The sequence below is a fragment of the Mesocricetus auratus genome, unplaced genomic scaffold, assembly GCF_017639785.1.
Source record: "Mesocricetus auratus isolate SY011 unplaced genomic scaffold, BCM_Maur_2.0 Super-Scaffold_100021, whole genome shotgun sequence".
NCBI classification, from domain to species: Eukaryota; Metazoa; Chordata; class Mammalia; order Rodentia; family Cricetidae; genus Mesocricetus; species Mesocricetus auratus.
Genome location: NW_024429202.1, coordinates 7,009,926 through 7,081,092, shown reverse-complemented (window position 1 = coordinate 7,081,092; position 71,167 = coordinate 7,009,926). Strand labels below are relative to the sequence as shown.

Below are 71,167 nucleotides of genomic sequence, written 5' to 3'. Positions count from 1 at the left end.
ACCTCCACATACCCCAGGAGAGAGAGGGAGAGGGAGAGAGAGAGAGGGAGGGAGGGAGGGAGAGAAGGAGGGAGGGCGAACAGCCCACAGCAGTCTCACCTGGCCCCCTCTAGTTCAGCTGGCGGATGAGCTGATTGATGCGTTCGCCCCGGTAGCCAGGAGAGCCCATCTCCTTGCGGAACCCCACCCTATTCTTGGTGGCATGACGGGCCACAGAGAGGTGGAAAGGGCACAGGAACGAAGAGATCTTCTGGAAATGCTCCCCCGGAAAGGCAATTTCATGGATGAGGTCTTCCAGGCAAATGACACCAAATCTCCCTGAGAAACACAGGTGCAGATTCCTTTGCTCACCATTATCCAGCAAGCACTCCCACGACAAAGCTGGGACTGTAAGGCCCCGGATCCCAAATCACAGCTACCAACACCCCACTTTCTACCCCAAGTGACCCCCAGCAGCACTCACCCAGGTGCTCCTCAATCACTGTGTTGTCTGTCAGAGGGACAGTCTTATTGTTAATCTTGGCTTGGCCACGTTTCAAGATGAGCTCCCGGACAGACTTCAGATTTGGAAATCTGCGAAAGGCATAATACAATGCCTTGCGTTACCCTGGGAAGAGGAAAAGCCCCACCCCACAACCACTGGATTGGGGAGCCACAACTGATGAGGACGATGAGGAACAGGAGAGACTACCAGGCACTGAGGCTCACGCCTGCAATTCCAGTACCTGAGGCTGAGGCTGGAGGACCCTGGACTGCACAGTGACTTTGAAGTGAGCTTGGGTTGCCCAGCAACACTAAAACTAAAAATACTCAAACTAAAAGCAAACCCTTCCACTAGCCAACTGAAAATCCCTGAGTGGGCCTGAAGTATAATTAGAAATTCAGATTTTTTTTTTGAGACCAGGTCTTAATCTTGTAGCCTACACTGGCCTCAAACTTGTAGTAATCCTCCTACCTTAGCCTTTGGTGCAAAGGGATTATAGGCCTCAGGCACCACGTTCTAGTTTTGTTTTGTTCCAGGTTGACCTGGAATCCACACAAACTCCCTGGCCTTAGGCGTCCAAATGCTGGGATTATAGATGTGGGCCACCACCCAACAAAGACCACTACTGTCATCCAAACACTGTCATCATTTTGGTTTCAGGTGTTACTGTCATTCATTTTACATAGTTTCAACCTACAAATGAGGAAGCCCAACATGATCTGCTAGGACCATTCCCAGCGCCACTGCTCTTCCTCACACCCCAAGGGTCTTTATTTCTGGTGACTGGCCACAGCAAGATGCCCAATACAACGTGAATCTTGGAAAACAGGCCCCTGTGTGTCTTAAGCACTCCAAGCAGAAGGCAATTCACATGGAAAGCTGTACTCACCCCCAGGTCACATATGGCTCCACTGTGCGCAGCATCTTCACACTTTGAGGGGTGACAAGGACAAAGACACCACTGAACAATTTCTTCAGGCGAAGTTTTGCTATGGTCTTCTGTACCAATAAACTCACTCCTTCTGTCCTGAAAAGAACAGCTGTCAGCATCTGACTCCAGTCTACGACAGTCTGTCTGTTTGGCAAGCAATTCAGAGATGTATGACTGTTGCTGGCTACACAGAGTTCACCTTAGAGTTCATTGTAGTGGAAGGCAGCTTGAAAACTGATCATTTTCCCATTATGTGGAGCAATCCCTGGATGCTAGAGACACAGTCTAAACGACGGATTGGGGGGTGAGAGGGCAGGCTAGGATTATGTATGTCTACTCGAGGAAGCTGAATCACTTCAGTGGGTGGGTGGAAAAGCAAGGAACATGTTCAGACTTCTCTGACTACTGCCTACAGGCTAGAGTGGAGACCGACTTCACAAGCAGGGAAATTCAACCAGGAAAGATTATGGGCAGTGGCAGAAGACCTAGGAGGGCAGAGCTCATACACATTTAAACTGCAGCTCTTACATCAGGAGGAGCACGGCTGTTTTTGATGGGCACTGCTTCCTGTGTCCTGTATCGCCAGGATATGCCCCTGAACAACACTGAAGGCCCCCACATGGACTGACCTTACTTCACCTATCTCCCTACAGACATCTAGACATGGACCAACAGTTCCCATCTCGGGGACTCTACCTCTCTATGCGCACAACGAAGGCCAAGGAGTGTTTATCAGGCACTTCCAATGCACGAGGCTTCACTTGTAGTCGCCGGACCCGCACATCGTCACGCCGCTGCCGCCAGGAATCACGTACAAATGATTCCAGTCGCTTAAACCTGAATTCTTTTGATTTCCTCTAAGACAGAAAACAGACATCTCCATCTCTTCCACAATCAAGTCAAGAGCCAAGGGTAAAGATTCAGGCACTACGATGGCCTGCCCCTGTCACCTGGCAGAATGCACTCAGGCAGTGCCCTGGTCAGCCCAGGGTTCCGTGAATACATAGCCTGCACGAAGGTGCAAAGGACCCCTTTAAGAGACCCCGCCCACTTACGCTCTTTCTCTGGTCCCCTCTCTCCCTTGTCTCTCTCTCTCCTCCCCCTCTTAATAAACTCGGTCTCCAGAGTGCTGGGACTAAATTGCCAACTCTGGTACACTAGTGTAACTCCAGCATTCTGGAGGGCTGAGGCAGGAGCATGGCGAGTTGAAGGTCAGCTTGGGCTGTATAATGAGAACCTGTCTCAAATCAAAGTATGCAGCCATTTTTAATTTTTGTTTGCAATGATGTGTGTTTGGATTGTGCAGTTTATACAGTTTTTTTTTTTTTTTTTTTGGTTTTTCGAGACAGGGTTTCTCTGTGGCTTTGGAGGCTGTCCTGGAACTAGCTCTTGTAGACCAGGCTGGCCTAGAACTCAGAGATCCGCCTGCCTCTGCCTCCCGAGTGCTGGGATTAAAGGCGTGTGCCACCAACGCCCGGCTTGTTTATACAGTTTTTGAGGACAAAAGCTTCTTGTATTTAATGGTGCCTAATATGGTGTTGTGTTTCATAAACACTTGTACTAGTTTTACCAACATATAAGCTAATTCACCACGAGCTTTTCTTCATAATGTCCCTCATGTTTCCTTATGTGGTGGTGGAAGTGTTGACTTCTCTTCTTTTGGAGGGGGGCAGGCTGACCTCAAACTCACAGAGCTCCACCTGCCTCTGCTAGACTCCCAGCTCTGGGATTGAAGGCCAGGGGAAAGCACTTCTTCTTGGTGTCCTTTTGCTTAAGTTAGCTGACATTCGATAGCGATGGAACACGGATCAGGAGAAAATTAACCATGGAGTTTTTCTGTGAGAAAAATGCTGGAATATCATTTAAGGGAAAAACCGAAGACTTTATGAATTCAAATTAACTAAAGACCAAATTTAGCAGAAGAAAATTTGTTTATCTCTGCCTGGCTTGAAAAATCCACGTGACCAGGCTGGCCTCAAAGTAACAGATTTCCAACAGCATTTTTCTCACAGAAAGATGTTGGGTAGATCTTTGCTAAATTGAGACCTGTACTACACCGTTTAGGGGGACAAGCGGGGTGGGGGGTATTATCTGATGATAACACTCTAGTTCAACATACGCTCCATAAAACTCATCCACGGCAACCCCCAATATCCCGTGCCCACCCCCACACACCAGAATTACCTCCCTCTTTGCCAAAAGTGCCTGCTTTGCTTGGGTGGCTTTGAGAGCCTGGTAAGCCTTCCTCTTTTTCAGGAGATTTTCTGGAACCAAAGGGATCTTTTTCCTTTCCCTGGTAAAGGAAAACTGACATCAAGGAAAACTGCGAAACGCACATTCAATGGCTTTCCAAGCCAAGGCAGGATCCTGGTTTTCCGGGCACAGGTCAGTCGTTGGGAGATTTCCCCGGAAACCTATGGTTCTGATCCGCCTCCACCATAGACCCGCACAGCTCACGGGTCCCCGAAAGCCTTAGGTGCCTGGGTTTGCAGACACTAACGGCGAGGAAATTCTCGCAGTCCGGGAGGGTTTGGGGCAGTTAGAGCCACCAAGGAGAATGATTCAGGCCGAGCCAGGGCGGGACAGCGGGGAGACTTGAAAGCGGGAGACTTGCTTGGGGTAGGAGGGACAAGGGAGAATGTTAGAGAGTAACGATCACAGCACTCCACACGTATGTAGGAACCCGCGGAAAACACGTTTACGACAGCCACGCTGCGAACCCGCCTCGGGCACCCTCCCGCCGCTCTCCCGCCCGAACCTGGTGGCGGCGCCCGCTAGCCCAGCCCCCACCGCTACAGAGCAACGCGAGCCTCGTCTCTCCTCCCACAACGCACAGGCATCCCGCTGTCCCGCCACAGCGTAAACAGCAAGGATGGCGGCGGATACGCAGAGCCCCGAGCGACAGTTCCAAGGACCCAAAACTCACCCTTCCTCCGCCATCGTTCCGGTGCGCAGCTTCTGCACATGCGCAGTCTCACCTGCGGACAAGAGAGGGCCGCTCTATATCTTCTTGACCATAGAGACGCCGCTCTCGCTCACTCTGGAGGACCCGGGCGGCCTGCGACGCCTGAGCGACTGTGAACTTCCGAGAAATGGTCTTGCTGGCCTGAACTCCCAGCTTCCTTCGCACCCGTTTCAAGCTTTCGAGAGTGGATGACAGCCATTAAGTTCCAGCCCTTTTCAGTTAGGCTGCCGTCTCCAACCGGGCCGCTTCCCACAATGCACCTGCACTTCCGGCACGGACTGGGCGAGCAGAGCGCCGGCGCCTGTTTTGTTTACGCGGAGGCTGGAGAGAAGCCGCCGGGCTCGCATTCGGGGTTTTCGGGAATAAACGGTGTGTCCGGCTCCGTGATCCCTTGATCCTTTGTGTGCCTCGGCTTCCTCGTCACGCCTTGAGGATGTGGGTTTCCCTAGAGGGCTCTGCGAGATTTACAGTGGTAGCGCGGTGACCGTGGGCAGTAGCACCGGTGTGACTGCCTGAAACCAGACGTGCTGTGTTTTCATCTCAGCTCCCTTGTATTCGCCTTGGGGACGTGCTCACAGTGCCGCAGTGCTGTCACTTACGCTATAGTCGAGGACGGTGCCATTGCCCGTGTCTGACAGCCCCGGAAGGCGACTCCGCAGACGTTAACCTTTGCTCCCTTAACTAGGTCGATTGCTCTTTTTTTTTTTTTTTTCGAGACAGGGTTTCTCTGTATTGTTTTGGAGGCTGTCGGTCCAGCCTGGCCTCGAACTCACAGAGATCCGCCTGCCTCTGCCTCCCGAGTGCTGGGATTAAAGGCGTGCGCCACCACCGCCCGGCTCGAGTGCTCTTTAAGGACAGGAGACTGCTCTTATTTCCCCCGTGTCTCTTCCACACCACCTCACCACAGTGAGATTTGCAAGGAATCGCTAAGTACCTGCGGATTGGGGCACCGTTTTGGCACTCAGAAAGCTAATCACCAGCGGCTCATTACCAGATGAATAGCAAAGGGGAGTAATGGGCTGGAGAGATGGTTCAGCTGTTAGAGGACATGGGTTTAGCTTCCAGCGCCCACGTGGTGGCTCCCAACCACCTGTAACTCCATTTCCAAGGGCTGCGATGGCCTCTTCTGACTCAGGCACCAGGCACACAGTGGCTCGCAGACATACATGCAGGCAAACATGCATACACATGAAGTAAACAAAAAGGAATCTGGGCATGCTGGCACATGCCTTTGATCCCAGCACTGAGGAGGCTGAGGCAGATGGATCTCTGAGTCCAAGGCCAGCCTGGTCTACAAAGACCCTGTCTCAAAAAGAAATGTGAATGTCAAAAGGGGTGACAACATGGAATTGTCATGGATAGTGGCCCGAGGCTCAGTACCTTCACCATGTGCTTTACCAAAGTGTAAGTCATTCAGTGGGCAAACAAAACAACACCATTTTTTAACTTTCTGTAGATAAGAGTTAGATACTGGCTGGGCGTTGGTGGCGCACACCTTTAGTCCCAGCACTTGGGAGGCAGAGTCAGGTGGATCTCTGTGAGTTCGAGGCCAGCCTGGTCTTCAAGAGCGAGTTCCAGGACAGCCTCCAAAGCCACAGAGAAACCCTGTCTTGAAAAACAACAAAAACCCAAACAAACAAAAAAATAGTTAGATCCTATTTTATTGACAGTGTCAAGGAATTCATTTGTCATTGACAACTCCCCACTAGTTGAATGGATTTTTTTTTTTTTTTTGGTTTTTTGAGACAGGGTTTCTCTGTGGCTTTGGAGGCTGTCCTGGAACTCACTCTGTAGACCAGGCTGACCTCAAACTCACAGAGATCCGCCTGCCTCTGCCTCCCAAGTGCTGGGATTAAAGGCGTGCGCCACCAACGCCCGGCTTAGTTGAATGGACTTTTAAGTCCAGGTTAGGAAGATTTTCTCAAAGCAAAGCCACGTCTCCACCATTCTGATCCAGAAGGTTCCTCCCAGCGTCCCTGCCGCTCTTGTCCCCACCACACTGGTCATGTGTGCTAGCATTGGAGAAGATGAGTCAGAGAGAATGTGGCATAGATACCTAACAGTCTTAGGAATTCTACTCTTTTAAACCTTCCCAAAGGTTCTGCTCTTGACCATTTCAGCCGTCCTTTATTAGAGAGCGGTTAAATCATGGGAGATTGTGCAACTGTATGGAGCCATGTGGGCTTTCAAGTCCTGAAGTCTGTGCAGTCTACCAATGGCCGTCCCCATTTCCTAACACTATTCCACTCCCCAATCAGTTACACCTGCAGTCCCTCTGCACCCATCATCTCCCTTAGAGATCGGTCCTCCTTGTGGTCCATGCCCTTGACTACAGGCTGCAGTGACATTTTTTTTCCCTGTCCCCTTGCTCATCCATGGGAACAGTGCGTTCCATACCCTCTCATTCTCTTTTGGAATGTCTTTTAGAAAACCTCCAGCCTGAATACCTGGCACCCAACCTGAAGGGCCCTAAACTTGTTTGCCCTTACAATCAAACTTGCCCTCAATATAACCTTAGATAACTAATCCAAATGGCCACCTAACAGCACCTTAGATTCCGATATTATTCGGGACTTTGACAAGAACTGTGAGCTATTGGGGAAATGTGAAGAGATTCCCCATTCCCTATGTTCGTATTCTCTTTTTTCTTCACTCCAAGTCATTTGTTTTTGTCTGGTCTCCCTCCCTCACTGTGTAAATATCCTGTTTTTTTATTTTTTTTATTTTTGGGTTTTTGAGACAGAGTTTCTCTGTGTAGCTTTGGAGGCTGTCCTGGAACTTGCTCTGTAGACCAGGCTGCGTTCCAACTCAGAGATCCACCTGCTTCTGCCTCTGCCTCCTGAGTGCTGGGATTAAAGGAGTGTGCCACCAACGCCCTGCAATATTGTGTCTTTTTAAGTTATGTTCCATGAATCTGTAAGTTTGTTGCAAAGTGGGAGCTGGGAGCAGGACCCATCAGGCAGGGAGAAAGCAAAGGAGCAGGCAGGCTGCAACACATGCAGACCCAGCACAGTCCTCACTGGCCGGAGCTCGCCTCTGCTCTCCCTGGCGTGCCCTCCGTCTGTAGCCAGGGCTCAAAAATTTCCCATCTCTAAGCCTTCTTTGTTCTTAGTTTACTAAATTCAGTTCTATGAGAATTCACATGTCTTTTAGGTGTCGTTAGACCATTGCTTCATGCTATTGCACTTGAATTAAAAGCTGGTTCTGGAGTTGGGGTATGGCTCCTCCTCATCTAGATCCAAGCCTGCCTGTTTGAAGGTCTCCCCCCCTACATGAGGTGATCCACCTGACTATGTGACAGAAAAAGGAGAGAAAAGCAAAGGGACAGACAATTCCCAATGGGGACTATTGCTACTCATCTCATACTTTCATTTTTTAAATTTTTGTTTTTTCGAGACAGGGTTTCTCTGTATTGTTTTGGAAGCTGTTCTGGAACTTGCTCTGTAGACCAGGCTGGCCTTGAACTCACAGAGATCCGCCTGCCTCTGCCTCCTGAGTGCTGGGATTAAAGGCGTGTGCCACCAACACCCCGTACTTTAACCAGACTTTTAATTAGTTGCTATTACAGGATTTCTGAACTTTAGCTATGGAGCTAGAGGCCTGCAACTCCAGATTATATCTTGACAGTGAAGAACAAACTTGCCCTATTCAACAAGAAATAGTATAATGATAACATCATCCCCCCCTGGCCATTTATCAACAGTAAACAAAAAAATGGGAGAATGTAAGACTAAGTCCCGTCCCTTAGGAACTCCAACACCATGGTCATCCCACAGAACACTCTAATAGGCAAAATAGATAGACTCTGCCCCTTGAGGCACAGGAGACCAAGCTCTGCCCTGCAGAGTAAAAAGCCCAAACCTATAACTTGAAAACCCACCAATCCTTACCCTGGAAATCTTCATCCTGGAAAACTCCATCCCCACCCCAGAAACCCTATATAAAGCCTGCCTCCTGCCCAGTTTTTCCCCTGCTTCTTTCCTGAGCAGAGGCCACCACCCTCTTGTGTCTTTCCCAATAAATCTGTGTGGTTGTTGTGCAGTGTGACTTTGTGTCATTCCCTGAATCCCAACTTCAAGGATACCTTTCCCCTGAGAGCTGTAACACTTATAGTGTCTGCAAAAATGAACTGCTCAAGAAGTGGTTGCTAGCTGGGTGTTGGTGGTGCACGCCTTTAATCCCAGCACTCGGGAGGCAGAGGCAGTTGGATCTCTGTGAGTTCGAGGCCAGCCTGGTCTACAGAGCGAGTTCCAGGACAGCCTCCAAAACAATACAGAGAAACCCTGTCTCGAAAAACAAAACAAAACAAAACAAAAAAGTGGTTGCTCGTTAATTTTCTCCTCTTCAGCTGGGCACCAGAGAAGCCCTACTTCTGTCTTGAAGAGAACACAGAGTTGAGACTCAGCCATACCCTGGAGTCCAGGGCCTACTCCCTACAGGAAAGCACAGTGCTAGGGTCCCCAGCTGCAAAGGAAGTTTCCATCTTTCCGATTAATGTTTCTTTCCACCAGGAGTCCACACTGGTTGTTCTCTCTGCATCAGGAAGTGCCAGGACACCATTTTCTGGTACATGACCCTCCTAGCAGACTGAAGTTGTCACTATCTTCACTATCTTTTTTTTGTTTGTTTGTTTTTTGTTTTTCGAGACAGGGTTTCTGTATTGTTTTGGAGGCTGTCCTGGAACTCACTCTGTAGACCAGGCTGGCCTCGAACTCACAGAGATCTGCCTGTCTCTGCCTCCCAAGTGCTGGGATTAAAGGCGTGCATCCCCCAATGCCCGGCCAGCTGTCACTATCTTAACAGAAACCCTGATTGCCTCTGGGCATGCCCCCAAGGGAATGCAAAGCCTTCCTTTTTAAAGGATTTACTACATTATTATTTATTGGACTTATTTATGTGTATGGGTGGTTTTTTTGGGGGGGGTTTGAGACAGGGTTTCTCTGTATTGTTTTGGAGGCTGTCGGTCCAGCCCGGCCTCGAACTCACAGAGATCCGCCTGCCTCTGCCTCCCGAGTGCTGGGATTAAAGGCGTGCGCCACCACCGCCCGGCTGTGTATGGGTGTTTTGTATACAAGTATGTCTGTGCATGTCTGCAAGCCTAGTACCCTCAGAGCCTTGGGACTGTAGTTACTGATGGATGTGAGCAATATGGGGGCTGGAATTGAACCTGGGTCCTGTGGAAGAGCAGCCAGTGCTCTGAACCACTGAGCTCTCTCTCAAACTCCATATTTTCTTTCTTTTAAAAAAAGATTTATTATGTACGTATATAGTGTTCTCCCTAAACTATGCCTTCACACCAGAGGAGGGCACCAGATTTCATTATAGATGGTTGTGAGCCACCACGTAGGTGCTGGGAATTGAATCCAGGACCCCTAGAAGAGTAGCCAGTGGTCTTAACCTCCAACCGATCTCTCCAGCGGCTTCCCAGTATTATTTTCTTAAAATTTTTTTATTGTATGTGTATGTCTGTGTACCATATTTGTCTCATACCCCTGGAGGCCAGAATAGGGGCTAGGATACCTTGGAGCTGGATGAGTTTCAGGCAGCTGTGAGCCACATTTGGGTGCTGGGAAGCAAACCCAGGTTCTCTAGAATAGCAGCAAATGCTCTTATTTGTTGAGTCATCTCTCTAGTCCTGTATTATTGTCTTCTTTCGCTTTTCAAAACAGGATTTCTCTGTGTAGAATAGCAGCAAATGCTCTTATTTGTTGAGTCATCTCTCTAGTCCTGTATTATTGTCTTTTTTCACTTTTTTTTTTTTTTTTTTTTTTTTTTTTTGGTTTTTCGAGACAGGGTTTCTCTGTGGCTTTGGAGGCTGTCCTGGCACTAGCTCTTGTAGACCAGGCTGGCCTCGAACTCACAGAGATCTGCCTGCCTCTGCCTCCCAAGTGCTGGGATTAAAGGCGTGCACCACCAACGCCCGGCTTATTTCACTTTTCAAGAGAGGGTTTCTCTGTGGCTTTGGAGGCTGTTCTGGAACTAGCTCTTGTAGACCAGGCTGGCCTCGAAGTCACAGAGATCTGCCTGCCTCTGCCTTCCAAGTGCTAGAACCAAAGGTGTGTGCCACCACCACTGCCTGGCTTATTTTTTGTTGTTTTTGCCATGTAGACTTGGCTGGTCTCCAACTCAGAGAGATCCACCTGCTTCTGCCTCCCTGGTGCTGTGTCAACATGCTCTAATGATTTAGTTGGTGTGTGTGTGTGTGTGTGTGTGTGTGTGTGTGTGTGTGTGTGTGTGTTTACGTTTGTATCGTGCCTGTGGAGGCCGGATGGCGTCAGACCCCCTACGCCTGGAGTCACAAATGGCTGAGCCATCCAACACAGGTGCTGGAGCTGTGGTCCCACGGAAGGGGGCCAGTGCTTTAGGCTGTGGACCATCTCTCCAGCCCCCCAGTCTTCCTCTTTAAAGCTCTACTCCTGGGGCAATGACTAATGCAAAGGGCCTGATCAGGGGCCATAATGCCTGTTGAATACACACATGCACTTGGCATGCAGAGAGACATGACCTCAAGACTACACTGTGACCCACACCCAAGGACCTGCCCACTCCACCACACAGTCTTTACGCCGTGACAGTGCAGCCTCGGCCAGGACTATGAGAGTAACATCCTAGTTGTAGACTAGCACTGCTGATTTAATTTATTTAATTATTTTGGAGGCAAGGCCTCATGGGGCACAGGAAGGTCTTTAGCTGTGCAGCTAAGGATGACCTTGAACTCCTGATTCTTTTGCCTCCAGCTACAGGCAGGTATCCCTATGCCTAGGTTTTGTGTGGTGGGGATCAATCCCAGGATTTTAGTTCCAGGTAGGTAGGCACTCTATTAACTGAGCAGTGTTCCTGAGCACACGGTGCCCAACTTTTTCTTCCAGATCCCCAAGGAGTGTGAGTATAAACTCTAAGCTCCCAGAGGGAGAGGTCAGTGGGTCTAGTCACACCGTGAAGGATGGAACCCAGAAGGACCCCAGGGCTGATGGTACAGAGAGGGCCCTACAATGTGTTCTCATTACAATCTGTTAGTTTAGGAACCAACGAGAAAGGGGTTTTATTCTACAGTGTTAAGTGAGAAAGTCTATTACCCCTTACCTGTCTACTTGCCTCTGCAAAAAACAAAATAAACGTAACTACCGAACACAAACAAACAACAAAAAAAGTCAACTTCCTAGGTAGGCTCACTGATGCCATCCTAACAGAGTCCTAGTGTCCCTTCCTCAGAAAAGGACCCAGGTGACCTGTGGGGAGGGAGACTCAACATGTACGCGAGCAACTTCATTTAATCTGTCCCTGTAGAGAAGTAGATGAGTTGAGATCCTGGCCTCTCAACTGAAGGCTTTTTTGTTCATGTTAATATATCTATACAGAATTCACTGAACACTTACCCTCTTCTTCTGGGGATAGGAGCCATTCCTAGTTGCAAAATCAAGACAATCACAGTTCCACATTTTCCCAAATCTTTGGCTGTATTGCAATGGTTGTTTCATTTTGTAATCTCCAACTGAACATTTCCTAACCATGGATTAACAATATAGGTACTGACTGGTTTAACAGTATTTATCCAACATAACAAAATAAACTGCAATTTGTTATACTTTTTTTTTTACAAAACATTTTATAAATATTTTTACAAAATGTATACAAAGCAATTTCAAGTGAGACATACTATACAAATGAAGGTATTTAAGCAAATAAAGCCCACACCACACTGACAGTGAGTGACCGTCCTCTGAGCCGGCCAGCCTGTGAGGCCTCCCTAATCTAACAGAGTCTACTAAATTCTCCAGAGCGAAAGGGTTTCCTTTTCGTAATTGCCAGTTCAAAATTTGCTTCATCTTTAGGCAGTACTTAAGGACACAGAAAATCAATGCGTAATAACAAATCCATACTTCCCCACAACAACAAACAGATTAAAAACAAAGAAAAGAAAAAGTGATTTTTGTTACTGAGCACAAGGACTCAACTGACTAATGAGCCTGAACCACCAGATGCTGGCACTGAGCAGGGTGCTTTTCTTCACCAGAGGGGGCTCGCACATGAGTTCTGACCCACGCGTTGTAACCTAATCACAGGAGTAAAATACATTTTGTAATCTTCATTTGTCATTATCTAGAGTCTTTCCTCTGTTAAAAAGTAAACTTACATACAAGGACACAAAAATTTACAAGTCTCATTTTGGTATGTTAGGCTTTCCCCTTGCGGGACCAATGGTAGGGCTTAGAAGCCCTGTAATTTGACGGAGGAAAGCTGGGGTTGGGGCAGAAGGGTGGCAGGGGAGGAAATAGGTAACAAATATACACAAGACCTTTCTTGTTTCAAGAATTCCACTGATTTGCAATAATTAATGTAATTCATAGTAGCCATGTGCAGGCATCTAGGGGCCTTGAATTAGGCAACCACGAGGCTATGAGAAGAGCCTGTGACGTCAGAGGGATCAGGGCAGGCTGTTAGCCCAGGGTGGCCCAAACAGAGTTCTAACTGGCAAACAACTCATCTTTCTAACGTGTTATAATACAGGAAGGAAGCCAGCAACTTGGACATTGGCACAAAATAAGGAAAAAGGGTAGCTCTATTTGATCGGCTGGGCTAGGAGCTGGGAGAAAGTACGCTGCTCTCTTGAAGACTGGTTGTCTCACAGGGTTCTTTATGCAGTAGGTGGACAGTAGGTAGAAAGGGAACATACAGTTTGCTGCTGCTTGATTTCTTTTGTTCTTGTTTTTAAGACAGGGGTGTATTATGTAGCCCAAGCTGGCTTTGAACTCATGACTCTCCTGCTTCAGTTACCTGACTGCTGGGATTACAGGTGTGTGCCAACATGCCTACATTGTTGCTGTGTTATTTGAAAAAGAAAAAAAAAATCAGAAGCCTCCCTTTCCTCTGCAGGTCAATCTGGAAAAGAAACAGTCAACATGATGACCACAGGGACAACTCCACTTGGGGATCCAATGACGTGGACATCAACGGATGCATTTATACAGCCAGGGGATGGAGAGGGAGCAAGCCCTCACAGATCCCACAGGCTCACACAGGTGGGCAGTGTGGCAGGAGAACACAGGGCACCATGACCTAGCTTTCCTAGCAATGCTTTCTACGACATGAGGAATGAAAGCAGCAACAGAGACACCGTGCCCTGGGACAGGCCCCCAAGAAGGGAAAATGGGGAACATTCCCGAAAAGAATACAAATAAAGCGGAGGCTCAAACGTGGGTACCCACGTGGGCGGGGGCTCTTTCTGGTGACGGCATGCAGGTGTTGCCCTTGGTTTACTGCGTTGGGAATGACCAACACCAGTGTTGACTCCTTCTCAGAAGAGGAAGCACTAACAAGGCCGAAGTCCCTTAAAAAGTTTAAACTGAAAAAGTTTTCAAGTGACAGCACTCTTGATGCTTGGCTATTTGCTGAGGATGAGGAGATAAAGAGGTTAAACAAACAGAATTCAGCAACAATCAAAAACACAAGGTACACTGACGTCACCCGATTATAAAGTGCAGCAGCCTCCCGAGCCCGCTGCTTCTGAGCTGGTCCCCACTGTTCCCTACTGAGCCTGGAGAACTGTAAGCTGCATACCTGGGGCTAAGAACAGACGTTCTCGGGATTCAATAGGGATGTGCTAAACGTAAAAAAAGGTTTGCTTCAGCAGCATCCCGTAAACACTCGATGTTCAAGAGGGAAGGCCTGCACATGCTCTGCGTCTTCGCTTCAGACATGTCTCAGGCCAGGGCTGTGGGGCTCCAGGCAGAGAAGCTGGCTACCCACTGCTCAGAGAGCATCAAGCATGGAGGAAAGAATGCGGACTTCCCTTCACAAATACCCTTTTCCCCCAAACAAAAACAAAACCGCTGGTTTGGAGCTGCAGTGAGACATTCTATCAGTCCTGTTTGATTTTTCTTTAATAAGTCCGTTCTTTTGAAATGACTTATGATTGTCAAAATTTTACCAGGGCCAAGTGTACTGTGGTCTCATCGAGTGACAGCGCTAAACAAACAAACTACGAAACAAATGAACGAACAATGGCCATAAGCACTTTTGTAACACTTGAAATGTGTAGGGCCTATCGGACTGCTTTCTAGGGAGAGATGGGTTTACTGAGGGGGTCTCCCTGCAGCCACGATGACGTGTATTGCTCTTCAAAAGAACAGGGTCGAGATTAAAAAGAATAACCTGTGATGGAGGGCCAAGCAGGCTGGAGACAGGGGACGTTTCCATTGCTTTGCTGGGAGAGAATGTAACTGGTCCGGGAGGGGCTGGGGAGGACGGCTACTAACACTCAAGGATACTATTTACAGCTGCTTCTAAAATGGAGTCCGTTTCTACAACGCCTTCACTGTGGTCCGGGATGAACTTCTCCAGGCAGTTTTCTTGCGAAACCATTGGAGAAAAGCTGGGGAAGTCAAGGTCCATGGCGCCGCTGGCTGCAGGGTCGCTCTGTGGCCGTCCCGCCTTCTTGAGTTCCAGAATGTTCTTAAAGGTTTTCTCTAGGCTCTTGGTGAGCTGGAGATCCGGCTGGGGCTCACCTGACCCTTTCATGATGTCTGTGTGTAAAACCTCATTCTTTGGGGAATTCCTCAGGGCTTTGTCCTGGAAGGAGTCGAGGCACGGCATCTCCAGGTGCGAGCTGGCCAGGATGCCTGGGAGCTTGCTCTCAGAGCCATGATCTGGCCTGGGCATAGTCTTGCGGTGGCCCTCTGGGCCTGGAGAGCACCCGCTGGCCTTGGCCGGGTCCCTCCGGCTGCCCTTGTCCTCAGGTGCACCCCGGTATTGGCCTAAGCCCCCTTTGTCATATTTCAGGGTCCTACCGTGGCCTTCTGACTTTTTAGAAACGTTTCCCTCTGCAGAGACCACGATGTGGTTAGGCACTAGATGAAACTGCTCATGATTCGTTGCTTCTGCCATGCCTGGCTTGGCTCGGTCTCTGCTTTGGCCCCTGGGCGCCTGATGGAGCGAGCTGGTTTTGCTGCGATGCTGGTCACTCCTGTCATGTGGTGCCTCAGGTGGGGCCTCGTCAAGTTTGAAGGAACAACAGAAATCGGCCTGAAAACCCTCTGGGAATGAGATCAGAAAGAGCTTTAATGGTCAGGGTGAGGACTAGCGTAGACAAACCCTCCTAACGGGGAGCAGAGGGTCGTCCCTCAGCCCGGGCTCCTTCCCCTCCGCTCATCCTCCTGCCCACCCACAGCACGACTTCCACAGAAACATGCAGAGACAATTTAACGAAGAAGCATTTTCTCAAAGCAACCAAGAAAGGCTCTGGGATCAGCTTCCTCGTAGGGAGCTTAACCCAGAGTTTTGTGCATGTGAAGATGGCATTCTGCTGAGACCCAGACCCCAGATCTGTGATCCCTAACCCTAGCACAGGCCTGGCCCTCAGCCGAGTCAGTAAGAGAAACACACCCTAGATTTGAGATCTGAGTCAGAGAAAGAAACACTTTATCCCTGAACCCAGAGCCAGAGAAAAACACTCTGACTCCAAAACCTGAGCAGAAAGAACACATTTTTGCCCCTAGCATCAGAGCCAGTTTAAGAAATTTGCCCTGGCCCTAAAATTGGAGCTTAAAAGCTAAAAGGGACCAGGGAAGAAAACACCGTTTGGCCCTGAAATCAGAGCCATCTCTACCCTTGACAAAAAATTGACCAATCCCTGGGCAGAAAAAACTGATCGATCCCTGAGCAGGAAAAACTGACCAATCCCTGAGCAGGAAAAACTGACCACTCCCTGAGTAGTAAAGAAGTAGCCTCTAGCCTAGAGGCATGACTCTCATAAGCCTAGGGAAGTAGTAACCCCTAGCCTAGAAATACCATGACACTTTGCAGACTTTAGCTCTGAGGGGTCATCGAATCCCAAGCCTGTAGACTTGGAATTCCCCAAGCCTTCCCCTCTATAAAACTCCCCTCCCCCCATCACTCGGGGGTCTCTCCTGGTCTGCTCCTGCAGTCACTCTAGATGGATGGAGGAACCCAAGTGAGTTAACTGGAAATAGACTCGTTGTGGTGGTGGTACTTTGGGAGTAACACTACCAAGAGAGATACATGCTCCCCATTTTTCTTTTGTTAATGGTTGTTTTGAAAATAAAAGTTATGGCTTCAACCTGCTTCCTTCCTTAGAGCAGTGGAGCAGTGGCAAGGGGGTTGGACACACCGTGTCTCAGGTGTCAGGGCTCCATCACTTCTCAGATCATAAGACCAATGACAAAAAGGCACACAAAATGATATCTGCTTGCAAGGACATCAGGGCATGGAGGGGCCATGTCTGAATGTAAGGGTTGAACTCTGTCAGGTTCTAGGAGCCAGGGGACGATAAAAGAAGCTTTTGTGAAGACTTGAGGTAGAGGCCACAGCAGCAGGGCCTAAGGAGAGAAGGTGTGACTTCATCTACACTACTCAATAGGATGTAGAGGTCACAGCATACCTCCCAATGTGAGCTGCAGGGGACAGTCTAAAATGTAAAAAGGACTCCACTTGACAGACCACTGTGCAGGTCCTGCTCATGAGGCATGTGACAACATATGCTGAGGTCCAGTGACTTCGTTTTGGGGAAGGATGTGAGGCTCCTGGGACATACACAGTATTTAGACTACCTATCAGCCCACACATTATATCTGTAACCCTCCTGAGCCAAGGCAGGCCTAAAGCACAAACTTAACATTTAAGTACCAATAAGGAAGAGCCAGGCATGGTGGCTCCCGACTGTAATCCCAGCACTTGGGAGGTTGAGGCAAGTGGGTTACACTGAGTTCAAAGCCAGTCTGTGCTACAGCATGAATTCTGGCATAGTTTGAGCTGCAGAGTGAAACTTTGTCTTCATAAATAAACAACCAAAATACCAACAAAAACTAAAAGTAAAAATACCAGGGAGCCAGAGAGGTGGCTTAGCTATAGGAGCGCTGGCTGCTCTTGCAGAGGGAGGGCTTTGTGTGGTTCCCAGCACCCACATGGTGGCTCACCACCACATGTGACTCCAGGTCCAAGGGATCTGACACCACCACATGTGACTCCAGGTCCAAGGGATCTGACACCACCACATGTGACTCTAGGCCCAAGGGATCTGACACCCACTTCTGGGCTCTGTGAGCACCAGGTATGAATGTGGTACACATACATATATGTAGGCAAAACAATCATACACATACAAGTGTAAAAATGTAAAAAAGGAAAAGACAAGACATTGGAGGAAGGAGATTAAAGACAAAGCAGTACGACCACAGGGAAGTGAACGCACCAATTACTAAGCTAATGATCAAATATTATTTTAAAGATTAAAATCATATACCCACCCTCCAAAGCCACAGAGAAACCCTGTCTCAAAAAACCAAAAAAAAATCATATACCCATACAGTCACACACATATACCCACACAATCACACACATACCCAAACAGTCACACACATACCCAAACAGTCACACACACATACCCACAGTCACACACATACCCACAGTCACACACATACCCACACAGTCACACACATAACTACACAATCACACACATAACTACACAGTCACACACATACCCACAGTCACACACATACCCACAGTCACACACACATACCCACACAGTCACACACACATACCCACAAAGTCACATACACATACCCACACAGTCACACATATAACAACACAGTCACATACACATACCCACACAGTCACACATATAACAACACAGTCACACACACATACCCACACAGTCACACATATACCCACACAGTCACATACATATACCCACACAGTCACACACATACCCACACAGTCACACACATAACCACAGTCACACAACACACACATACCCACAGTCACACACATACCCACAGTCACACACATACCCACACAGTCACACACATACCCACACAGTCACATACATATACCCACAGAGTCACATACATAACCACAGTCACACACACATACCCACATAGTCACACATATACCCACACAGTCACACACATAACCACAACTGGAAATTAAGGGTCTGGAGCGATGGCTTAGCAGGTAAGAGTGTGTACTGCTCTTCCAGAGGACCTGAACTCGGTTCCCAGCACCCACAGGTGGCTGACAGCTGTTTCTGACTCCAGCCCCAGAACATCCAACACCCTTTTCTGGGCTCTGAGAGTATCTGTACTAATATACACATACCTGTCCCACACACATAATTAAAAAATAAAATGCTTAAAATAGAAAAAAATAAAATAGAATTTCGAAAGGGCAGTTTTGGACCTGGGTGCAATGGCTCACATCTTTAGTCTCAGCACTTTGGAGGTAGAGATAGGCCCCGTGCCTTTGAGGCCAGCCTGGTCTACACAGTGAGTTCCTGGACAGCCAGAACTACACAGTGAGACCTTGTCTAGGAAAACAAAAACAAAAAATGGGGTGGGCAGACTTGAGGGAAACTCTAGAATGCAACAGGAGGTGGACAGCGAAAAGCAGCTTCAAAGAGCCCCACAACTTCCTGCAAAGGGCTCCACAACTTCCTGCAAAGGGCTCCACAACTTCCTGCAAAGGGCTCCACAACTTCCTGCAAAGGGCTCCACAACTTCCTGCTGGTGCTCAGGTGCCATGCTTCACAGGTGTTTTCCTAACCACGGCTGGCAAAGACCCAGGGCCTCTTCTTATAGACTGAGAAACCTCTGGTTAATTTAGTTCTCAAAGGTCAGAACTACAGGATTTGAAGTTTAATGGGGAAAACCAGCCATTTAGCTGAATGTAAAATTCCAGTTTGGATTTTGTAGACTAGAGACATCCTGGAATGCCTTCTCCTGGACTCACCACAGGTTGGTTCACACAGGCCTCCCAAAGGCCACACTGCTCAGGGACTATCACAGCTGTCCTCCATCACCTGCACCCTGACGTTTCTTACCAGGATCCACGAGCGCCAGCCGCTTGTCCCGAGACAGGGAAGCTCTCTCCTCCTGGTTGAACATCCTGTCAATCATCACCATCTCAGCAGAGGGGTTGATTCTCTGAAAATGAGAGAGCCAGTCACTTCAGACTCTTTCATCAAGGGAGAGTGACCACTGTTTGTCACTAAATGAAGTAATGAGAAGCGAGAGCTTGGCGTCTAGATACTCTAGAGTTCCATCGTCACACGTGGTACACACAGGAAGCCATTACATTTGCTACTGTTTTAAGACGAAGTCTCATGAAGCCTAGGCGGGTCTCAAACTTGTGTCGCTCACCCTGCCTCAACTTCCCACCTGCTGGAATTATAGCCATGAGCTACCCCCAGCTGTAAATAGCCCCTTCTCAAACGATAGAACTGTTTTTTTTTTATTTATTCGTTTATTCATTCATTCATTTGAGTTTTTCAAGACAGGGTTTCTCTTTATAGTTCTGGCTGTCCTGGAACTTGAAGATCCACCTGACTCCCTCCCCAGCGCTGGGATTAAAGGTGTGTACCACCACCACCTGGCTAGAACTGGTTTTTAGAGCTAGTGTTTCACTCTGTAAGCTTGGCCAGCTTCAAACTCAGTCTGTAAACCAGGCTAGCCTTGGATTGACTCACAGAGAACTACCCACCTCTGCGTCTGAGGGCTAGGATTAAAAGTGTGTGTCACCATGCCTGGTGAGCTAGTCCTATTGGATGGCTCAGAAGTTCCTATCAGAAGCGGTTGTCAGTGACATCTGTAATGGTCACTCTCAGTGATGGCTAGGTGTGAAGCTATTCTGCCACCTTAAACATTTCTCTTTATAAACCATGCTCTGTGTGTGGAGGTTCTTGAACCTTCTCTGTGCCTTGGGTTGGCTGAACTGCTTATCTCACTATGACATCACCTTACCATGACGACATCATCTTACCATGGCATCTTCTAGGAGCAGGAATCTGTATTTGTTCAGCATCGCTTGGGTCCTTTTGAGGAGCTGAGTGGCGACTTCTTCAAATTCACTGTCCACTTTAAGAAAAAAGGAGAAATGATGAGAGACTGGTCTGTTAGCTGAGACTGGCAGAGACTCGTTCCCACAGCCTACCTGTCACACTAGGGATGCCCTTGCCTTAGCCTTTCTTTCTTAAGCATCCTGCATATAGAGTCCTGGCACCCCTGCACTGTGTGTGGTAGGAGGGAACTCAGTGTAGCACAGCCCAGGAAAGCAACAGCTTATTGTCGCCGCTGCAAGCAGGCCAGGATGGAACAGTGTTGTGGAATATTAGTTTAAGATGCGTTACACTTGTTTATGCCATTGAACGTTTATTTAATAATGCAAAAATGTGTTGCATTCCTTTAACTCTGTGAAGCTGTGTTACTTTGCCCGTCTAAACATCTAATTGTTCTAATAAAGAGCTGAATGGCCAATACCGAGGCAGGAAAAGGAGAGGCAGGGCTGCCAGGTAGAGAGACTAAAGAGGAGGAATGTGGGAGGAGAGATGGAGGAGCAAGAAGAAGGAGAGGAGACGCCAGGGCATCCACCCACGGGTAAGAGTGGAAGTAAGATCCACAGTAAGAGAAGGATAAAGCCCAGAGGCAGGAGGTAGACAGTTTAAGGAAAGCTGGCTAGGACAAGCCAAACTAAGGCCGAGCACTTATAAGAAAGAATAAGCCTCCATGTGTTATTTGGGAGCTGGGCGGCGGCCCCCCAAAAGAGTAAAAGGTAACCACAACCAACAACAGAAGAGCACTGGACAGAGCTGAGGAGCCGGTTCCCTCAGCTCTGCTCCTCCCAGAAGCAGGGGGACAGAGAGGGCGGAACAAGTCAGATCCGACTGTCTGGCTGCGAAGACACACACCAGTCCATGACCCCTTGCAGGTCATGATCCGAGGCTCTGGGCTTTGACTTTTAGTCTCAAGAAATGTCACATTTTCTAAGTCACTCTTCCTCATACTCTTCTCAGCTCTTTCCTGTTGACTCCGGAAGCCACTCATCCTTGGGAGCCCCCGTGGGTTGGGAGATAGCATTTCATTCCGAGACCAGTGGCAGTGGAGGAAGATGAGATCATGGAGGGTGGGGGGGGGGGGAGGCGGGGTAACACCAATCCCTGCTACTGGACTCAGACAGACAACAGGCCCGAGGACAGGTGGGGTTCTGGGGCTGGAGAAGGGGCCTGTCCCTAACTCTACCAGTTCCCTGAAATTCAGACAATGCCTTAGACTTGCTTTGGGACCTCAGGGAGCTAACTCTTTCCTGGAGCAGGTACCACAGTAAGGTTAAGTTCGTGTGCACTGGGGAAGAAATCCTCACATTTACAGTCAGCAGCAGGAGACCCTTCATGGCATATAAGAAAAGTCACAGCCCTGCCCATGGGCTGGGAACACAGTAAACGGGAAACAAGTGTCGACCAGTCAGGGAGCTGTGCCTTGGGCTGTGGCTCTCACCTTTCCTCAGGTCTTCCTCCGTGGGCATGGAGCCCTGGCACACGTGGTAGGACAGCAGTCTCTGCACGGTGTCACTTAGTGATCGGAACTGGCTTTTGTCAGGTGTCACAGCGTGGGCTTGGTCCCTCTGTAACTGCTGGAGGATGCTGTAAAAGGGAAACAGCGAGTGTTCAGGTAGGGTCACACAATTAGTTAAACCATTTATTAGCAGTGCCATTTCTACAGTCGAGCGGCGGCACTGCATTTTCCAAACTTTTATTCCATCTATCACTGCTAGGAACTTGACCTCAAATTCACAACCTTTCCACCAGGCGTCAGTGTGTGGTTGCCCGCAGAGACAGGCATTCGCTTCCAGACCAGAAGAGCAAACAGCTCCCTTACCTCCTCTACTTACAGGTCCTGAGGAGAGCAAACTGCACGAAAACATTTCCACAGAAGCCAACCCCGCCTCTTGTGGCATGCGCACATGCATCAAGGAACTCGGGTAGAGGTCAGAGGTCAGCCTGCACAAGGCAGGTCTCGCCTTCCACCTTCCCCTTGCGGAGTTCTCAGGCCCCCCCTTGGTTTTTTTTTTTTTTTTTTTTTTTTTTGGTTTTTCAAGACAGGGTTTCTCTGTATTGTTTTGGAGGCTGTCCTGAAACTCACTCTGTAGACCAGGCTGGCCTCGAACTCACAGAGATCTGCCTGCCTCTGCCTCCCGAGTGCTGGGATTAAAGGCGTGCGCCACCAATGCCCAGCTCCCCCCTTGTTTTATTGAGCCCGGTTCTCTCAGTTACCAACAACTAGTGAAGCAGGCTGGGCTGGCCAGCCAGAGATTCCCAGGGATCCACCTGCTGTCCTGGCTTGTCTGACATGGGTGAGGGTCTCACTGTATAGACCAGACTGGTCTGGAACTCACAGAAACCCAGAGATCCACTCATGTCTGTTCCCCACATGCTGGGATTTAAAGGTGTGAGAGATTCAAGACACATTTTTTAAAAACTAACACACACACTATTATAGTGAGGTGTATGGTGTATTTAGTGAAAACAATGGACCCTAAGATACCCTGAGAAAACCCAAGAATTAATTTTTCCTTTCAAAGTATAACTTACAAAGCTCCTTTAGTTAGCTGTTTGGTGGCAGGCCTTTTCTGTCCCGAATGACTGTCCACCTAATAATAAAACACAGGAAAAAATCACACAAAATACAGTTACAGATAAAGGTTGCTATGCTCCAAGTGTTTCCCGTTAAGTATCAACAAAGTAAAACTTCAAAATGTGTCCTGCTGAAAACCTAAGCAAGCAAGTATGGCCAAGAGCACCAGGGTTAAGTCTACAGAAAGCTGAATAGCAACTCTCAGTAAGCTATTAATCAGCAAATTTGGAGGAAGAAACCAAGGTGTTAGAAAGCTAGACACAAAATAGCTCCCCTTCCTTCCTTCTTTTTTTTTTTTTTTTTGATTTTTGAGACAGGATTTCTCTGGGTAGCTTTGGAGGCTGTCCTGGAACTCGCTCTGTAGACCAGGCTGGCCTCGAACTCACAGAGATCTGCCTGCCTCTGCCTCCCGAGTGCTGGGATTAAAGGCGTGCGCCACCCACGCCCGTCGGAACTCTTAAAGTGTGAGGCAAAACTCCGCTTCACTCATTAAGTTGCTATGTCAAGTATTTTGCCCCAGCAATGACAAAAGAACTACAATCCCCAGCCCTATGAATGCAGCTTCCTAAGTGTCTGAGTATGTTGGCTACCGGTGTGTGTGTGAGAGAGTGAGTGAGAGTGTGTGAGTGTGAGAGAGTGTGTGTGAGTGTGAGTGACAGTGTGTGTGAGTGAGTGTGTGTGTGAGTGACAGTGTGTGTGTGAGTGACAGTGTGTGTGTGACTGTGTGTGAGTGAGAGTGTGTGAGTGAGTGAGAGTGTGAGAGAGTGTGTGAGTGAGAGTGTTAGTGTGACTGTGTGTATGTGTGTGAGTGTGTGTGAGTGTGTGTGAGTGTGTGAGTGAGAGAGTGTGTGTGAGTGTGTGTGACAGTGTGTGTGAGAGTGTGAGTGAGTGTGTGAGTGTGTGAGTGAGAGTGTTAGTGTGATTGTGTGTGTGAGTGAGTGTGTGAGTGTGTGAGTGTGTGAGTGAGAGAGTGAGTGTGAGAGTGTGTGAGTGTTAGTGTGATTGTGTGTGTGAGTGTGTGTGAGAGTATGTGTGAGTGTGTGTGTATATGTGTGAGTGAGAGAGTGTGAGTGTGATTGTGTGTGTGTGCGCACGTGTGCATGCAGCACTGTTAGGGATCAATCCCAAGGCCTTGCTCATGCTAGGCAACTGCTTTACAACTGAGCTGTAGCCTGTTCTATCTTCCTTTTTGTGGCTTTGGTAAGATCTCTGAGCCAAAGCAAACTAGAGAAGAAAAGGATTTATTTGGCTTGCACTCTCTGGCTACCATCCCTCACTGAAGGAAGCCAGGGCAAGAACTAGCAGGAACTGTGAAGGAACACTACTTGCTTACTGTTCTCTAGATCAGTGTCTGGAACAGCCTGGGTCACCTGCCCAGAAAAACGGTGTCACTCACGGTGGGTTGGGCCCCCAGACAATCAAGACAATCCCTTACAGACACGCTCACTGGCCAACCTGAGCGAGGCAATACCCCAGTCAAGGCCTTCCTCTCAGATGACTCTACCTGTGCCAAGTTGACAATGCTAGCTAGGAAAACTCACAACCTGGTGATGATTTATTTACCTTTCTTTAGTGTTTAATGTGTAGAGTACTGGTGTGTGTGTGTGTGTGCACATACCACTGCTAGATATCGAATCCAGGGCCTTGCACACAGTAGGCAAATAGTTCACAACACCCAGCCCTTGATCTATGACGGATTCATGAGGCACCAGAAACATGTCAGGAATAGTTGAGAAAGATTCATCAACTTGATGTGACCAGACCTGGGCTCCTGGGGAGGCCTTCATCATCCACACCATTACACGCACTTGGAGACAGGCTGACTATGTGCACTTGGAGACAGGCTATGTGCACAGTGCTGGACACCGACCACAAAGCCTCTTGAGACTACACAGTCATTCGGTTAAAGCCATGAAGGGCCACTGCAAACATGCCAACAGTTTCCTACCTGCACAGTTGTTTGGCTAGGGGATGATCCAACTGGGTTTTCCTGCTGTGGCTGTGCGGTCCCCAAGGATGCTGGCATACCTTTGCTTCCAGAATCCTGTCCTATCGGAATGAATATAGAAGACATTACTTATCAGAGGCAGTCAGTCTGGTCCAGCATCTGAAAGGGACTTCTTTCTTTTTTTGTTATTTTGAGACAAGATCTTACTATTTAGCCCCTGGCTGACCTGACATTTACTAAATAGACCAGACTGGCTTTGAATTTACAGAGATTATCTTGTTTCTGCCTCCAGTGTGGCGGGATTAGAGGCATGACCACCACACCCAGTCTGAAAGGGATGTCTTGATGAAAACCTGTTAAGGGGAAGGGAGCAGGAGACACTGTGATCTATTAGCTATGGAGGCAGAAGCAGGTGGTGTTAAATTCTTGAGTAGGCAATAAATAGAACCAACTAAATCCATTGTAATAAACAGTTGCAAATTTTATGTGTGGTTTTCAGTTTTCTGTGGTCTGAGAAGCAGGCCTCAGAACTTCATAACTCCAAGATTCACCTGCAGGAAGGAGGCCCAGAGGGAACTCAGAAGGATGCTCTGCCTCCTGTATTTGGTCATGTATGGAGCTGGTAAGGCATTTGCTATACACAGTGGTAGGCAACAGGCTGCTTGTCCTCTGGGTGTGAATGGGGCGGAGCAGGTGGGAAGCACGTTGACACAGTTTGGGGAGAGGCTGTCTGAACGCACGCACAGCAGCATGGGGCAGTTACAAAGCTGTGTACCTGGCTCATCACCTCTCAGACGCTCCCTTTTCTATATGATTTATCGTCTCATAATTTAGAAGGGCTTTCTTCTTCTGAGCGGCATGCTAAACGGCCTCCTCACAACTGATGGAACCCCGCAGCCTCAGGAGCACAGAGGAAAGGGCTGACAGGGTGAATTCAGAGTCAGGTGAGGTTCAGGAGCAACTGCTGACGACAGAGACTGGGGTCGGGCAGACTGCAGCAGACACCCGCACGGCCATCTTACCTGGCAGTGCTGTGCTCAAGAGCCCAGGGATCTGGGATTGCCTCAGGCCGTCTGTGGTCTTGGCCGTGGGAATCGGGGAGGTCTGGGTCAAACACTTTTTCTGTGCCTGTAGACCAAAGAACCAAGAAAAATGTTGATTTCACTGTTGTAAGTATAAATAGATTATTATTTTTTTATATATTTAATGTGTAAGAGTGTTTTGTGACGGGTGGTGGTGGCGCACGCCTTTAATCCTAGCACTCGGGAGGCAGGGGCAGGCGGATCTCTGTGAGTTCGAGGCCAGCCTGGTCTACAGAGCAAGATCCAGGACAGCTCCAAAGCCACGGAGAAACCCTGTCTCGAAAAAACAAAACAAAACAAAACAAAACGCCAAACAAGCCATTTGAGGTGTTGAACACCTTTAATCTGAGTAAGAGCAGAGGCAGTGAGCTCCAGGACAGCCAGGCCTTCATAGAAACACCCAGTCTCAAAAAATTATAAACCAATGCTAGGCAATCCTCATTTTTTAAAAGATTTATTTTTAAATTACACACGTGTGTGTGTGTGTGTGTGTGTTAACACATGTAAGTGCTTGTGCCTGCAGAGGCTAAAAGAGGTCGCCAGATGACTGGGAGAAGAAGTTACAGGCCGTGTGAGCCACAGAGCATTGTTCTGGGGAACCCAACTCAGTCCCCATGAGCAGCGAGTATTCTTAGCCACTGAGCCACCTCTCCAGTCCCTTAACCAAACTGTGTGTATGTGTATAACACACACACACACACACCACACACACACCACACACACCATACATACCACACACACACACACACCACACACACACATACCACACACACCACACAAACACACACATACCACACACACACCACACACACACACCATACATACCACACACACACACCACACACGCACACACATACCACACACACCACACAAACACACACATACCACACACACACCACACACACACACCACACACCATACATACCACACACACACCACACACACACACACCACACACACACACCACACACACACACACATACCACACACACACCACACACATACACACATACCACACACACACCACACACACACACCACACACACACACACATACCACACACACACCACACACATACCACACACACACCACACACATACCACACATACACCACACACACACCACACACACACACCACACACACACACACACGCACACACACACACACAGGTCAGTGCGCTCCACATGAATGTAAGTGCTCGCAGAGGCTGGATGAGGAGTGACAGGAGGGCCTGCTGTGGGTGCAGAAGCTGCCATCCCAGGTCAGTCTGCCCAACTTCAGCCCTTCTTCTGGCCTCTGTGGTGAACTTCATCTTGCTTTTTGTTACAATTTTACTACATTTTGTTTTGTCTGTTTGCAAGCCCAAGTCTCCTCAGGCTGGAGAACTGCCATAAGAATGCTTGCACGCAGGGCTGCTCATTTCCATTCTTTTTCTCTCTCTTTAAAATACTCTTTGAGATTAAAATATAACTGCATCATTTTCCCCTTTCCTTTCCTCCCTCCCATGTACCTGCCCTTTGCCCTTTTTCAAATTCACAGCCTCTTTTTCTTAATTCATTCACTCTCTGCTTCCTGCTTTTGGTTGAGGGCGTGGTCACTCAGGCCAGCTCCTGCTGATGTGCCTGTCACTGCCATAATGGACTCTCTCTCACACTCTTAAACTCTCCCTTCATAATTTGCCTTGGTCATAGTTTTGTTTTTTGTTTTTTCCTCTATGTAGCTCTGGCTGTTCAGGAAGTCATTGTGTAGACCAGGCTGGACTCCAACTCACAGAGATCCGCCTGCCTTTGCCTCTGGAGTGCTGGGATTAAAGGTGTGCGCCACCACCCAGCCTTTGTCATAGTGTTTATCACAGAACAGAGAGTGACTAATCTGTTCAAGCTCCAGGTTTGAGAGGTGGAGGTAACTCCTAAAAGCTGTGGTGGTTTGAAAGAGAACGGCCCTCCCTCACAGGCTCAGAGATCTGGATACTTACTAGGACATCAAGGAGTGACACTATTTGAGAGTTGAGGAGGTGTGCCCTTATTGGAGGAAGTGTGTCACTGGGTGGTCTTTGAGGTTTCAAAAAAACCCATTCCAAAGGGTGTGGTGGCACAAGCCTTTAGTTCCAGCAGAGGCAGGTAGATTTCTGAGTTTGAGGCCAGCCTGGTCTACACAAGGAGTTCCAGGGCAGCCAGGGCTATGTAGAGAGATCCTGACTTGAAAAACTAAAAGCTAAAACTATTTACTTATGCTGTATGTATATGTGTCTGTGAGGTATATGCACACCTGTGTGGGCATGTAAATGTATGATGCGTAGCCCTGGGCATACACTCAGAGGCCAGGAGAGGGCATCAGGTGTCCCTCCTAGTACTCTGTTACCACAAGGCTGGAGTTTTCTAGGCTATAAGGGAACAATCCTCTCGTCTCCATCCCCTTTGATGTCACAGCATTTGATGATGGACGCTAGACTTGTTACTTGAGCACTAAGATCCCAGATTCCAGTCCTCGATTTTGTACAGCAAGTACTCTTAACCACTGAGCCATCTCTCCACTCCCTTCTGCTTTCTTCTTATTGAGAGCCTAAGCTGACCTTGAACTCACAGCAGACCCTTGCCTCAGTCTCCCAAGTGCTGGGGTCACAGTCATGAGCATATGCCTGACTCGAAGTCTACTGCAATGTGACGCTGCACCCAACAGCCTCCCAGCTGCTAACCCCATGGCAGGCTCTCGGCTCCCCTCTTCTGACTTCTCACCAGTGCTCTCCCTCTTCCATCATTCCGTGTCTGGGTCCTTAAAGCCAAGCTTACCATTACCTGGTCCTCACCGTGCTGAGATGCTGCAGCTCTCAGCGGCCTGACTTCCCGGCTCTACACGTACAGTCTCCTTGCTCGGCTTTCACGGCCTCAATTACAATTTCTATGCTCTCACTACACCCCTTTTCGCCCTACACTGAATGGCTATTTAACACCCAACTGTCCTTTGGCTACCGCAGACTTGATGATCCCACCTGAAACTCAGCCACTTCCTTTAGAATGAGAACTCTCCCTGTTTCTGTCACTGTCAGGACCTTTGTCACCCTTATTCCTCCACCATGGCAGACAATCACAAGTTCTGACTTCATTGTTTCAATCCACGTCCCCCACCATGAGGCTACATGAGTCTTCGCTACTTCACATTTAGGTTAATACAAAGGCCATTATTTGCTTGTTTTTTGAGACAGGGTCTCACACAGTCCATGGTGGCTTCACGTACAGCTGAGGCTAACCTCGAACTCCCGATTTGTTGTCTATCTTTCAACTCCCAAGTGCCTGGACCACATACAGGTGTGTATCCATGCCTGGCCTATGACATTGGCTTTCTTGTTAGTTTATTTGAGACAGGGTCTCACTATGTAGCCCTGGTTGTCCTGGAACTCACTATGTAGAACACGTTGGCCTCAAACTCACCAACATCTTTCTGCCACTGTCTCCAGAGTACTGGGATCAAAGGCATGCACCAACACGCCCAGGTTCTTTTGGTTTTGCTTTGTTTTGTTTTTGAGACAGGCTTTCATTATGTAGATCAGGCTGGCCTTGAACTTCCAGAGATCTGTCTGCCTCAGCCTCCAAGCACTGAGATTAAAGGCACACACCTGGCACAAGTTGGCTCTTAACATGACATCTAAGACCCACAGGATATGGCCACACGCCTTTCCCACCAAACGCACTCCTCCTTCCCCCACGGTGCACGGCACCTTCTCTCCCAAGCTTTCCATTCTCCTTTCTGGAACACTCCCACCTAGACTCCTGTCACATTGCCCCTTCCTTCCTTTACAAGTTCACAGATCAGCAGCTCGGCAGGTAAGGCTCCTGCAGCCAAAGCCTGACAACCTGAGTGTGACCCCTGGGACCCGCACGGGGAGAAGAACCCACTCCTGCAAGCCGCCCTCTGTCCCGCACTCTCACACTGTGGCGTGTGTGTGTGTGTGTGTGTGTGTGTGTGTTCGTGTGTGTGGCACACACACACATGAACACACGCACACGTAAATAACAATGGGAGGTCCCAGATCAGTCAGCACCGGCTTGTGCTGTACAAACCTGACGACACATGTTTTTGAAACAGTGTATGTGAACACTGGCTTCTCTGGGTTCCTGGAACAGGGTTTTATGATCCAGGGACTGCCGTGTGGCAATACTCAGTGCTGAGTGAATGATTGAAGGAATCACCTCACAGATTGGGGCCACATACTAAGTGGTCAGTACAAATGAAAAGAAAAACATGCAAAGAGATCAGAGAGGAAGCCAAAGAGCCCTTGGACTTCTGGGTATTGGATGGGAGCCTGAAGGAGGGAGGGACTGAAGCAGGGTGGAAGAGGGCAGGCTGTGGATACCATCAGCGTAGGTTCAAAAGCACCACATACCTGTCTGGTCTACTCAGAGGACCCTGGGGGCTAGAGACCCTGAGTGAAAGCCAGCCACGTATGCTTCCTCCTAGGAGTGGAAGCTCCCAGAGGAGCTGGCTCAGGTCACCAGGCAAGTGTTTCAGGTTTCTTCTGGCATCGTGCTGTGATCCAGAGGTGAAATGCACACGGACCACTCTGATGAGGACCACTTGTCTAATGAGGGACATTAGGGCCATAATGGGCTGTGGGAAGGGGCTAGCCTGTGCACTCCACCCTGAGCTGCACTTTAGAGTCACTTGGGAGCTTTTGGAAAAGACTGGTGCCTATGGTCCTTGCTCCAGGCTGTCTGGATCAGAGTTTATAATGACCCGACTGTGGAGCTAAGTGCCTCAGTTTTCAGACAGAGAACTAAAGACAGGCTGAGACCACAGGCAAGGGTGACTCAGCTGGGCCTCCTCACCCAACTCTTGCTTTCCCAGGAAGGTTCCCCACAGCCTACCACAGAGTAAGAATGCAGGAGGGAGAGAGAAGGGAAGTACAGTGTAGGCCGTCTGTGGGAGACTGCCTCCCTCCTCCATGGTGGTGTGCCCTGTCACAGTAGAGCTAGGTGCAGCTCCAAGGTAAGGATTAAAAATCATTTGCTTCAGTCCCAGCACTGTCCTGGTTACTGTCAATAATTCCAACATTCATGGATTGAACGTTTGAGATATTTTCTTTTTCTTTTTTTTTTTCTTTTTGCTTTTTCAAGACAGGGTTTTTAAAACTGTGTTGTTTTGGAAGCTGTCCTGGAACTCTCTCTGTAGACCAGACTGGCCTCGAACTCACAGAGATCCACCTGCCTCTGCCTTCCGAGTGCTGGGATTAAAGGCGTGCGCCACCAACGCCCGGCTTTTTGTTTGTTTGTTTGTTTGAGACATTTTCAAAGGAGAATTTAAAGTTGGGTGTGATGGTACACTTTTTAGCACTGGGGAGGCAGAGGCAGGTGGATTTCTGCAAGTTTGAGGCCAGCCAGAGCTACATAGTGACAGAGCCTGTCTCAAAAAAAATTTTTTTAAAGTTTTTTGATACAGGGTTTTTCTGTGGGTAGACCAGGCTGGCTTTGAATTCACACAGATCTGCCTACTTCTGCCTCCTGAGTGCTGGGATTAAAGGTGTGTGCCACCACTGCCCAGCTCAAAAGATGTTTCTTATAGGGTTTGGTGACTTATTAAAAGTACAGGAGAAGAAAGCGGGCCCATGGCTCTGGATATCTGCAGACACAGTTAAAACAGGAGAGGGTGGGGGACCCGAGAGTGGTCAGCTCCCTCACACCCGCACCCTCACAGCCAAGACTGTGAGGGAGCATGCTGGCTCGTGGCTCTCAAGGAATTTTAAATATACTAAATCTTTCGGAGCACCAAAGCGATTTGGACCTATCATTCGTTTGACACGATAAGTTCTCATAAAAACCACCTGTTTTAATCACTGACTCAGAGTCTGATCCACTCACAAGACAGCACAAAGCTTGGGATTTACTTTTGGCTTAAGGCTTCGGTTCACAGGGCCCCACGGGGGTGACTGCTTCTCAGTGTGAGGCATTCTCAACCAAGCCTACAAAAGGGAGACGTGCTCAGAGATGGTGGCCTGAGGACCCAGCTTGAACTGGCTCCACCACAGTCAAATTTAGGACAACTCGAGCATTGACAAGACGGAAGGCGTGTTAAGTATGAAGGAACACAACAGGATCGGAGAGGCACACTGGACTGCCGAGGAGCTTCAAAAGAGCAGGGGTGGGGGAAGGGAGTCGTGGGCGTGGGGGAGGTCCAGGTGAACAGGAGCTCTTTGGGGCCACAGCCAACAGCTGACTGAAGACTCATTGCACTATTTTATCTACTTTGTTCAGGATTGGTTTTATTTCTTTTACATGTGTTGGGGGTGCGGAGCACGTGTCACAGTGTATGTGATGATCAAAGGAAGGCCATGGGACCGGGATCTCTCTTTCCACTGCATGGGGCAGGCACTGAGCTCAGCCTGGCAGCATGCACCTTTACCTGCTGAGCTGTCTAGCAGGCCTTAAGGTTTTTATATGTTGATTTTTATTTAATTATGTATATGTGTGTGCACGCACGTCAGCGCAGGTGCCCACATAGGCCAGAAGTGTCAGAGCTTCCTGGAGCTGGAGTCACAGACAGCTGTGAGTTGTCCCATGTGGGTGCTGGGAATCGAACTCAGTTCCTCTTAACCACCGGCATTAAAGATGTAAGCCACCAACGTGCAAACAATATTGTCTGAATTCTGAGTGAGAAACTATTATAAATGGCATTAATGTCTTGACTCAAAGAAATCTGACATTAAGTTTCTTGGTTATGACAGTGACAACATAGAATGGCGACAAGACCCTGTTTTTGGGAGTTGCCTGCTGAAGAATTTACAGGCAAACAGTCACAATGTTTATAAAGTTGCCTGCTGAAGAATTTACAGGCAAACAGTCACAATGTTTGTAAAGTTGCCTGCTGAAGAATTTACAGGCAAACAGTCACAATGTTTGTAAAGTTGCCTGCTGAAGAATTTACAGCCAGTCACAATGTTTGTAAAGTTGCCTGCTGAAGAATTTACAGGCAAACAGTCACAATGTTTGTAAAGTTGCCTGCTGAAGAATTTACAGGCAAACAGTCACAATGTTTGTAAAGGATTTTTGAGACGGTTCAGAGGAAAAAGTGTGTTTGTATTTGTATGTGTGCACACCATACAGGCACACACGGACACAGCACACTACAAAACAAACACTACAAAATAGAGGCTGCAGCCTTCCAATTTCTGTGACTCCAGAGTCTCCCCATTACAGAGAGTGGGAATGAGACTCAAAGCCCAGGGAGCTGACTCCTTGGGACACCTGTAGCAAGTGGTGGCCGGGAGAGGGGTAAGGACACCATGACTCAGCAACTCCCTGTTCTATGTGAGTACCTGCGACCAAGCTAATGAGTTGCTTGCACTGATTGCAACACCGAGAAATTGAGTCCTCTTGAAAGTCAATAGTTAAAAAAAACCACATTATCATTATCGTGTGTGTACATGTGTGTGCGTGTGCACGTGTGTGAGTGTGCATGTGTGGTGAAAGGACACCTGTGGGGTGGGCCCTCTCCTTACACCTTCACATGAGGTCGCCAGGGTTGCTCAGCAAGTGCTTAACTACTGAGCTCTCTTGCTGGCTCATAATATTAATCATTTATATTATTAAAATGCTGGAGAAGCCAGGCAGTGGTGGCGCACGCCTTTAAACCTAGCACCTGGGAGGCAGAGGCAGGCAGATCTTTGTGAGTTCGAGGCCAGCCTGGACTATAGAGCGAGTTCCAGGACAGCCTCCAAAACAATACAGAGAAACCCTGTCTCGAAAACAAACAAACAAACAAAAAATTGCTGGAGAGATGACTCAGCAGTTAAGAGCACTTATTGCTTTTGCAGAGGACCTGAATTCAATTCTGAGCACCCACCCTGGGTGGCTCACAACTGCCTTAAAATGTTCCAGGGGATCTGATACCTCTACTTCCTCAGGCACCTGTACTCATGTGTGTACAGACTGATACATGCACAAAACTAAAAAATAATAAAAATAAATCTTTGAAAAATACTTGCAAAATTTAAAATTTCACAAACATAAACACAATGTGCTCTGATAGTGATATTCGAGTTCATTACAACAGCCCATGATTTCTACAGGAAGTTTACACAGCAATTATAAGGAGGTGTCACTCCTGGTTCTGCGGATATAAATGCAGGCCACCTACTTATCATCCTTGCAGTGGTGCTGCCTCCAAAGCTCTGCCCCTCAGTCCTCCACTCCAGATGGAGTTCCTGAAAACCAATGGCAGGAACAGCTAGAAACTATACCAACGACCTACTTCCCTCATTTTCTTGCATAAAAAGTCACACACAAAAAAAAACTATTCTGAAGCAGCAGGAGACGTTTCTTTGCCAGTGTTGTCTCTTTTTCTGAAAGCTTTTAGAGCTCCAGGTAGTTGCTAGGAACTGAACTCAGGTCCTCTGGTGGAGCAAAGTGCTCTTAACCGCTGAGCCACCTTTCTGGTTAAGGGACGAGTTCTTGGTAGCTTTATATACAAGAAACTGGGGAGTCAGCAATAGGCTTCTCCCACTTGAGGTCGGAGGAGGGAAATGGCCATGCTATAGGTGAAAATAGATAACTGATTACGATAAAAACAAAGCTGATCACTAGGTGGCGCACACCTTTAATCTCAGCACTCAGGAAGAAGAGTCAGGCAGATCTCTATGAGTTTGAGGCCAGCCTGGTCTACAGAGTGAATTCCAGGATAGCCAAGGCTACACAGAGAAACCCTGTCTCAAAAAAAAAAAGAAAAGAAAAAGAAAACAACAAAAAGTGTCACAGGGATCTAAGGGCCTCAGGTGAGATGGGGCACGAGGGACTGGCTGCGAGCAATCCCCTATTTGGGCGCCATTTTGCATTTTTATCTGTTGCACAGCTTATGTTTGCTTGCTTATGTTTGAGTCAGGGTCAAGACTGCCTTGGACTTGCAACAACCCCCTCTTCTAGTTTCCCGTGTGCTGGGATTAGAGGTGCACCCCCATGCTCAGCTGAGGCTCACCTGTTGCTAATGTCAGTGTGGAAGTATGGTTCAATAGATGCCCCTAAATTTTTGGAAACCACTTTAAAAAAAATTTTATCTTATTTTATTTTGAGACAGTCCTGGCTGACCTGGAATTCACTGTGTAAACCAAGATAGTCTACACAGATCTGCCTGTCTCGGCCTTGGCAGTGCTGGGATTAAAGATATGTTTACCCTACCATAGTTTTGGAAACATCTGAATAGCCACACAGTACTTCTAAATGTCCAACCACTTTCTCACTATTAGATATTTGGGATTTTTAGGAAACTTTTTTTGCAAGTGAAAGAAGAGCAGGGCCTGATGGTACCCACACTTGTAATCTCAGCATTGGGGAGGCTGAGGGAAGAAGATTGGGGCAAGTTTCAGATCAGCCCTGGATACAGTGAGATCTTGTTTCAAAAAACCGACAACAGGGCTGGAGGGATGGCTGGAGTTAAGAGCACTGGCATCCTTCAAGAGGACCCTGGTTTTATTCCCAACACCCACATGGTGACTCATACCCATCTGTAACCCAAGTTGCAGGGTATCCAGAGCCTTCTTCTGGCCTCTGAGGGCACCGGCTACACATACAGTGTACAGACACACATATAGACAAAACACATACAAAAAATCCTAAAACAAATGTACAAGCAAACATACAACAGACCTAAAAGCAAAAACGAAAGCAAAGTAACAGGAGACTATCAGATGCCTCACTCTGAGTGAGAAAGGGAAATGCATGGATTCTGGGTTTTCAGGAAGAGCTGGGGTCCGCATCTGCTCAGTGCCCACTCTGCCCCAAAATGAGACACAAGCAGAGACAAGTAAACACAAGCGCATTTCAAAGGTATGACCTAGCCACACCAAGGGCATGGGGAGCCAAACCAAATAACTTCTGTACCCCGAGCCAGCTTGCACCCATTATGTAGACCAGCATCAGGTCTAACAACTATGCCTGTTTTCATAATGGTGAAAAACATGGATAACAAGTCTAAAATTGGTTTCTGTAAATGCTGGGGTTGAACATATAAAAATACTGTGGTTCTGGAATTCTGGCTAGCAGGAAAGGAATTAAAAGCCTGGAAATGATGGTGGCCTTGTGGACTAGACCTAGAAGTATGCATATGAACTCTCCCATGATACAAACTGAGAAGGCCACGCACAGCCACAGACTCAGAAGGAAACTAGATGACTTAGTCCTCACACATGCACAGCTGCCATTTCCCAGCTGAGAACATAGTAGCAGTGAATACACACTCTGCTCAGTTTGTCCAGCGGGCAGGGCTGGGGAAGAATCCAGGGTCTTCTGCATGCTAGACAGGCATGTACAGCTGAGCTACACTCTGCCTCTCCACACACATACACCCCCGTATCTACCATACCCTTCAACCATAACATCAACTATACTATATGTGTGCATGGCTCTGGTCACCAAACCCAGAACTCCAGGCCTGCTTGGCAAGCACTCTACTGCTGAATTTTACTTCTAGCTCCAGACGCTGGTTTTTACATATAGTGTCTCTATCATAATAGGATTCTCCTTTAAAAAAAAAAAAGATTCCAGTGAGGCATGGTGATGCCTGCCTATGATCCCAGCACTAGGAGGTGGGGCTAGCAGGAGGATGAGGAACTCAAGGCTATCTTGACTACACTACAAGTTTGAGGCCAGCCTGGGCTATGCGAGACTCTGCCTCAAAGAAAAGAAACAAGCTGTGCTGATTCCAGGGAAGGGGCAGAGAAATTAAATAATGGCTACAGAAGGTAGTGTTTTGTCAGAAGCTGAAGAGCACTCTAATCCCAAAGGACATATGGAGGAAGGAAAAGGAAGCTGTGTGGGGCACCATCAGCTGGGACTGGGCGAGTTTGGGACAAAAGCAACATTGGCCCGTCTGTGTCCACGGTGTAAAACAAGAGCCTGTGGGTTTACACACCACCAGAGACGGAAAAGTGCCCGGAATACAATCACTGATGAGCACGGAGCAGCTGTGAACCCTGGGGACACTGTGGTCGCTGTCCCTACCTAGGAATATGCAGTAAGTCAGGAATTGACACTGGTAGCTTAGCCTAGTGTAGACAGCCTGGAAGGAATCCGTGTCTACAGCGTCTCAAGCATCTCTTTGTGAAAAACAGGGTGGCCTCAAACTCACCACAGAGTCAGGGCTAGTTTTGGACTCTGGCTTGATCCTCCATCTCCCAGGCTGGACCAGCGCCCCCCCTCCCGCAGAAGGAAAAATGATGGGAGAACATAAGGACACCAGTGTTGAGAGTTAACAGTACCAGGGACAGTTACACAGTACAATCATACAGACAGTCTGGAAGACACAGCGTACGCTCAGTTTACTCACAGTCACCCAAACCCAGGGACACTGCTGGGAGGGGGGTGGCGCAGCACTTGGGAGGCAGAGGCAGGCGGATCTCTGTGAGTTAGAGGCCATCCTGGTCTACAAAGCAAGTTCCAGAACAGCCAGGGCTGCTGTTACACAATACACACTGTTGTGGAATACTACTTTAACTGGACAAAGATGTGTTACATTTGTTATGTTGTGGAATATTACTTGAAGTGAAGGTGTGTTATATTTGTTTCTGCTGCTTTTGTCTAACTATGTAAAGATGTGTTGCTGCTTCACCTTGCCTGCCTAAGGCACCTGATTGTCTAATAACGAGCTGAATGGCCATTAGCTGGGCAGGAGAGGGAGAGGTGAGGCTGATGGGCAGGGAGAATAAATAGGAGGAGAAATCTGGGCTCAAGAAGAATGAATTAGAGAACTGACTTCCCTCAATGAATGATGTGACATGGAAATGTACGCCGAATAAACCCTGTCCTCCTCAAGCCGCCTTTGGTCCTGGTGTTTCATCTCAGTGACAAGACAGTAAGCCAACACGATACTCCTGCCGGAGCACGTGTGTCAACGTCAGAGGGCAACTTTGGGAGGTGCTTCTCTCCATCCACCATGGGGGTCCCGGGCTCAGACTCAGGTTGCCAGGCTTGGTGTGAATGTCTTGACCTGCTGAGTCATCTCACCGCCCCAGTCCCATTGATCCCAGCGCCTCCACTCTAAACCACAATGCCCCACTGGCTGAGAGACTTTCCTTCACAAGGAAGAACAATCGGCCATACATTGAAACACTGAAGTTAAAAGGTAAATTTCACCTCTAATTTCGTTTTTCCCACCGTCCCATGACAGACACTGACCTGACAGAAGAACTGTGACTGCGTTCCCGGGGTGTTGCTGAAAGTGCTGGTAGGTTTGGAGGAAGAGACTGGAAGACGATGGGGCACACTGACTGGTCCTGGAGTCCTGTTTGGTTGTGCCAGCTGGTCTCCCGTGAAGTTCGATCCCGATGCCCCAGACTGCACTGTGGGATGAGCAGTGCTGGCTGAGCTGACAGCCGGGAACCGCGTGGGTCCTGACATGCTGGTCACTGAAGGCATGGCGGTAAAGCCTGGTCTTCCTTGGGAAGCGCTGCTCTGCCCGGGTGACAGGTGTAATACAGTCGGTGAAGCCCGCTGCAAGGGCATCTGCCCTCCGACCATCTGAGGAGAGGCATGGTTGACAATCACTGGACTTCCAGAGGTGGCAAAAGTCTGCCCAGACACCAGCTGGACAGCGGCGTTCTGGTTGTTAGGCATCTGTCCAGAGTACGGTTGGTTGGTCCTGAGCATGTTAGAGGAGTTCCTGTTCAACATGACATGCTCTGAGGCCACTTGGCCAGAGATGAGCTGAGAGGGCTGAGTCTGAAGAAGTTGTCCATTTATGGTCTGGACATGGTGTACCGAGTTGGAGCTGACGGAAAGGCTTGTAGGTATAAGGAACTGACTTTGGGGGGTGTGAGGCTGGCCCATGGGGGAATGAATGACGATACTGCCCCCTGCACTGCTCACGGCCTGAGAGGTGGCAGGCTTTCTTGTGTTCTGTTGGTTGACAATGTTCACAGACATGTGTGGACCAACCACAGAGCCCTGGGGCGAGCTTGCAGAGGCGAAGGAGATGCCCTGCTGTACATGGTGCTGCTGGATTCCCAGGCTGTTCACATTGTAGGCATTCTGCTGGCCCATCGGGATTGGCTTCGGCTGGATATTAATCGGGACTTTATTTGAATTTGGTGCCAGACCCCTTTGAATAATGATGTTATGCACAGGTAAAGATGCCTGAAAATTTGTGCTGTTAAATGGAACGGTGACAGGCTGTGCTACGGGACTGGAAGTGGAGTTCCCAAACAACGAGTTGCCATTAGGAGTCTGTCTGTGAACCAGAAGCCCTCCACTCACATTGGTTGGGGTTTGCTGCCCACTGCCTTTTAATATGATTTGCGAGCCATCTAGGTTATTAATAGTCATCATGGAAGGCTGATTACCAAACGACCCGATTAGCTGTATTTGCCCAGAGCCACTAATCTGGCTGCTGTTGGGCAAATGCTGGCTGGGAACACTGACCCCCACGTGTTGCATAAAGCCATGTTGCACACCCACTGTATTGCTTGCAAACGATGCTCCCACAGGCACGTGGGTCACCCCGATAGGCTGCAGCGTCTGCCCTGAGTAATTAGAAACATTGGAAGCCTGAGTAAAGGGTGCTGATGAAGAGGGGTGGAGCTGAGCCTGTGCAAACTGCGGGCTTGAGCCTACACTGGCATCCAGGTACGCCTCTTCTGCCAGCGTCTGTTCAGTGATATTAGCCTCCTGCAGGGATTTCTGAAGAATGTCAAAGGGTTGGTCCTCGCCAAGGTCAGGAAGAGGAGAAGACTCAAGCTCATCTTCAAGAAACTGAAGGCTACTTGAAAGCTGCAGTCCATCACTGGGCCCTTCTCCAAGCTGGTTACTTACACCTTTGAGGGACGATTTAGGGTCAGCGTTCTAAAAAGCAGAAGCAGGGTATGTTACAAGGCACATCGAACCTTCAGAAGATACCGTAAAGATCTCACTCAGGAATAAATTCAAATAAAGCTCAATGACAGGTTTTCAGGGCACACCAATTTTTTGTTTGCTGTTAAACTCTGGCTGGCCTCGAATCTGCAGCCCTCTTATAAGACACAACTTTCTCCAAACTGCCTGCCTTATTTTTCTATTTTATTTCATTGCTTTGACAGGTTATTGTGTTGGTGTGGCAGCTCGCACCTGCCGTCTCAGGACTCGGGTCAGACTGCCAAGAGCTTGAGGTCAGCTTGGGCCACATAACAGCTGTGAAGCAGCTGGGGCTATATTGTACGACTGTCTCACACATAAATAGAGAACACAGTCGTGGTGGCATGGGCTTTTAATCCCAGCACTCTGGAGGCAGGTACAGCTGTGAGTTCAAGGCCAGCCTGAGCTACATAGTGATTCCAGGTCAGACAGGACTATAGAGTAAGACTTGCCTCAAAAGCACAACAACAACAACAAAAATAGATAGACAGGCAGACAGATAACAACATGACCTAACTAAGGACATCTTGGAGATCACCTTCATGTTTCTAAGCTATGGTGTCATATTTTTCCTTTCTTTCCTTTTTTTTTTTTTTTTTTTTTTTTTTTAAGCAGGGGTTCTCTATAGCCCTGCTGTTCTGGAACTCAGAAATCCACCTGCTTCTGCTTCCTGAATGTTGGGATTTAAGGAGCCTGCCACCACGCTTGGCTAGTTTTCCTTTTTGCAGGGTGGTGGTACTAAAGATTGACCTAGAACTTGACTGTGTGATACTCGTTCCCAGAAAAACTTTGTTTCTGGGATTGTTCCCAGTCAAAGACTTAATTGGGAGTTAGCCCAGAGGGGTATACATCCAGACCAATGCACCCCAAGATAGCAAATGGGTTTGTGGAGCTCTGGGTGTCGTTCTGCTAGAGGTCCAAGAAAGTACCCATTATAGCACTGAAGACCAGGTCAGACCAAAGTAAGTCCGAACATAAAATGGGTGCTAGTGCAACTTCCTTGAAGTGTTTACTTATTAACACTCAAGAATTAAGCAAAAGTATCTTAAACTAAAAGCATGTGAACAGCTGAGTGGTGGTGGCGCACACCTTTAGTCCCAGCACTCGGGAGGCAGAGACAGGTGGATCTCTGTGAGTTCGAGACCAGCCTGGTCTACAAGAGCTAATTCCAGGACAGGCTCCAAAGCCACAGATAAACCCTGTCTCGAAAAACAAAAAACCAAACCAAACCAAAACAAAAAAAGCATCTGAACAAACAAAAACAAACCCAGTTAACTCAAAAACAAAGCTACCATGTCCCAGATATGTACATATATGTAAGTTTTGTCCTTAAGGAACCCTGGGGAACAGGCAATCCATATAGAGACTATAATGCAGAGCCAGAAAGAGAAGCTGAAGACAGTAATAAAAATTAAGACACCTATTATAAGCCAGTCATCTTCTGTGAGACAGATTTTTTTAGAAAAGTAAAATAAAATGCTAAGAAGAAACAGTCACTTAAAATAAGATAATATGAAATTATTTAAGACTACTGCAATGTATATACAAAGAAGTCAAGACTGTAATTAATAAATTTGTTTATTTTAATTTGCTGCTCTGGGGATGGAACCCAGGGCCTCATGCATGCAAAGCAAGTGCTCTGTCACTGAGCTACCCTCAGCCTTAGCAGGTAACCCTGTTGGGTATACCATACTAGAAACAAAAAGAAAGTTAAAAATAATGTCATCAAAGACAACTATTCTTGGGTGTGGTGGTGCATGCCTTTAATTCTAGCAGAGTCAGTTGGATCTCTGTGACTTCGAGGACAGCCTGGTCTACACAGTGAGGCCCAGGACATGCTCCAAACCTACACAGAGAAACCCTGTCTCAAATAACAAACAAACAAAGACTGTGAGGTTCTCATGACGATAGTGAGTCCATGTTTGTTGACTACACGGAGAAGTGGTTTTCATGGGCCACTGTGGCAGTTTGTTAACTGAGAAGACTGGACATTACTAAGATTTTTTTTTAATTTTTTTTTTTTTTTTTTTTTGGTTTTTCGAGACAGGGTTTCTCTGTATTGTTTTCGAGGCTGTTGGTCCAGCCTGGCCTCGAACTCACAGAGATCCGCCTGCCTCTGCCTCCCGAGTGCTGGGATTAAAGGCGTGCGCCACCACCGCCCGGCGACATTACTAAGATTTACAGAGACAGCCAAGACTAATGTAACTCAGAAGTGGAAAGGGATTGGGCAGTCCCACAGCAGACCATCATCTGTAGGAGAGCGCAATGAAAACAAGCGATGAGGTGATATAAGTTTCAGTAGTAGTTCTTTTTGTGTGCATGTGTGGTGTAGCACAGTGCACATGAGGGTCCAGGTGTGCGTGCTCCAGCGCCCTTGCCTCACTCCCGAGTCAGGTCTCTCACTGAAGCTGGAGCTAGGCTGATAGCCAGGGAGCCCTAGCCATCCTCCCAACTCAGACTCCAGCACTGGGTTACAGGCACTTCTGCAGCTGGGCCTGGATTCTTATGTGGGTCCCCGGGGATTTGAACTCAGGTCCCTATTCTGACACAGAAAGTGCTCTCACCTACTGAGCCGTTTCCCCAGCTCCTACACATAATGATCTTTTTTTTTAAAGATTTATTTATTTATTACATATACACCAGATTGAATTGTAGATGGTTGTCAGCCACCATGTGGTTGCTGGGAATTGAACTCAAGACCTCTGGAAGAGAAGTCAGTGCTCTTAACCTCTGAGCCATCTCTCCAGCCCCCACATAGTGATCTTAGAGGGCCTCCAAGTAAGACTCCTCAGTTCCCATCCTGTCTAAATTCTCCCTGAACTTTAACAACGTAGGCTCCAGAAGTTGGGGCCTGAGTCAGAATCCTAGCTATGTGTCCCACGGCCACGTGAATATGGGCCAAGTAAAAACTGCTCTGTGCCTGTCTACAAGACAGAGCTAATGGTCAAACCACGTCCTGGCAGTAGGTACTGTGAGCACTGGATGCAGTGCGGACAAGTCCTCAGGGACAGGCACACACGACATCCTCCAGAGCACTGGTACTACATTTTTCTTGCTTCAGATGAAAATTTGTAAGTAACTATAACTAAAAAGTTTCCTTAAACTGATGCAGCAAGGTTGAAGACATTCTACTCTGCCTTCCTCGTGGCCAACACTGGAGTCATTTCAGAAGGCTGGAAGCTCAGGAAACTGAAATGCTCGAGAGAGTCCAGCGGGTGAAGGTGTCTGCTGCTGAGCCTGAGGAACTAAGTGCGATCCCTGGGACCCACATAGTGGAATGAGAGAACCAACTCATGGCTGTCGTCCTTCTGACCTCTGCAAGTACACATAGGGACACATGTAACCCCTCCCCATATGCATACATAAACTAAATGTTAAAAAAAATTGGTGAGGTAAATATCATAGAAGCCTGACTTCTAGACCAAAAGAAAACACCGACATAATTAATAGACTTTTCGTCTCCTGTAAGTTGCAGTGAGAGGCAATGGTTCTTACGCTACCAAAGCAATGAAAGTCTCAGGTCACAAGCTTTCTTTGAGGCAGAAAGTGTGCACTCTGCTTCTAATACTCACCGTGGAGTTGGCGAAAATTGAATTGGAATTGGCTGCAGAATATCCTGCATTCGTCAAGTCATCGCTGCTCTGCAAAGGGGCGAATTCAATATGGTGGTTACTGGCAGGGTGTGGAGAACCAAAAGCGACGTCTGTCTGAGACACTTGTGTGTCACTTACCGATTTATTACTAGGTCCGTGCAGAAAATAGTTCAATGCTTGTGGGTCTCTAGAAATGGAAGAAATGAGAGGGAAAACAAATAAACACTACTTATATTTAAATATGCTGCTGACATTTTTAAGAAGGCAAAAAGAAAGCAACACTATTAGCTTGAGGAAAAGCTCCCTATTTTAAGTCATTTCTTCATTTCTGGAATTAGCCTTGTATAGGCGAGCCCTCTAACAGTAAGCAACACCCAGGCCTGGTGTCTTGGGACTTAAAAAAACAAAACAAAAGAGGAATGGATTACTGAATTATGATGCATATGTGAAACTATCTCTTTTGCCCTCTGCTGTAATCGAAATTAATTATTATTTTTTATTTTAAAAGCCCAGAAGCTTTCAAGATATCTATTAAGCGGTTTTTGTCCCTCAAACCTCACACAAGGGGTCCACCTGGGTTCCGAACAAGCATCTTACCCAATAAGATCAAGGAGACACGAGTCATCATCATCATCCATGACAACTGCAAGGAAAGGGAGAGAGTGAGTCTGAGCAGGGGCCCAGCAGCGTGGACACGCGGGAAATGTGACGCCTGAGCTTTTCTGTCAGAGTAAGTGGCATGCATTCGAGCTTTCCTTAGTTGATTATCAAGTGTGTCATTTGAAAAACTTGTGTTTGGTGGGTCTAGTGTCATTTGTCAGTTGTCCCAGCTACTCAGGAAGGACTAAGTAGGGAGGGGAACTTGAGTCCAGGAGTTCAAGGCCAGCCTGGGCAAAGCAAGACCCCAGCTCGTACGTAAATAAAGAGTAAGTAAGCAAGCCAGCTGGTACACACCTGAGATCCTAGAAGTTGGGAAGTAGAGACCGGAGGACCAGGAGGTTAAGTAGGCCATCCTTGCCTACATGACAAGTTTTAGGCCAGCCTGGGCTATATGTGACCCTACCTCAAAAACAAAGCCAATAAAAAAATAAAGGTAAAATGCAGTTACTTGAACGAGTTTTTGACTTAAATTGTTTTTACTATAGATCAGTTTTCAACTTATGGGTAAAAAGTAGAAAAATCTAAGACATCTGGCAGTGCCCTCCTGCATGTGGATAAAAAGTAACTCCATCAAATGTAGAGCTTTAGAAAAGCTCTCACAGACTCTGGGGTCTTTCAGTGGCGTGACTGTATGCTTCTAAGCACGGAGAGCTTATTTTGGTGATCCCTAGGAAGGCAGGACGTGGCAGGCTCTCCCCACTTCTGGAGACAAAACAGGAGGCCCTGTGCTGCTGTCGATACGGGCTCTGGCCATGGGGCCTGCGTGCTTCCCAGTGCAGCAACACTAAGTTCAATGCTGAATAATCCATAGCTGGACTGAGAATGTTTAAGGTAGAAAATCTCCAGCAGACGTTCACCCCACTCCAGCCCAGAGCTCGTCTCCCTGCCCGCAGCAGCCCCAAGCACGGCCAGCACAGCTCTGGCCCAGACAGTAACAACTGAACAAATTCCAGGAGTGGTTCTCCCCCGAGAGCCAGTCAACTTACACTAGTGATCCGACACCTGGCAACCCTGCTTCTCACCCATTTCAAGCCATGCGTGGAATAATTTACATCACAGAACGCCAGGGCCAAGAGTTCTGGAGCAGTTGGAAAGGGCAGTTGTGAACGGCAGTTGGACGGAGGAATGAAATCCTGAAGAGATGCCCAGAGGAGGGGCATGCCCAGGACGGCAAAGGGAAGGAAGAGTCCTACGGAGAGTTTATTTCCCTGTTCAAACTCCCTTCTCCCCTTGGTTCCCCAGATCAATCACAAGGCCTAACAGATATAGAATTCCCTCCTGCCACAGGAAAGGCACTTTCTCTAAGCTGGAAGAGCATGGAAGGGTAAGTACTCCTTCCCAGGGTAGCTGGGTTTGCTGGGCTGCTGAGTGGTTGGGCTGATTACACCAGCTGAGTAGAACCCAGGTCGAGGAGAGGAGGAAGGGGGAGTGGGAGGCCTGTGCTCACTAAAAGACAACACTGATGGCTGAAACTAAGAACAGCCAAACATGGGAAATGGGCCCTTTAGGACCCAGGCTTAAAAGTTATTTGAGGTCATGCTGGCACGAATGTTGCTCAACACATGACTTCTGGAAACAGGACTGGGAAGGAAACAGGAAAACTATCCTCAAAGGGATGTGCTGATCTGTCACACAAGCGAGGCCTGGTGGCACGCACACATCTGTATTCTCAGCACTTGGGAGGCAGAGGCAGGAGGCTTAACGCAAGTTCAGGGCAGCCTGGTCTACCTAAGGAGTACCAGGACAGCCAAAGCTACATAAGAACACATCTCAAAAAACAAATACCATAAAACAGAAAACACATATGCAAAAGAAATGCACAATACATCCTGATATCTAACAAGCATTGGCTCATATCATTATAAACCACACCTCAGCTCCCAGACATCACAATCACATGGGATAAATTGTCGATTGTGATGTATCTTTTAGCCTATAAATTGCATAGGATTTACTTCAACATGGCAATTTAAATGGAATATCCTTTTATCCTTATTATCCTTACGTTTGTTTTATTTGTTTGTTTTTGAGACAGAGTCTCACTATGAATCCCTGGCTGTTCTGGAACCCTCTATATAGACCAGGTTGGCCTTGAACTTACCCTGGCCTTTTCCTGAGAGTGCTGAAATTAAAAGAATGCATTATCACATATGGTCCTTCTAAACTTAGTTTTTAAAGTTGAGAATAGGTCTTAGTGGTCCAGCACATGAGATGCTACGGTTTGATCTCAGCATCACAAAAGATACAGTGTCTAAGGCTCTGATACGAATTAATTAAGGAAAACATGAATGAGGGGGCTGAGGAGATGGATCAGCTGTTGAGTTTTATTCTTACCACCCACATAACAAGCCCGGCATGGTGGCACACACTGGTGTCCCCCATGCTGGAGAGCACAGACAGGAGGATGCTTGGGTTCACTGTCGTGCCATCCCAGCATAACTCACAAGCTCCAGGTCCCAGTGAGAGACCTCTCTCTCTCTCTCTCTCTCTCTCTCTCTCTCTCTCTCTCTCACACACACACACACATATGAGAAAAAAACTACCCCCAAAAAAACCATGTCCATACCCCTCTCAATTCCCCCTTCCCTGCTGACTCACACCTTATCTAGCTCCTCTACGTGACAGCTGCTGTCAGGGTGACTCAGTCCTGAGCAGTGAACACCAGTCGCCCCGTAGGGTCGCTCCCACCAGCCCTACAAGCACTGAGATTGTTAGCTCAGATTTTGAAGTGAAAGCTACCCACTGAGTAGTATTAACAGAACAATTATACATTTATATACAATTACATATTTGATAACGAGGATGGGACCCAGCTAAGAGAGTTTATGCTGTGAGATGAATCTAAGTTAGTGTATATTCTCCTTTACCAAACCAATGAGGCTCATCAAACTCTTGCTGAGAAAGCCAGCCCAACCAGGCAGGCAACCTTCTCTGGCCTGTGGGTAAAATGCTTTGAGCCTTCACATCCAGGGAACCCTGAGAATTCTTTTTAAAGGCCAGTGGTGACACACACTTGTATTCCCAGCACGTTCAAGAAAGATACAGGTGGATCTCTGTGAGTTCAAGACCAGCCTGAGCTACACAGAGACCTATCTCAAACAACAGCAAAAGAAGGGCTTATGAGAGGTCTCAGTGGGTTGAGGCATCTGTCACATATGCCTGGCAACCTGAGTTTCATTCACACAAAGGTGGAAGGAGAGAACCAACTCCACACAGTTGCCCTTGACCTCTGTGCACTCCCCACATAAAAACAAAACAAAAAGCTTTCCCCCAATTGAATTCTTTTGAAGATTTTTATATGTGCGAGCATTTACCTGCAATTGAATTCTTTTAAAGATCTTCATATGTGCAAGCATTTACCTACAAGTGTGTATGTGCACCACATGTGTGTCTGATGCCTGGAGAGGCTGGAAGGTGTTGGATCCCTTGGAACTGGAGTTACAGATGATTGTGAGCTGCCATGAAGGTGCTAGGAACTGAACTTGGGTCCTCTGAAACAGCAGCAAGCACTCTTGAGTGCTGAACCATCTCCCTAATTTAATATTCTAATTAGCTAATGTATTTGTTTAGTGACGTGCGTGTGTGCGCGCGTGTGCGCACGTGTGTGTGCGTGTGTGTGTGTGTGTGTGTGTGTGTGTGTGTGTGTGTGTATGTCATGGCTCATGTGTTGTTCTTGCCTCCCATCAAGGGAATCAAGGAACCAAACATCAAGCTTGTCAGAAAGGGCCTTGAGTCACACTGAGTCACCCCATCTTTTTGGATTCCTCCTTGCTTTCTGTATTTTTGTTGAGGTCTTCCACAGTGGTGGGATGGGCCACTGACACCTTATGAATTTTGTAAGGCTATGTTATGTGAAAGATGGATCCTTCTCTAGGGGAGGTTCCCAGGTCAATGACTGGATGATATCTTAGTCCAAGACAGGCAATTGGGTATGACAAAGTCTCGGTGACAGCAGCTCTATGTGGCAGGACTGGTCCTAGGGGCAAGTGTGAGATGGAGGTACAGGCTTGTCCTTGGAAGGCTACAAATTTCAAGTCCTTTACCAGGTGAACTTTACAGAGTAAAGGTGAGCGGAGCTGGTTCCTTCCTTACCTTGCCCTCCCTGGTGATTTGTGTGTGTGTGTGTGTGTGTGTGTGTGTGTGTGTGTGTGTGTGTGTGTGTGTGTGTGTGTGTGTAGAGAGAGAGAGAGAGAGAGACAGAGAGAGACAGAGAGACAGAGAGACAGAGAGACAGAGACAGAGACAGAGAGATAGGATCTCATGATGCCCTGGCTGGCCTTGAACTTGAACTCCTGCTCCCTGCTCCTCCTGCCTCCACCTCAAGCCACCACATTCAGCTCTCTGCTCTTTTCCTTCTTCAAAAAATACATCCTAGGGACGATGGCATTAAAAGACTGCCACAGAGCCAGCACAGTGGGCTAGCTTAATAAAGCCAGAGAAATCAACGTGCTGGCTCATCTCAGGCACTTTGCTGACCAGCAGCAAGGGGCGCCACTGAGTGAATTTCCTAGGCTGCAAACTGGCAGGAACAGAGTCTTCGGAATCCTGTTTGTCAGTTCTGAGACTTTACTCACGGTCTCAGAGTTGTTACTGCTGTGACAAAGACCATGACCAAAGCCACTTAGGGGAGGAAAGGCTTATTCCAGCTTAACGTCTACATCACCATCCATCATTGGGGGCTGAAACTCCAGGCAGGAACCTGGGGACAGGAGCTGAGGAAGAGGCCATGGAGTGGGGGGTGCTCACTGGCTTGCCCCCTGTGGCTTGCTCAACCTGCTTTCTTCTACCTGACCAAGGGAGACAGCATCCAGTGGGCTGGGCCTAGCCCTCCCACATCAATCATGAATGAAGAGAGCGCTCCACAGGCTTGCCCACCCACAATTCGACAGAGGCATTTTCTCAGCTGAGCCTTCTCTTCCCACATAACTCTAGCTGGTGTCAAGTTGATGACAATGAAAACAAAAGCAAAACAAATAAACAAAAACAACCATACCCCCAAACAATCGCTATTTCCAGATTTCTCCCCCGCCTCTCTTTTTGAGACAGGGTCTCTCTATGTAGCCTTGGTTGTTCTCGAACTTACAGAGATCCGGCTGCTTTTACATTTTTCAGCTGTATGTGTCCATGATGTATGTAGGCATGTATAGGCTATGGCATACATGTGGAGGCCAGAGGATCACTTTTCGAAGTCAGTACACTCCTTCCACCTGTAAGTGGGTTCTGGGGATCAATTTTAGGTCTTCTGGCTTGCATCGACAGGTGCCCATATCTACTAAACTATTTTCCTGCCCACCCCCCCCCATTTTTTAAAGGGCTCCTGTAAACTAAGGTGGCCTTGGATTTGCTATGAAGCGGAAGATGATCTTGACTTCCTGAACTTTCTGCCTCTGCCTTCAAAGTGCTGGGGTTACAGGTGAGCGTTTCACATCTGGTTTACGTGGTACTGGGGATCCAGCCCAGGGTTTTACGTATGCTTGCCAATCACTCTCCTAGCTGAGCCACAGTCCCAGCTCAGACTTCCTTAATTTTATTTATTTATTTATTTTATTTTTATTTATTAATTAACTTGTGTGTGTGTGTACATGTCAGGGCATAGCTGGTGGAAATGCATTTTCTTCTCCCCTTGTTAATATTTAATAGAGGGTTAACTCCAACTTTTCCTGAGGCCCTTTTGAGTACTTCATCTGATGCCTCATGAATTGCACATTTCATTAGGTGCCCTGAGTGAGCTCCAAGTATAGTTAGCTTTAATACTTATGGGTGGTTCTTGAGATGTGTGCGGAGTTTTCTTTTTTAAGATTTATTTATTTATCACATATACAGTGTTCTGCCTACATGCCAGAAGAGGGCACCAGATTGAATTGTAGATGGCTGTGAGCCACCAAATGGTTGCTGGGAATTGAACTCAGGACCCCTGGAAGAGCAGATGGACTGATGGGCTGCTCAGTGGTAGACGGTTTGCCTAGAATGTATTAGGAAGCTCTATGTTCAATCCCCAGGACTGTGCAGCTCCGTCTATTTTGGTGCCCTGCCCCCGTGGAGTTTAGCCGTGTCACCTTCCAGCGTCCCCTCTGTGCTATGGACTAATAGTGAGCTGGGGCTTGTCACACTCATTTCCCCTTCAGGGACCACTGTTCTGTGCTCCCTCACGTCCACTGCCTAAAATCCACTGTTTTATATATTATGTCCAACAAAAACTTACATTAATTTATCCATGTGGGGATGGAGAGATATCTCAGAGGTTAAGAGCACTGGCTGCTCTTCCAGAAGTCCTGAATTCAATTCCCAGCAACCACATGATGGCTTACAACCATCTGTAATGAGATCTGGTGTCCTTTTCTGGCATAAATTTGTACAAGCAGATAGAGCACTCATATATACAAAATAAATATTAGAAAGTCCTTTTCTGAATGAAAGAAAGAAAGGAAGGAAGGAAGGAAGGAAGGAAGGAAGGAAGGAAGGAAGGAAGGGAGAGAGAGAACATTCAGCTGCAAGCCAGGTGTGGTAGTGCATGCTTTTAATCCTAGCACTACAGATCTCTGAGTTCAAGGCCAGCCTGGCAGACATAGCATACATAGTTCTAGGACATCTAGGGATACTTAAAGAGAGACCCTGTCTCAAAAAACAAAAACAAAAAACAACCCAAAAATCCACAAAAATCAAACTTATTTAAAACAAACAAACGAACAAATGAAAAAAGGTAAATACAATGTTTTGTACGACCAAAAGCAAGGCTGAAAACTGGATCTATTTAATGAACAGTTTCCAATGAACACCTAACTCAACAAGCTTGTTACGCAATATCCACTTACTGGTGGTGTGAAAGAAAATGGCCCCCAAAAGGAGAGATGCTTTGTTGGAGGTGTCGTTTTATTGGAGGAGGTGTGACCTTGTTGGAGGAAGTGTGTCACTGTGGAGGTGGGCTTTGAGGTCTCCAATGCTCAAGCCACGCCCAGTGTCTCAGACCACTTCCTGTTGCTTGTGAGTCATGAAGTAGCCTCTGCTTTAACACCCTGTCTGTCTGCATGCTGCCTTGCTTCCCACTCTGACATAACAGACAAAACTCTGAACTGTAATCTACCTCAATTTATTGTTTTCTTTTATAAGAGTTGCTGTGGTTATGATCTCTTCACAGCAATAGAAACTCCAAGACAAACTTTTTGCTGTTTTTTTGAGACAGGGTCTCTCTACATCGCCCTGACTGTCCTGGAACTCACCATGTAGATCAGGTTGGTTTTGAACTCATAGAGATCCTACTGCCTCTGCCTCCGGAGTGCTGGGATCAAGGGCATGCACCACCACCCAGTATCAGAATAGGTAGCATTTTAATGTCGTTAGGATAAAGCATTGTCACTGCACTGCTTTGCTCTGTGGTATTCTGCGCTGTTACTTTAACCGCAGGAATCACCTCTGAAAAGACTGCTACTTCTAAAGAGTCATTGCCTTTGAGAAGATGGCATGCAGGGACTCATTGCAGAGGCTGGCACGATGGCTCAGTGGGCTCAGGTGCTTACCACACACGCCTGACCTGAATACGGTCCCCAGAGCCAACATGAGGTAGATAACTAACTACATAGCTGTCCTCTGGCCTCCACACATGCATGCAGGCCAATCAGACACCATGCAAACAATAACGCCAGGTGGTGCCTCCAAAGCCACACACAGAAACCCTGTCTTAAAAACCAAAAAAAGAAATCAAATAGCAATAATACATTTTCAGCACTAAAGGGATTACACTTGTTGGCCAGATTTTCCTAACTTTTTCAGGTGAACTTGCTGCGAGAGTCTTTCCAGACTAAGAGCTCTAACTTAGGGGTGGGGAAGCAGACGGTCCAATGGACTGAAGCTAGGACGGTTCTGAAAAGCTCCGATCCCAGGTCTAGTTTGTGTTTTATACTCCACAATCACAAGGCAGGGCAGGCAAGCAAGATTTTACAGAAGCCTTTGTGCCAGTCAGCAGGGTGTTAAGAGCAACAATTCAGTGTTTCAGCTATTCCTCCAGGTCACTCTGTCCCAGGCAGCAAGTGAAGTCATGCTTGACAATAGGTAATACAAGCAGGGCTTTAAGTTAGTCACTAAGTACATCAATAAATCAATACCTGATTCTACTTCAAACTCACTGGCTTTCTTGTGAAATAATGACATTGTGTAAGTTAGAAAATAACATGATTATATTTTCATAGTTATAGCCATCTGTAGTTAAAAAAGGAAAAATAAAGCCAGGTAGTGGGTGCGCACGCCTTTAACCCCAGCACTCACGAGGCAGAGGCAGGCGGATCTCTGTGAGTTCAAGGCCAGCCTGGCCTACAGAGTGAGTTCCAGGACAGCCAGGGCTACACAGAGAAACCCTGTCTTGAACCTCCCTTGCTCCCCCCCCCAAAAAAAGAAAAGAAAATGAAAGTGTCACAGTAGGAGAGATGACTTGGTAGGTATGGTAGTTGGAATAAGAACAGCTCCAATAGGCTCATGTATTTGAAAGCTTAGTCACCAGGGAAAGGCAACATTTGAAAAACTTAATCAGATCAGGAGGTGTGGCTCTGTTGGAGGAAGTGAGTCCTCTGGGGTGGGCGCTGAGGTTTCAAAAGTCCATGACAGGCCCTTGGCCTGTGGACTAGGATGTAGCTCTCAGCTACTGCTCAGCACCCTGAGTGCTGCCATGCTCCTTGTCAAGATGATATCGGACTAAGCCTTTGAAATTGTAAGCAGGAAATTAAATGCTTTCTTTCATAAGAATTGCCTTGATCAGAGTGTCCCTTCACAGTAACAGAACAGTAACTAAGACAGTAGGAAGAGTGCTGACCATGTAAGCCTAACACCTCCAGTTCAAATCTCCAGAACCCTCATGGAAACTAGACACAGCAGCAAACACATCCGGAATTACTGTCTCCAGACAGGAGAGATCCGGCGTGTGCATGCGCACGCACACCCACACCTATACAAGCGCCATAGTGCGTATGTGGAGGTCTCCAGGACAACCCAGGGAACCAGTCATCTCTTACCACTTAGGTCCTGGTAGTGAACTCGGGGTCGGCAGGCGTGGCGGCAGGTGCCTTTCCTAAGTGAGCTACCTCATCAACTCCAGGCTTGTTTGCTTGTGTGTTTCGTTTTCCCTTTTTAAGACAGGGTTTCTCTGTAGCTATGGAGCCAGTCCTGGAACTCACTCTGTAGACCAGGCTGGCCTTGAACTCACAGAGATCTGCCTAACAAGTGTTGAGATTAAAGGCTCGTGCTACCACCGCCCAGCTCCAGTTTTTCTACTTAAAAACATAGGGACACTTGCATGTGATGTCAGTCCTAAATAAAGGCAGGGAAGTTGCTATCAGCAGCCCCACCCTAGCCTAAAGTTCACTGAAACACCATCAAAACTAAGTTAAGATAGTTCCACTAGCAGAGGTTATGACTCAAATGGACTTAACAGACACCTGTAGAACATTCTACCCAAACACTAAAGAATATACCTTCTCTCAGTACCTCATGGAACCTTCTCAAAAACTGACCACATATTCTGTAACAAAGAAAATCACAATCGATAAAAAAAAGGAATAATCCCATGTACCTTATCAGATCACCACAACCACTGAGTCAAGGAAGAAATAAAGAAAAATTAACTTTCTAAAATTCAATGAAAATGACAGCACAATATATCCAAGCTTATGGGACACAATGGAAGCAGTGTTAAGAGCAAAGCTCATAGCACTAAATGCCCACAAAAGAAGCTTGAGAAATCCCACACTAGTGAACTAACAGAACTGAAAGCTCTAGAACAAAAAGAAGCAAACTCACCCAGAAGGAGTAGACGGCAAGAAACAGTCAAATTGAGGGCTGAGATCAATAAATAGAAACAAAGAAAACAATACCAAAAAATAAATAAATCAATGAGACAGAGAGTTGGTTCTTTGAGAAAACAAAATAGACAAACCTTTGTCCAAACTCACCAAAAGGCAGAGAGAATATCAAAATTAACAAAATCAGAAATGAAAAGGGGGACATAACAACATACACTGAGGAAATCCAGAGAATCATCAGGTCATACTTCAAGAATCTGTACTCCAGTCAGGCAGTGCTTGGGAGGCAGAGACAGGTGAATCTCTGTGAGTTTGAGGCCAGCCTGCTCTACAGAGTGAGTTCCAGGACAACCAAGGATACACAGAGAAATCCTGTCTCAAGAAACAAAACAAAACAAAAAAGCAAAACAAAACTCTGTACTCCACAAAATTGGAAAATTTAAAGGAAACATGACAATTTTCTGGATAAGTACTACATACCAAAATTAAATCAAGACCAGATAAACAAAATAAATAAACCTATAACCCCTAAGGATATAGAAACAGTCACCAAAGGACTCCCAACCAAAAAAGTCCAGGATCACATGGTTTCAGCACAGAATTTTACCAGAATTTCAAAGAAGAGTTAATACCAATACTCCTCAAATTGTTCCACACAATAGAAACAGAAGGAACATTGCCAAACTCTTTTTATGAGGCTACAGTTACCATGATACCAAAACCACACAGAGACTATGCAAAGACACAACTAAGAAAGAGAAATACAGATTAATATCCTTCATGAACGTTGATGCAGAAATAGTCAACAGAATACTGGCAAACCGAATCCAAGAATACATCAGAAACACGATCAAGTAGGCTTCATCCCAGAGATGCAGGGATGGTTCAATATAAGAAAATCCATCAATATAATCTATCATATAAATAAACTGAAAGAAAAAAAAAACACATGGCCATCTCATTAGATGCTGAAAAAGCCTTTGGCAAATCCAACACTCATTCATGATAAAGGTACTGGAGGGAAAACAGGGATACAAGGAACATTCTTAAACATAATAAAGGCAATCTATAGCAAGCCAACAGCCAACATCAAACTAAATGGGCAGAAACTCAAAACAATTCCACTAAAATCAGGAACAAGACAAGACTGTCTACTCTCTCCATTATCTATTCAATATAGTAATTGAAATCCTAGCCAGAGCAAGAAGACAAAAAAGGAGATCAAGGGGATACAATTGGAAAGGAAGAAGTCAAACTTTTACTATATGTTGATGATATGATAGTAAGATGGGAGATGGCCTTCTATGTATATGTTTCTCTTATTGGCTGATGAATAAAACACTGATTGGCTGGTTGGCCAGACAGGAAGTACAGACAGGGTTAGGGAAGAGGAGAATCTGGGAAACGCAGGCAGACGGAGCTGTCATGAAGAACCCAGGAGGGTAGAATGAGCCACTTGTTCTCCATTAAGGTAAGGCCATGTAAAATACACAGAGTAATAGAAATGGGTTAGTAATTAAGACAGAGCTAGCCAGTAAGAAGCCCTAGTCATCGGTCAACGGATTTATAATATAAGTCTCTGTGTGGTTTTTTTTTGGGTTGAAGTGGCAGCGGGACCCATGTGGACAAGAAAAACCGCCAGCAACAATAGTATACATAAGTGACCCCAAAAATTCTACCCAGGAACTCCTACAGCTGATAAATACCTTCAGTAATATAGTGGGATACAAGATTAATGCAAAAAAAAATCAGATGACAAACAGGCTGAGAAAGAAATCAGAGAAACATCACCCCTCACAATAGCCATAAACAACATAAAATATCATGGGGTAACTCTAACCAAACAAGTGAAAGACCTGTATGACAAAAACTTTACGTCTTTGAAGAATGAAATTGAAGAGGATATCAGAAAATGGAAAGATCTGCCATGCTCATGGATAGGTAGGATTAACATAGAAAAAATAGCAATCCTATCAAAAACAATCTACAGATTCAATGCATTACCCATCAAAATCCCAGCACAGTTCTTCACAGACCTTGAAAGAATAATACTCAACTTCATATGAAAAACAAAAAACCCAGGATAGCCAAAACAATCCTGTACAATAAGGGAACATCTGGAGGCCTCATCAAACCTGACTCTATTATAGAGCAATAGTAATGAAAACAGCTAGGTATTGTCGGCACAAAAACAGATAGGTGAACCAATGGAATCTGAATTTAAGACCCTGATATTAACCTACATACCTATGAACACCTGATTTTTGACAAAGAAACTAAATATAAAATAGAAAACAGAAAGCATCTTCAACAAATGGTGCAGGCATAACTGGATGTAGACATGTAGAAGAATGCAAATAGATCCATGTCTATCGCCCTGCACAAAACTCAAGTCCAAATGGATCACAGACCTCAACACAAATCCACCCATACTGAACTGCACAGAAGAGAAAGTGGGAGGTAGCCTTGAATGCACTGGTACAGGAAAACACTTACTAAATATAACACCAGTAGCACAGACACTGAGAGCAACAATTAATAAATGGAACCTCCTGAAACTGAGAAGCTTCTATAAAGCAAAGGACACAGTCAACAAGGCAAAACAGTTTCCTACAGAATGGGAAAAGATCTTCACAAACCCCACATCTGACAGAATATACATCTCCAAAATATACAAAAAATTTAAAAAACTAGACATCATACTACCAAATAATCCAATTAAAAAGTGGGGTACAGACTTAAATAGAGAATTCTCAACAGAACAATCTCAAATGGCTGAAAGACACTTAAGGAAATGCTCAACATCCTTAGCCATCAGGGAAATGCAAATCAAAATAACTCTGAGATACCATCTTACACTGATCAGAATGGCCAAGATAAAAAAATGATGGCAGCAGCTTATGCTGGATAGGATGTGGAGTAAGGGGAACACTCTTCCACTGTTGGTGGGAGTGCAAACTTGTACAACTGCTGTAGAAATCAGCATGGCAGTTCCTCAGAAAATTGGGAATCAATCTGTCTCAAGACCCTGCAATACCACTGTTGAGCATATACCCAAAGGATGTACACTCACAATACAAGGACATCTGTTCAACTATGTTCATAACAGCATTATTTGTAATAGCCAGAACATGGAAGCAACCTAGATGTCCCTGAGCTGAAGAGTGGATAGAGAAAATGTGGTACTATTCATCAGTAATAAACAATGACATCTTTAAACTTGCAGGCAAATAGACAGAACTAGAAAAAAACCATCCTGAGTGAGATAACTCAGTTCCAGAAAGACATATATTACTCATTCATAAATACCAGACTAAAGTAAAGTATAACCAGCCTATAATCCACAACCCCAGAGAAGCTAGATCCCATCTTCTAGAAACAATGGAAGCAGAGTTCTATAACTAACCAATGGGCCAATCTCCTGGAGTACAATCAACGTGAGGGAGGAGCAATATTATGAACAAAGGGATCAAGACCAAGATGGGGAAACCACAGAACCAGCTGCCCTGCGTTATTAGAGATCGCTGACTCCGCTCTGTCAACTGGGGAACTGTCATAGGACTGAACAAGGACACCTGAATACAGGTGACAACGGTATGGCTTGGGCAGTGTATGAAGCCACTGGCAGTGGGACTAAGATTTAGTTGACATCCTAGGGGAGGCTTTACCCTCTCTGAAGAATGGATGGAAGGTGGGATGGGAGGAAGAAGGGGAGAGCGGAAGGAGAGGCGGGAGGGGGAACTGGGATTGCAATGAAAAACAAACAGTAATCCCACGGCTGGAGGTGGCTCAGTGTGTAAGAGTGGTTGCAGTAAAAGCAACAGTGCTTTGAGTTCAAATCCCTAGCATCTACATAAAAAAAAAAAAAAGACACAGGGAGACACCAGGAGTTTGTTGGCTAGCTAGATGAACCAAAATGGTGGGTGTTTGAGCGTCAGGTTTCAGGGAGAACCTGTCTCAAAAATAAGGTGGAAGGTAGCAGACAAAGATACTTGCCAGTCTCTGCACATGTGCCCACTCATACACACAAAAATAATTAGGGCTAGCAAGAGTGCTGTCTGCTCTTGCAGAGGACCCAGGTTCAATTCCCACTACCTACACGGCAGCTCACACCATCTATCACTCCAGGTTCGGAGATCTGAAGCCTTCTTCTGAACTTGGTGGGCATTACATGAACATGGTGCACAGTAATACATGAAGGCAAGACATACACATAAAATAAAATGTGAAAATACAAAATTAATTATTAAAAAAATAATTGTAAGCCAGGCGACGGTGGCACACGCCTTTAATCCCAGCACGCGGGAGGCAGAGGCAGGTGGATCTCTGTGAGTTGGAGGCCAGCCTGGTCTACAGAGCAAGTTCCAGGACAGCCTCCAAAACAATACAGAGAAACCTTGTCTTGAAAAACCAAAAAAATAATAAAATAATTGTAACACTTGGGAAGTAGAGGCAGGAGGATCAGTAATTCGAGGCTAGTCTGGGCTAGAGAGCCCTGGGGAGAAGGCTAGAAACAGGAAAGCCATATGACACTGTTTTCCATCACAAGGCCTTGGTTTAGGGAACTGGTTGGTTATGCAAATTCTTCAATCCCAGTGCTCTCTGTCCATGAGTAACATGTAAAATATTTTGGTTTTGCAGTATGTTCCAAGAAAAACAAACCCCATGAAAACAACCAACAATGTTAACGGACAAAATTCCATTCGAGAAAAGCGTTGCCAAGAGAGGACTTTTAAAAACATTTAATGATTTAGCACACTTGTAATGTAGCACAACAGAGGCCAGGATAAGGGTTATGGGTTCGTGTGTTGCACAGTGATAATCTGCCTAAATACAAGCTGAGCTTGGTGGCTATACCATTAAGCCCAGCACCTAGGAGGCAGAGGCACCTCTGAAAGTTCAGGATAGCCTGGACTACACAGGAGTTCCAGTCTAGCCAGGGCTGTGGGAGGTAGAGTCCTTGTGCTCACACAGAAGCACTAGGGGAACCAGGAATATTAACAAATTATGTCCCTCCAAAGGAATGGGTGCATAACCAGTTACCCCCCCAGACAGATGGCTGGGAGCAGACATGGTCATAGCCTGGTGACCTTTGCGCTGTGTGGCAGAGACCACCGCAGACCCTCCCCCAGATCCTCATGAGCTTGTCAATCTACAGAGCCCATCTTTAAAGACGGTGTCACATGTACTTTACAAAGAATTTTGACTTAGTTTTGTCTTACACTTTAGTGTGCACACAGGACTGAGTTATTTATCACCAGGAATTTTTCACCAAATTGTGCTGTACTTAAATATGCCTAAAATAAACTACCTGGTCAGACTCTCAGGCAGATGTCCCTCTATAGCTACCACCCCTGCCACACACACACACACACACACACACACACACACACACACACACACACACACACACACGGTGACATAGTGAGACCCTACCACAAAATAAGCAAACAAATCTAAAATCACAGGAGGAACCATGAGATGATGGTCATCAGACAGAGGCGCTTGCCAACAAGCATGACCACATGGGTCCAATGTCGAAGACCTACATGGTAGAGCACTCCTTCCTGCGATCCTCCAACTTCCCTACTATATGCGGCAAAATATATGTTTTAAAGTATTTGAAAATAAAAATGTAATTCAAAAGGTCTCTAACTTAATATAAGGTGCTTTTGCTAGGAAGACGGTAAACTTACATTTCAAATGTAGGAGGAAGTGACTAGCGCACGTAGGGGATGCTGGATATGGGGCTGAGAGAAGCGCTGAGTCCAGTTTGGAAGACTGGGAGACAGCCTCATCTTTCTTCTTTTGAGATGGGGAGTCTGCTCAAGTGATTCCCTCCAAGTCTCCTCAGTAGCTGGACTACGGGCACATGCCAGCACAGCAAGGAAGACACCAAACCCAATGGATGGCAGAGGTCCCACGGCTGAGATGCTTCATCCCACAGGCCTCCTCTCCAGGACAATTCACAAGCAAACTGCCCATCTGTTCGATGAAAGCCAGTTTCCGACCAAGTCTGCCTCTCTCTCCAACTCCACCTCAGCTCCCAGAAGGCCTAGCATAGCTCTCCTTCCCAAATGATGTGTGTTACAAGTGAGAGCGGCATATGTAAGCTTAAATTTTCTTGTAACCACTTTGTGTGTGTGTGCTGGAGTTAAACCCAGGACTTGACACATGCTAAGCACACAGCCTGCTCTGGGCTACCCTTTAGTGCCCCTATTTTCAAGTCTACTGAGAGGGAGGGACTTAGGAGACAGTGTGTGCCACACAAGGGCACGCATAGGACATCATGTGGAGAATGCTCCTGGCCGGTATGCCAAGAGGAACCGGTGTACAGGAACAAGCTACTGCCACTGCCACATCTCTGGAATAGCTAGTTTCATCTCAGGGAAAACAGACAAAGGTCCTTCTGCCTTCGTCCCTCCCTTCTTAAAATCTGTCCTCTGTCCCATCTAAAGAGTGCCCCTCTAAAATGACCTCCCCCCAAAGAACCTCCATTCCCCTTCCTATAAAAGTCCCAACTAGCTTTTCCATGCTCAACTATAAATGTCTGTGTGGCCCACACAGATTCTTTGTGTCCCCGTTTCCCAGGCCTCACCAGTGAGTCCTTCACTCAGGCCTTGTACCCCACGCTGCCTGCCGGGAACCCCATTCCTCCAGAGCCGGAGGCTTGCCCCTCTTTAGCCCAGCCCTTACATCTTCTGCCTCCATCACCCCACAGCACAGTTTTTTTTAAACTCAGGTTCTTTGGCTTCTCACAGGAGAGTAAAAAATGTAGGTTAGTGATTCATGGAAACACCCTAAAAGCCCATAAGAATACCTGGTAAACCTGTTAGTTTGCTGAATGAATGAATGAATGAATGAGTGGCTGCTCTCATGCTACCTTAATGAAGACTATTTCTCTTCGTTCTCATGTGTACCACCACTTAGCCATTTATCACTATTTTTCTTGATGCAGCTATTCTTAAAGCTACATCTTGTGACCCCCCCCCCCAATGCTCTCTCCAAATGCTACTGGGGATGGGAGTATCGTGAGATGGATGGCAGTAAAGGTACCTGCCTCCTGTTGGGTTTCAAACCTGGGACAATATCAAAGCAGATACTGGCCACCAGGTTCCCCCTGCATCCCTCAGACCCTCCTGGCTACCATTCCTTTACCCTAAACTTCCTTTGGGCGCCCTAGCTGCTGTTCCTAGTTCCCTTCTCCACACGGCACAGTTCAGCCTGGTCATGTCCACTCTGGACTCTCCCAAGTCCCTGCCTCTGGCTATGGTCTCCCTTTTAGCTGTAATAAACTTTCTCTTTGCCAGGGGGCAGCACACGCCTTTAATCCCAGCACTAGGAAGGCAGAGGCAGCTGGATCTCTGAGTTCACAGAGTTAGTTTCAGCACAGTCAGGGGCTGTTACACACAGAAACACTGTTCTGGAAAATAAGCTTTCTTCTCCACCATACCTAGGAGCAGTCATATCCTTTTCTTTTTCTTTGTCTCATCCTGTAGCACCACATACAGGAGAAAAGAAGGAAAAAGGAAAGCACATGACTTCCTGGGCACAGTAGGGAGAAAGTTTATTGTAGATAAAGGGAGAGCATAGCCAGAGGCAGGGACATCTGGGGGAGTCCAGAGTGGGCGCGACTGACCCATTTAGGCAGCAAACAGTTTATCCACCTACCTATCCCCTCAGCCTGAGACAAGAATATTTTAAGTGATAATGGGTCCTCTTTTTTGAACATCATGGTTACCCCATTTTTCTTGCTTTCCACTCCTTGTTATATCACTGCGTGTGCATCATATATGCTTTAGCAGAAACGAACCCTGTGCACATTATACAACACAAAAACTCTTGGCCTTTTTATTTTTTTAAAGACAGGGTTTGTATAGTCTTGGTTATTCTAGAACTCGTCATGTAGACCAGGCTGGACTGGAACTCACAGAGATCCCCCTGCCTCTGTCTCCTGAGTGCTGGGATTACAGATGTGGACACCACAACCAGCCAAAAGCTCAGAGCGAAGCAGGCCCCTAAAGGAAAATAGCTATTTAATTCCCCTGCCAGTTTTGTAAAGACAGGATTTCTTCTAACAATCCTGGAACTCACAATGTAGACCATGCTGGCCTCAAACTTACAGATATCTGCCTCTGCCTCCTGAGTACTGGTGTTAAAAGTGTGCCACCTCAGCGGGCTTAAAAGAAAAAAAAATAAAGCTATCTGGAAAGCCAGGTATGCTGGTACTTGTTTATAACCCCAGCACTTGGGGCTAAGGCAGGGCTGCCAACAGTTCAAGGGTGCAAGGCCTGCCTGGGCTGGGTAGACTCTCAAAAAGGAAGAAAAGAGGAATGGAGAGCAGACACAGCTAAGCTCACTTCAGCAGTAAGCCTTTTTTTCTCATGTGTGATCACACCTCAAGGAACCCGGGCTGGACTGCCACAATTTCTAAAGCCAATGTTCACAGACCTCAGGACTCAGAGTACCAACACAACAGGAATTAATTAGCCTATTTCTAAGTGTGCTTATTTGCACTTCTAGGAAATTGCTTCATTTCTATTAAAGATAAAAGTAACTTCAAATCAAAACCAGGCTGCAGAGATGGCTCAGTGGTTAAGAACACTGGCTGCTCTCCCAGAGGACCCAGGTTCAGTTCCCAGCACGCACATGGCAGCTCACAACTGTAACTCTATTTCCAAAGCATCTCATGACCTTTCTTGCCTCCAAGGGTACTGTATAAATGTGGCACACATATATAAATGCAGGCAAAATACTTATATACATATAAAAACAAAATCCTAAAAAACAAAAGCAAATCACAAACCAAAGCAGAGTTTCAATCAGGCAAAAATGCAATCCCAGCATTCAGAAGGACTTTTCTGAGTTTGAGTCCAGTCTCTGGTACAAAAAGAGTTCCAGGTCAGTCAGAGCTACATATAAGACCTTGTCTTACATGAACAAAACAGGGTTGGGAATGTAAGACAGGCATGCTTGGTGGCTCAGGTCTGAGGCCCTGTCTCACTTTACAGCTGATAATCCACTCATCCAAGGGCACTGGGTACAAAACTGGTCACTATTTCATGAGAACATATCATAACATGTGTATGGTCACTATTTCATGAGAACATATCATGACATGACATGTGTATGGTCATTATTTCATGAGAACATATCATGACATGTGTATGGTCATTATTTCATGAGAACACATCATGGCCTGTGTATGGTCACTGTTATTTCATGAGAACATATCATGGCATGTGTATTGAGGTTGGACTTAGTTGTCCCCTTCTACCCTGGGATCCATGAAGCAATGGGTTTGCAAGGCAACTGGTTTTCACCACAGAGCCATCTGAGCAGCCTTGATTTTACTTTTTAAAAAAAATACTCTGTTGTCCAGGCTGTCCTGTCCTGGAACTCACTCTGTAGATCAGGCTGGTCTTGAACTCACAAAGATTGACTTGCCTCTGCCTCTGAAGCACTGGGATTAAAGGTGTGCACCATCACTTGCCTGGCTCTCTAGAATTCTTGGAGTCAAGTGATCCTCCAACTTCAGCTTGGAACCTGGATCTTCTTAGTCAATACCACAGGAAAGTGCCATTGTACCCAGCTGAGGTCAATTTTAATTTCTAAGGCCTTAAAATTCTCAGTTACTGGTTTTGATTAAACAACTTAACATGAACGGCAAAATGTAATAATGCAGGGCCCTAGGCAATGGACCTTAAGCAAGTCACTTGTTCTTTCATAATGCAGAAATGGGGGAGAACCTGAGAGCATTCTTGTGAGACCTTAGCAATGTATTTGTTTTTGAGAAAGGGTCTCACTCTGTCCACAGTGTAGACCACACAAGCCTCAAATTCAAATGTCCTCCTGCTTCTGCCTCCTGGAGAGCCAGGGTTAAAGGCGTGTGCCGTTATACCCAGCAACCTTAGCATCTATTACACAGCTGTCAGGGTGTGACACAATAAAATAATATTTCTTGCTCTCCCCATCTTCTCTTGTGAAATGTTTAAGTTCTAGCTAGAAACAAAGTCAGATTTTGGTGGACCTGAAATAGCCACAGTTGAGGGACAACAGCTCCCCTGACTTCTGAGCTTAGGTTTCTGCTAATTTGTGTTTATGTGTTTACAGCCAGTGAGCCAAAGAAGCCACAAGAACAGGAAGTGTTCAATTTACAACTTTATTAAGAAATTGATAATAAGCAAGTCACAACTTTCAAGAACTGGTTAGGACTTTTTTTTTTTACCTCCTAATTTCCCTCTACTGTTTGTTATTCTGTAGCCAGCTCAGGGGACAGGAACCTGAAGAAAAATTAACAACAGCTGACCCAAAGAGAACACAAAAAGATGAGGGGTTCACACATTTCTCTTGGTACCCTTGAGATACTCATTTTCTTCACCACCCCTCTGCGGCCCCCCCCGTGACTGCACAAAGTTTAGAAGGTCAAAGGTGGGGCATAGCAGTACAAGAGCACTTGACTGTCGGACTCATGACTCCAGGCTTCAGTCAAGCAGCCAACAGGTCTAGCAATGCTATCTTAGGTCCCATTTGTCCCGAAGCCCGAGATGACCAACAGATTTCCTCCTGAAGCCAGTCACCCCTCTCCCTGTGAGCCTTGCTTTCACTTTCTGACACAGAAACCAAGGAGAACACAACAGCCCTCTCTACCCACAGGCCCTGTCTCCCTCCCATCTCCACAAGCCAGTTCTTAGCTTGGAAATTCTTTGTCACTTTCTCAAGAGTTCCGCCTCTTTATTAACCTTTCCCTCTTTGGTGAGCTACATAGCTCAGAAGGTAAAGCGCTTGCTGCCCAAGCCTGATGACTGGAGTTGATCCCCAGGTGAGGGATACTGACTTTGACCTACACACACACTGCGATACAAGTGTTCTCATATCATAGTCCGCCCTCCATTTACCTCCAAAGACACTCTTCTCTCAGCCGGTGTCCCCAGGCTGGTGGACTTTCATCCAACCTCTCACCTACGCACTCCAGGGGCTTTTCTCCCCCGCCCCCACCTGACAGGATGGCCCAGCCCACGGAGCCAAAGGCCAACAGGTATTTCTCTTCACTGACTAATGTCTCAGTAGCCATTCCTTCTCGAACAGGAAAAAAAGATCGCCTAGTCCTTTCACTCTCCATCACCTGAATGAACTTCAGCCATCGCAGATGTCAGAACTTGCTTAGAAACTGCAGTGAGCACAAATGACCTTGGCTAGTCCCAGGACACACCCACCATTTATAACTAGTGACTTCCAACAGCCCAACTTCAGTCCCCACTACCTGACCCTCAATATCTAGGAACCCTACAGGTTCCATATGAACTCCGGTTAACACCCCTTACCAACTAGCCCTCGGCTGCTCCTCTCCAAATGTTAGGTGGCACCACAACCATGATGTGGCCCAAGACTCCTTCCTCTTTTCCAGAGCCACCTATTATACAAATCTTTCCAATCCTACCTTGTACCTAGCAACCAGTGACTTTGTCCATAAAATACAGACAGGAGCCTCTCTGCACCTGTAGCCCAAGGGCTCAGGCAGCTGAGGAAGGAGGATGCTTGAACACGGGCCTGAGATCATCAAGCAATTACAGCAATACTATAAAAGTCTGTCCCAAAACAAAAAGCCAAGAACTTGGTACGAATCTCAGGTGGAATTCTCCTTAGCATGCAGTAAGTCCTGAGTTCAAAGTCATCCCACCCGGACTACACCCCTGCTCTAATTATAACTACAACATCGTCTCACTGCAATTAGGACAAAACCCTGAAAACGCCCACATGGCGTGTCAAAGTCCCAAAGCAAGTCTCCAACCTCCTCCTCACTAGACTGGCTTAACCCTGCCCTCCCAGGCTTGGAATGTCAAGCCAGCTAACACAAGCTCATTCAAGTCTCAGCTCATGTCATCTCTTCAAAGAAACTCTTACCAGAAAAAATGGTCATTCCCAATTCATCTGTAATCACCTGCTAACTCCTTTTCTCCCAGTTAGACATCTTGTTTTGAATTCCACTAACTACCTTAAAAATTAACTATTCTTTTTCTATAAGCTAGTTTTAGAGAAACCATTGTTTTACAGCTTTTGGATTTTCACCAAAAATTAGAAACATTCTGAAATATATACTTTTGGCTTTTTGTGGTTTTTTTTTGTTTGTTTTTTTTTCGAGACAGGGTTTCTCTGTATTGTTTTGGAGGCTGTCCTGAAACTCACTCTGTAGACCAGGCTGGCCTCGAACTCAGAGATCCGCCTGCCTCTGCCTCCTGAGTGCTGGGATTAAAGGCATGTGCCACCAAAAGACAGGGTTTCTCTAACAGTCCTGGCTGCCCTGACCAGGGAACTGTACTAACTCTATCTGGTTCTCTCTAACTCTGTGACATCCTTAATCTTTCCTCTCGAGACACCTTGATTTCCCAGGAACAAAGAGGATTGACTGATAAACCACACTGTGGCTAGGCCTCCAAATCCCAAGGGCAGTGGGTCTGTAGGCCAGTGGCTGTGGTGGGGAGGTGGCCACCCGGAGCAGAAGAGACTGCAGAAGAACCAGACAACATCTGACCAGATCTCCTTAATTCTACCTCCACCTCGTTTTCCTGACCCAGTTCTTCCTGTTTAAACTCAGAGCTGCGTGGGGTTGGAGCTCAGTGGATAGGGTCAGCATCTGGAAGGCGGGCTCAGTGTCAAGGGCCCCTTGACGAGTCCCTACTCCCAATATAGCCACAGAGAATGTTTTCTTTTTTGAGGTTTTTTTTTTGGAGGGGGGGTTCTGAGGTAGGGTTTCTCTGTGGCTTTGGAGCCTGTCCTGGAAGTAGCTCTTGTAGACCAGGCTGGTCCTGAACTCACAGAGATCCTCCTGCCTCTGTGTCCCGAGTACTGGGATTAAAGACCTGCGCCACCCCCACGTGGCTGAGAATAAGCTTTTCACATCACCTGTCTTTTATTGGTATACTGGGACCAGTGTGGGGGAGTCTAGCCTGTTGGGGCTTCCACCCTAAGAACTTGAGTAACAGGGCTGCTGAGGTGGCTGAGGGAAAAGGCGATCCTCGGCCAAGTCTAATGACCTGAGTTCAATCCCCCATCCACACAGTGGAAGGACTTCCACAGGCCGTGCTGACCTTCACGCCTGCACCACACATCCATGAGCCTACACACACACACAGTAATTATGTGTTAACAAACTGTAGGGACAGACTCAGAAGCAAGTCCCAGTACTAAGATCTTCAAGTCTCAGGACATCTAAGCTTTCTTCCTACAAGAAAATATTTTCAATGACGTAACAAATGGCAGGAAGTATAAGGGGGGAAAAACTAAAATTATATGGGCCTCGATTCTGATGTTGAAACACCCCCACCACCCGCAGTAAAACAAAGCAACACAGTATGCATCTCGTTAGAGGATGCTCCAAATGTGCACTGCACTAGGCTCTTCCGGGACTCCGGAACAATGGACTCTTATTCAGACTTATCCCTGATGAGTAGGCCAAAATTTCAAACGCAAATGGCCTATCACAGTACTGAAGCACACAACTGGTCTTAGCAAACAATGGCGTGGACAACTCTGTAATTTAAAACATCTCCCAGTTCATTTTGATGCTCAGATTCAAGAAATCAGAGGTGAAGCTTTTTTGGGGGGGGGATGCAAATTTTGCTGCTTAAAATGGCAAGACCTGAACAACCAGATTAATAAAACGATACTTTGATATTAACAACAGAAGTATTTAATATTTAGATACACAAAGAAAACCAGTGCCACTATGTTGCCTTTACCCGCTAGAAAATTAACTATTTCCATCTCTGGATACCTCCTGACCTTTCCAGACTGTTCCCCTGTAACAATTTAAGAACTCTACACTCCTCCCTGGTATTTAACTATATAAGGAAACAGCCTCGTTTTTTAGAAAGTGACAAAGTGCGTTTGAAGCTTATGTGAATTTCTTCATATCAGAGTTTTAAGAAACGCTTATCGTTCTTGAAGCACTATGAAGACCCAAACCAGAAATCACTTGCGGCCGTCACGATCCCACAACCTACTGACTAGACCCAGATATTTTCCGGGCTCTCTTGCAGTACAACCAACTACTATACATAAACGGAGGAGGTGAAGAGTACATACAGGAGGTGCACGTTACCCTGTCGCTAGCTCTGAAAGCAGGGACTAACCCCAATAATCAAGAAGGACGAAGGAAGGGGCCTCAAAACCCTAACCGTCCAGGCCGAGGCCAAAGGCCGGGGCGCCAGGGAGACCCCAGCAGCCGAGGCACCCGACCGCACCCCACTATTTTCGGCCTGAGACGAACGATGGAAGACGAGCGCCGGCCCCCGCCATGAGCCCAGCCCGGCGAGCCAGCCTCCTGGGCCGGGGGCCGCGGTGGCTCCGGGGCTCTCGGCCTCGCGGCGCCGGTCGGACCCGGCTCCCTGCACACGGGGCGCCGCCCGCCGCGAGGGAAGATGGCGGCCGCCGAGCAACTGCGCCACCAGCCCTGGCCCCAGGCCAGGCCCAGCGCCATCTTAGCGTCCTGCAGCCCGCCGCCCCCACCCCAGGAGCCGCTTTCGGGGCGGCTCGGGAAGGGGGCCCCGCGAAGCCCTCTCGGCAAAGACACGGGAGAAAATAAGATCCAGACAAAAGAAAACAAACCCCTGAAACACAAAAGCCACTCTCCCAGGCCGCCGGCTAACACCGGCCGAGCCCGCGGTGCGGCGGGGAGGCTCGTCCCGGCTCGCGGCCGCGGGTCCCCGGCAGCGCCTCGCGGCAGGCCGGCCACGGAGGGCGGGCTAGCGCCGCGGCCCAGGCCGGGGAGGAGGCCCCGGAGGCCCGCCCGCCCGCGCCGTCCCGACCCCGGCCTGTCCCCGCGCGAAGCAGGGAGCTGCCTGGAGGGAAACGCAGCCGGCCCCCGGCCGTCCCCGCCGCCTCCCTCCCTTGTTCTCGGCCGGCCAGCCGGCAGGCGCGGGCTCCATTTTGCTGAGGAGCAAGGCCCCGCGACTGACACCCGCGAGCTTCCGAGGAGGAGAGCGGGAGAGCAGGGGCCGAAGGGGTGTGTGAAGAGGCGAGGGGAGGAGATTGGGAAAGCTGATTTTTCTTGCTCGGCCGCCGTCACTCCGGGCCCTCCCTCGCCCCCTGCTCGCGGCCCCGCCGCGCCGTCCTCCCCTCGCCGCTCCCGGGCGGCTCCGGGGGGCGGAAGGCACACGCTCGCACACACTCGGCGCACACAACTAATTTGAAAGCGGCTCAATCAATGAGTCATTAAAAGGCTCCCCTCCCCTCCCCACCGCCAACCGCCACGCCGCCGCCTCCCCTCCTTTTTTTATCCCACACCCCCCTTCCCGAGCTCTCCCACTCCCCGCTCCAGAAATTTGCATCCGCGGATGGGGGGGGGAAGAGGAAGAAAAAGGAAGGAGAGAAAAAAAAAAAGGCAGGCGCCAGGCCCCCCACGCGGCCGCGGCGCCCCCCGGCCCGGCCCGGCGCCGCCGCCGCCGCCCCCAGGCCGCCCGCCCGCCCGCGCCCCCGCCCGAGACACTGAACTTGGTCTTCCCAGGGCCCCGGCGGCGCCGGGAGAGGCATCCACACTAGATTCCCCTTCTCTCCGTGTCCATTAAACATCCACCCACCACCACCATCACCCACCCACAAACCCACCCCCCCCCAAAAAAAACACAGCCTTAGCCAATAGCTCTCTGGGCTGAAACCTAATATCCTGGTTTTGGCAACTCGGTGTTTAATTTGCTCCTCTTTCTTTTCTGTCTGGCTGGAGATCTATCTCCGGCTCCCCCCCCCTTCTCCTTCTTCCCTCGCTTCTCCCCTCCCCGAAGGAAAAAAGAGGCAGAGGAAGGAGGTTGTGTTTTTTTTTCTCTCCTTGAAATTTTTATCACAAAATTATAATACACTCAAAGGGAAACTCACCGTCATGAAAAAGCAGTGCCTTGTCAACGGGGTTTCTGCGCCATCGCACCAGGGGCGGCGGCGGCGGCGGCGGCGGCGGCGGCGGCGGGCGCGGGGCGCGGGGCGCGGGCGCGGGAGCTCCAGGCCGAGCGGCGCCGGCCACACGCGCTCCGCTCTCTCTCTCGCTCACCCCCGCGCCGGGCGGCGGGCGCCCGCTCCCCGCGCCCGCCCGGCCTTCATGCTCTGCGCCCGGGCAAAAGGCTCGCCTGCTCGTCTACCTCAAACTTCGGTTCTTGCCTAGTGGAAAGGAAAAAAAAAAAGAAAAAGAAGCAAAGATTAGGATTTCTTTAATTAAAATTTTTAATTTTTTTCGAAAACAAAACAAAAACCCAAAAAAACACAGGCTCCCAGCCTGGTGATTTGTATTTCTTTTGGATTATTGGGGGGGGCTACTTTGAAATGTCAATTATTGGGGTCTATTCAAGAAACGGTATTTTGTGCCCTCCTCCTCCCCCATCTACAAGATGTGAGCTGATCCTCCTCAGGGGCCCTGTACACACAACACACACACCAGTTTTAGCTTAACTTGGAGGATAGGGTAAGGAAAAATAAAAATTGGTTTAGCACTCCAGTTAGAGCTAGAGCTAGCCACAGTTAAAAAAAATACATATACATATATATATTTTTATATATGCATATATTTAAAGACTAAAGCATCCCTTTTAATTTAATTACTTGGTAGATAACTGGATTAATCTTAAATTTCGATATACCACTAAACTTTACAATATCCCTTACACTGAAATGCTGTAAAATCTTACCTGTGAAACTTGTACCTGAAGATTAAAAAGGAAAATAAAACCAGTGACTAAGGAGAGGAGCTGAGCATTCCCTGACCTTCATTTATGTTGCTCTTTTATCCTGTTTGTGAAGTTGGCAATACGGAACTCCCATTCTTAAACAGGAAGCTCCCAAACCCTTCAGCACACCTTGGCCCTACCATAATTTACCATCTGTTTAAAATTTCAAATTGTTGAGATTTCTTAAAACCCCTAGTAGTATGAAAAGCATTTAAATAAGTGTTCATTATAAGAGTTCTTTGTAGCCTCATTACCAATACCCACAAGATAAGGGGGAGGGAGTTGTCACTTGTTTTAAAAAATACCAGAAGTAGGTGAGATATGAATTGTTAAGCCTAAAAAGTCATCTAAGGATAACTGAAGTTAGTTGATGAGGTCTTGTTGATAAATAAGTTCTAAATAAAAGTATCCCCAGATTTAAATTCTTTAAAATATTGCCTGTTTTCTATATTCTTTAGTAGGAAACAAAACCAAACCTTAATGGTTTGGTGGCATTGTCCTGTGAATGGTAAAGCAAGATCATGTTCTACGAATGTGTGACCCTGGGTTCAACACACACACACACACACACACACTTCACGCACCTTGCTTACTTATATAACCATGTGATTAAATTACACTTCACAAAATAAATGTGTCAAAGCTGCCATACTATGTTGCTATATTCAACATTGTTTTCAAAAGCAAGCCACCTCATGTTTTAGTAATTGCCACTCCACCATTTT

The 71,167-nt window shown here is 47.3% G+C and overlaps 2 protein-coding genes and 1 long non-coding RNA gene across 5 annotated transcripts in view; 1 reads left to right on the top strand and 2 right to left on the bottom strand.

The window, feature by feature from the left end:
* Rpl7l1 (ribosomal protein L7 like 1) overlaps positions 1–4,893 on the bottom strand; it is a 6,206-nt gene extending 1,313 nt beyond the window's left edge. Inside the window, exons 1-6 of the mRNA XM_005072368.4 lie at positions 4,342–4,893; positions 3,600–3,708; positions 2,112–2,272; positions 1,374–1,511; positions 464–573; positions 100–318 (exon numbers count right to left, since the gene is read on the bottom strand). Of these exons, the coding sequence (XP_005072425.1) occupies positions 110–318; positions 464–573; positions 1,374–1,511; positions 2,112–2,272; positions 3,600–3,708; positions 4,342–4,355 (741 nt within the window). The 5' untranslated portion in view covers positions 4,356–4,893 and the 3' untranslated portion in view covers positions 100–109. The remainder of the gene's footprint in view (positions 1–99; positions 319–463; positions 574–1,373; positions 1,512–2,111; positions 2,273–3,599; positions 3,709–4,341) is intronic.
* A 6,925-nt stretch (positions 4,894–11,818) lies between these two features.
* Bicral (BRD4 interacting chromatin remodeling complex associated protein like) lies at positions 11,819–69,705 on the bottom strand. Of its 3 annotated transcripts, none has more exons than XM_013115074.3 (12): positions 69,604–69,705; positions 43,886–43,931; positions 43,427–43,475; positions 43,268–43,336; positions 37,986–39,647; positions 25,770–25,875; positions 24,748–24,848; positions 22,757–22,815; positions 21,663–21,808; positions 20,152–20,246; positions 19,214–19,316; positions 11,819–15,413 (listed from the first exon to the last, which is right to left on the bottom strand). In XM_013115074.3, the coding sequence occupies exons 2-12, from the start codon at positions 43,924–43,926 to the stop codon at positions 14,632–14,634; spliced, it is 3,213 nt and encodes a 1,070-aa protein (XP_012970528.1). In that variant the 5' UTR covers positions 43,927–43,931; positions 69,604–69,705; the 3' UTR covers positions 11,819–14,631. The 3 variants fall into 3 exon arrangements, with proteins under 3 accessions (XP_012970528.1, XP_040585555.1, XP_040585554.1); XM_040729621.1 differs by lacking the exon at positions 69,604–69,705 and adding an exon at positions 44,935–45,021; XM_040729620.1 differs by lacking the exon at positions 69,604–69,705 and adding an exon at positions 44,243–44,942.
* Positions 45,164–59,867, top strand: LOC121133346. Its single transcript, XR_005870183.1, has 3 exons — positions 45,164–45,272; positions 49,261–49,361; positions 59,443–59,867. It is a non-coding gene; the product is annotated as an uncharacterized LOC121133346 (long non-coding RNA).
* Positions 69,706–71,167: the final 1,462 nt, after the last annotated feature.

Coding starts and splice junctions, on each gene's coding strand:
- Bicral (XM_040729620.1), bottom strand. CDS start 44,300: ATGGCCTACTTAACCTCCTGGTCCTCCGGTCTCTACTTCCCAACTTCT. Junction 39,648..43,267: donor CAATTTTCGCCAACTCCACG/GTGAGTATTAGA, acceptor TCTGCTTTTTAG/AACGCTGACCCTAAATCGTC. Junction 19,317..20,151: donor TGCTCCTAGAAGATGCCATG/GTAAGATGATGT, acceptor TCTCATTTTCAG/AGAATCAACCCCTCTGCTGA.